The sequence below is a fragment of the Macrobrachium nipponense genome, chromosome 10, assembly GCF_015104395.2.
Source record: "Macrobrachium nipponense isolate FS-2020 chromosome 10, ASM1510439v2, whole genome shotgun sequence".
Taxonomy (NCBI): Eukaryota; Metazoa; Arthropoda; class Malacostraca; order Decapoda; family Palaemonidae; genus Macrobrachium; species Macrobrachium nipponense.
The window spans coordinates 97792559-97860058 of record NC_087204.1 but is presented as its reverse complement, the minus strand read 5'-3'; the positions used below and the strand labels follow the sequence as shown (position 1 = coordinate 97860058).

The window sequence follows — 67500 nt, the reverse complement described above, 5'->3', positions numbered from 1 at the left end:
CTTAAAAGTTTTTGTTATTATTGTTGACGTTGATATGAGGTGAATGATTGACAGCATAAGGGCTTTGTTACTCTTCGCCCTCTCATGCGGGTTAGATGAGGTGTTGCACTCCGCGAGGTTAGCCTAGGAAAGGACTCTGAGTGTTTCGTACCTACCTGCCTTTTGCTCAAGAATTCTTTTCACCCTTGCAGTCAGATTTCATCCGAAATCTCACATTTTAACAAGATATAGTTCTCTTTCCATCACTTATTCATTCTTTTTAAAGAGGAGCCAATTCCGGGACTAACGGGAGTCGGAGAGATCGAAGGAGCATAGGGCCGGAAGAAAAAGAAACAGAAGAAGAAGAAATGTAAACAAATCCGCGCGCTGAGCCCGTCACAGGCTATCGTCATTCCATCTCATAAAGAACAAAAAAAGGCTTGGGCCACGTGGACCGACATGTGCCTCTTGGATTAACTTTTCAGTAGCCTCTTGAAGTGGGTAATGCAGTGATGAGCTTCATGATATAGCAAGCACTCGGCCTAGGGTGGGTGGAGGGATGGGTGCGCGAAAAAGCTTGAACAGGTTACGGCTTTCGCGGCCTTTTAATAATTTGTCTGATCTGTGGCCGCTACCAGTGGGGGTTATTTTAATTCCAGCAACTTTTCTTCGCGACTTTATTCTTACAGTCTCATTAAACGACCTGGTGTGCGTATTCTTACATTTTGTAGCTTTCTGTATGTATATAAAAACTATTGAGATGGCTTTGTCTGTCCTTCCGCCATGTTTCTGTCCGCCCTCAGATCTTAAAACCGACTGAGGTAAGAGGGCTACAAATTTTTATGTCGATCATCCACCCTCCACTCATCAAACATACCAAATTGCAGCCCTCTAGCCTCACTAGTTCTTACTTTTATGTAAGGTTAAAGTTAGTCATGACCGTGCATCTGGCAACGCTACAGGACAAGCCACCATCGGGCCGTGGCTGAAATATTTCGGGGCTGCAGCTCATACAGCATTACACGCTGTATAGAAAACTTGATTGCTTCGGCGTATTTTGTTACTTGTTTATTATGAACCTCAGATTAAAAAAAATAGGCGTAAAAACTAGTTAGTTAAGATGCTCTAATTAGTAATAGATTTGTCGTCACACATTGCGAAACTGACATGTCAAAATTATAATTTCCGTGGGAGAAATTCATAGTTTTTTCTTTATGGGCTCCTCTAAGCAACGAAAACAAACAATAAACGAAGTAGGCAGCCGGGAACAAAGTGAAATCTTAGAACCGTAAGTGCCTTCCGCATGCATGCATAGCAAGAGGTAAACTATATACGGGCTTCTTTCGCGCCCTGGCCTACTCCATTTTACGGTACTTATCAAAAGCTCAATAGGTAATCACTCTCTCTCTCTCAAATTCTAGTTCACGAATTGCAATACGTGTATAAATAGCTTGCTCAGAATAATTGAACTTCCTGTATATTTCACAAGTACGAAATGCAACCAAAACGGAGTGAGAGATGTGTATTTCTGGTGATAGAAGCTCACTCTCGACGTGGTTCGGAAGTCACGTAAAGCCGTTGGTCCCGTTGCTGAATAACCACTGGTTCCATGTGACGTAAAAACCCCATACAAATAAAATGCTATAAGAAAATACTAATTTTCAAGGTCATACGTGAAGTATAACCGACACATTTTCTCAGAGTAGAAAACATTTGGAAATATGTAAGTACGCTAATTAGTGACCAGCAGGAAAAGAAAACAATAAAAATAAAAGACGTTAGGTGAAAACATACAAAAGACGCATGCTTCCGGCTGCATGGCGAGTTGCAAGCTGTTGCAAGTAGGGGTTTCCGTCTTGTAGTATTTGTCGAGTTTAGAACTTGGGGACTTTTGTTTCTTTCTCTTCCTGACATTACGACAGGTTATGAATCTCTCTCTCTCTCTCTGTATAAATGACTTTTTTTTAAGACTAAGCTAGGTTGACTGTCGTGAAATAATGATAAGTTAGTTGTTAGAATATTTCTTTCTCTTCCTGATCTTATGACAGGTTATGAATCTCTCTCTCTCTCTCTGTATAAATGACCTGTTTTTTTTTTAAGCTAAGCTAGGTTGACTGTCGTGAAATGATAATGATAAGTTAGTTGTTAGAATATTTCTTTCTCTTCCTGACCTTACGACAGCTTATGAATATCTCTCTCTCTCTTTCTGTATAAATGACTTTTTTTTTAACTAAGCTAGGTTGACTTTCGTGAAATAATAATGATAAGTTAGGATAGAGCGAATTGGATGTTATACGACATTTGTATAGCTTAATTTTTGTGTCTACAGAATACTACGGTGCTGTGGTAAAATATATATGTACTAAATATTAAACGAATAAAAAGTAAGTACCACACACGAATCCTTAAACCCTAATAAAACACACGTTTATGGTCGTATTATGTATCAGTGTCAGAGCCTATAAGTGTATATTATTGGCTGTCTGTGAAACCACTATTTTCATATTGATTACACCATCAAATTCTCCTATATATTTTCATCAGCACGTTGGGTCTACGGCTTGACGTGAATTCCGAACCACTTCGAGTTTGAAATTCTATCACCAGAAATACACATCTCGCACACCTTAATGGAATGCCCGAGAATTGAACTCGCCGCCACCGAGGTGGCAGGTCAAGACCATACCGATCACCCCACTGGGGCGTTTCAGTGAAGAGAGAGAGAATGCTATCATTAGCCAATAGGCTTCAAGCACTGAATCAACGACTGCAGCCTATCGCGGATAAAGCATGTGCGCAGGCACGTGCCTTCTCATACATTCTCGGCTTACTGCTGAGTAACTAACTGGTCCTCAATTCAGTTACATTTTCAGTACCCCAATTTGTAAGCTGGGTGTACTTGAACCTTCATCCGCTCTATTGGATTTCTGAGTGGACAAGTGCTCACTCAATGGCGCTCTCTGCATCTGCGCTGTTGACTTTTTGCTTTCCTAAACACATGCAATTCGACACTCGAGTATTTGAAACTCGTGGAACTATTTGCGTTATCTCTGAATCTTTGTTGTGTTAATCTTCCCGAGTAATTTTTTATTTTATTTTTTGGTGGGACGATGGGCGCGAGACGGGGGAGTTTGATTGTTAAAAAATGACACATACACACTACGATATTGTTTTAGTAACGCATTACGATGATAAGTCGGCCATGAGGAAACAGGTTCGTCTTACCTGATGCATTTATCGCGCTGTGTATGGCGGAATTAATAATTGAGAACCACCCTTCCGTTGCTTATCTTCTTTTTTCTCTCTTCATTTTATGAATCATTATCTCCATTCTGTCAACTGAACGTGCAGAATTTCATTCGCCTTCTAAAATTCAAGAGCAAATATCTCGCTTGGTCATTTAGTCACTCGTCTTCCAATATAAATGCAGATGCCTTGGGCAATTTGTACGTAGTTTCTACATGAGAGCAACACTTTGAAGGCTTGAATGTGCGCAGTGCAACCTAGTGTTATGACTCAAGTAACTTCAAAATAAGACAGGCAGTTGATTAAGGCTATTTCGGTTGTGATCATCCCTACAGAGCAGAAAGGACAACGTAAATCCATCCTCGGGTCTATTTCATTCATGTGCAAGATAACGATCAACTGCTAGATAACGAACTTTATCGATACATAATATAAAGAGAGAAAGAAAGGTATCATCACAGCCTCTGTGGCCTTGAACAGTGCGACTGGTTTGCGTTAACCAAGTCGTTTTTGCTTGAAGAACTACTGCTGCCATTTGTGCATTATGTCTACAAGTTTTAGATACTCTTCTTTAAGAACTATGACCAAAAAACTATGAAACGGAAGATTTAACGCTAGACGAAACAGGTCGTGGCCTCTGAAACGGCACAAACAAGTAAATTTACCAGACCTTCGACGAAACTTGGAAGCATTGTTGCATCACCCTTGAGGACGGACTCTACGTGGCAGGGGAGGGAGGGGGGAAAGGTAGGCTTAGGGAGCTCGTAGGGGAAGGCATGTCGGTAGGTAGGCGGACGGCGACGGCTACCCAAGAAAAGCCAGACGGACGGCTAATGAGATTAAACCTGCTAACCAGGTAGGAAAGACTACCAGGAAGTGAGATCGGAAGTTTTAGGGTCACAGTAGCGTTGGGTCAATCATATATATTACTTGCTTTTTTAAGTTTTTTTTTTTTTTTTGCACGTACTCAGATTTGTTTCACGACCAGTTACACACACACACATCATCATCATCATCATCATTTCAGCCTTCAAAAGTCCTTCGTTGGATGCAGGCCTTCCCCAGGTTCCTCCACAGATTTCTAGCCTCCACTGTTCTGTGCCACTGTCGTTGATTGTTGGTCTAAGTCATCTCGCCAGCCGGTTTTTTTTCTTCTTCCTCGGTTTCTTGTGTTATCGTGTATATCCTCGGGCGTCCAGAAGGTTGTTCGTGATGTCCATCTGCTGTCTGTTATCCTGGCATTGTCCCCCGCCGAGTTCCACTTCAGCTTACTGATGGTTTCAAGGATATCCTTTACTTTAGTTTTTCGACGTATCCATTTAGCTGTTTTTCTACCTTTCCGAGTTACATCTAGAATAATTCTCTCATGTGCCCTGTACATTGTTCATAATTTAAGGGGAAGCTTCTTTTGTGAGAGCCCAAGTTTCGGCCCCAAAGGTGACAATGGGGAGGATACACTGATCATAAACTTTCCTTTTTAAGATGATGGGAATCTTCTTATTTTTTAACACTGTACTGGCTCTTCCAACCGATGTTTATTCTTCTTTTTATTTCGCTCTCTTTGGAGGCGTCATGTAGAAAGATTTTCGTTGACAAGGTAGATGTAGTGGTCCACTTCCTCAGTTTGTTGATTTTCAATTTCAAGTACGTCATCTGCATTTTTAGTGTATTTATTGCTCATGAATTTGGTCTTATGGAAGTTCATGTGGAGGCCTGCCGATTTGCTTGCTTCATTTAGATCGGTGAGCATTTGTTGAAGCTCTTCTTTGGTGGGGGATAACGATAATGATGTCACCAGCAAATCTTAGGTAACTTGTGTATTCTCCAGCTATTCTTATTCCTTTTTCTTGCCAGTTGAGTTGTCTGAAAGCTCTCTCCAGGCAGGAAGTAAACAGTTTGGGTGAGCTTGTGTCACCTTGTCTGACCCCTCTCTTGAGTTGGAATGGTTCCGAGTCCTTGTGTGAGCTTGTGTCACCTTGTCTGACTCCTCTCTTGAGTTGGAACGGTTCCAAGTCTTTGTGGAAGCTTGTGTCACCATCTCTGACTCCTCTCTTGAGTTGGAATGGCTCCGAGTCCTTGTGGAGGCGAATGATGTTGCATGGTCGTAGATGTGACGTAGGACATTGATGTAAACTGAGTCAACTCCCTGTCCTTCCAGCGCTGACATGACCTCCTCAGTTTCGACCGAGTCAAATGCTTTGGTGTAATCTACAAACGCTACTACTATAGTAGATTCACATAAACCGTGCGTCTGATGTCTAGGCCAGTCCCTTACGACGCTCCTGATCGGCAGTTAATAAGCCAATCACAGGGTAGGAAACTTTCGGTCTCTTGAGAGTTTACATAGGCAGGATATATTTTCCACTTCTCCTGAGGGATAGGTCTTTCAAAAGTATCCCTCAGGAGAGGTTGAACATACATCCTGCCTATGTGAATTCTTTCGAGAGACTGAGAGCTTCCAGCCTTGTGACTGACTTATCAACAGCCAATCAGAAGCGTCGTAAGGGACTGGCCTAGACACCAGATGCACGGTTGATGTGAATCTACTATAGTGGCATTTTATATTCGTTTATTTTCTTAATGATCTGGTTTACTGTTTGTAGATGGTCAGTTGTGGAGTAATATATATATATATATAATATATATATATATATATATATATATATATATATATATATATATATATATATTCATCCGTAGTAATCCGCTTTCCAATACCTTACATACCAATTTACCTAACCTGACTGAATATCAACACAAACTGTGTACCGTTGGGTGTTAATCTTTTCAAATATTATCGTTGCTTAAAAACAAACCGTGTAATCTTCCTCGTAACATTCTCTATACGCTGTGAAATAGTGAGTAGAAGATCACTTTTGACACTATAAAATACTTCATAGTTATTCTGAAGTAACTTAGCAGCGCGACGTGTCTTAACTGTTACCATATAAAAGACGTGACAGTATACGTGTCATCAGAGAGTGTTAGATTTCATCTGTCATTAAAACCGGCGGTCAACCGCGAGTCACAGACCTAGATTTACCCGATCTACTGCTTTATAACGATGTTCACATAACGAGAATCTGTTGCAGCGTAATTAGAATATCGTGTCACAGAACTTGACCTTCTTTTGTTTCTTTTACAGACATATCGGAACCGAATACCGCCGTTCCTTGAACGTGAACGTGACAGGCATTCATCTCTGGAGGAGATAAATGTTGTTGCCGTGATCTTACTCTTCTTCTTCTCACTCGCCGGCTCCATGAAATAAGAGAAACCTTTAAGTCAAGATGGATCTGGAAGTGAGCATCAGTCTCGCTGACGCAGCCCTCAGCGAAGTTACAGACATGGCTACTGACAGTCAGCTTTCTCCTTTTGGGAACCCCCAGTGCGACAGCTCGGATTCTGGTCAGTACGAAATAGAACCTGACTTGTCAGAAGGATCTGCGGAGGAGAACGACGTGGATGGAAATAGGAATAGGCCTATGGCTGTGGATGACGTAGATGGGAATAAGAATAGACCTATGTCCGTGGATAACGTAGATGAAAACATGGATAAAGCTACAGTCTTTGATGAGAATAAGGCAAATCCGAATCAGAATTGTATCTCCGCTGACGATAACGCAGCAAATAATCTGTACGATTTCTACATTGCGTCTAACGTGAAGGAGATCGAGCCTCGTCTGCCTGAGATTAAAGGTGAATTAAAGAGGAACATTACCACTAACGACGGAAATGCTCTCGTCATTAAGACCTCATCGGATGATTCTAAGCCAACGATAAAACTTTCTAGAAATTCTTCTTTTCAGGGACCCATGATAACCAGCATCAGAATAGGGGCTCCCAAGAGGAGCGCCAGCATGGACGGTGAAGAGTTGTGCCCACCCGAACTGGAGTACACCATCAGTGTATCAGGTCAGAACAATGTAACGCTGCAAATGACCACGGCTCCGTCTCTCCGTAAGTCTACGTGTGACAAGAAAGTTTCAACTCAGAATAATTGTGAGTTGCAGTTACTAGGTGGAAACTCGGCAGAAATGGCGGAAGATGGACCCCTCTCCGAGCACGAAATACTGGTAGGAAATCAGACGGTGAGGTTACGCCCAAAGAAGACCCACAGTCGAAACGGGTGCGCAACGAACTCTCACTCATCACAGACGGAGGCAATGAAGCGCCACAGCGCTGAGATATCGCAGCTCAGACACGCCCTGGAGCAAAAAATCAACCGGAATTCGCCTCACAGGCGGAGTTACCATGACAGTCCATACGGGAACAGACGGCCCCTCAGTGCCGTTGGATATTCGAGTCTATGTGGCACCCCGATCAAGGAAAACAGACGCCCTCGAGATAGTGCCACCTGCATCAGGAGGTCTGTGAGCCACATGTCAAGTCCTCTGCACTGGCGAAATGATGCCAAAAACTCTGTGCACGTCACGGATCAGAAGAAACTTGAATTCCTGTCAGACGGACATCAGGATTTCAGGAACTCCTACGAATCGGGACTGTGTAACGAATACCACAATATCATCGGAAGCAACACCCGTGGGTCACCCTGTCCCCAGTCTTATTGCGATCATTTCTGCCCAGAGAGAAACAACAGACACTGTAATACCTGCACCAACAAACAGTCATCGTATCCATACTTCTGCGAAAACGAAGAGAATATAACTTGCCGCAATAAGAATCTTCATAACTCGTTGGGTGTTGGTTCTACGTGCTCCCAACACAAGAGAACCAATACTATTCCTGGGACGATGACTGATGCAACCCAAGCAACAGGTAGTGTCTAGTAATTTCTTTTTTTTTTCTTAATGATTAGGGCTGAGATTAGGGAGTACTTGCAATGGACATTACATGAATGCAAATGTTTTCCCCAATGGATTCAAATATTTGAACACAGACGACCCCATTTACGAAATATTCTGATGTATAAGTATATAACAAACGAATCCCAGTGGAGTATCTACACCTTTGCTATTTTGGGTAATAATTATTTCTGCCACTCACTTGCTGTAAAGATTTTCATCATATAAACTAACCTTTTTAACGATTACATTATTTTTCAATTAAGTGGAACGAAAATCCATTACAATAATCATTTCATAGATATTTATTAAATTTCCCTGAAAACTAGTAAGAGAAAGTATATTGAAATATTGAACGGGTAATCTTAACGATTACGTTACCTTCTGTGTGAAAATGTGCTTCTTCTTGATTTTAGAAGAGATTAGTTTTACAACAACGAGAAAAGATAATGCTTTGTTTTTATTATATTTTTCGGCTAAATTCTCCTGGGGAAACTTCGTAAATGGTTACAACAGAGACGACCTGAAACGGAGAAACCATTGTTTGTAGAAATTACTAAAGAATCATATCTAAGTTTTGGATCATTGGTTAACACCACTTGAATTCCATAAAGGTTTAGTAATGTCTCATTTTAGTGAACTAACGCAATACACATGATCAAAATCTTCATTAAATTGTAATAGATTATATCTCATTGCAAGTAATATCACATGGACTTGAGGTATGCATTTATGATGGCAACTACATTTAAATGTAAATTAATTCAAACCGTATATTGAAGGGAAGAATATCCTTTGGCTTAAATTATATTCCCTTTCATTTAGGTGTATAAACTATTTTTTTGACATTTTTCAAAACGAATAAGCGAATCTCAATATCTTTAATTGGTCAGGGAACTTTTATCAAAGTTACTCTTTGCAAGAGACCATCCACTAAAAGCTAAAGAAAACGGGTTCGAAATCTTGCGTAGACTTAGTCGCTGCAAGAAGGCATTGCAACAGATCTGTAATAAGTTCTTAAATTCTTTTAAGATATTAGTGACAGATAGCTTTAACTCTTACAAAACGCAGTAAATAAATTGAGAATTTATTAGTAAACATTCACAATGAAATGGAGACAAGTATAACGTATACAATTCAATTCAAACGAAGAAAATTACCTACCCTTCTTTGTGTTGACATTGGCATTATTCCATTCCAACAGGGCCAACGGTCGAAGACGATGGAAGGGTCAACTACTACCCAAACTGCGATGCAACCATCTGGCTGAGGTCTTGTGAACAAGAGGTCACAGAGCCGTTGTCTGGGGAACAGATAGGTAAGAAATAACAGGTCTAAGAGATGATTGGTCTACGAGACGATAGGTCTATCAGTCTTGCTATGGAAAGGTATTTTTCTGAATTTTATTTCATAAATCTAATTATCCTTGTCATGCTTCATCTCCATCATAGCTTCTTGGTTTTGTTTATTGTAATTAACGTTATTATTTTTGAAAGTTTTTTGAGTAACAAGAGATTATATAAGTCTACAGTTCCTGCCACAAATGCAGTGATTTCAAAATTTATAAGGCTACAATTCCTACACAACTGCAGCGATTCCTAATATTTCAGCATATCTTTATACCCGTCAGGTTCAGAAATATATTCATAACTTTAGATATTAAATCTGATTTTTCTTTCGTTTTAAGGACAAGTTCCCCACTGGATATCCGGGGCACTAATCAGAAACGGCCCCGGGAGGTTGACAGTCGGTGACCAAAAGTATAATCACTTATTCGACGGATCTGCTCTGTTGCACAGGTATCATTATTATTATAATTTTTATTATTATTATTGGTAGTAGTAATAGCACTAATTTTTAGTTGTTGCAGGTGTGACTGGTAAGTTATTCCATATTAAGACTAAATTTATGTAACTTACAACTAATGATTTCTGTTTGTATTTGAGATATTCAAGTTAAAATGTAATAGGCTACAACTAGACTTTTAATTATTTTTTCCTTTTGAAAGAGAGTTCTAAACCTTTTATCGTTTCTTTAATTTCAGATTCCACTTCAAAAAAGGCAAAGTGACTTACCAGAATAAGTTCCTGAGGAGCAGAAGTTACTTGAGAGACACCAAAGCACAGAGGATAGTCGTGAACTACTTCGGTACGCGCGCTCATCCCGACCCGTGTAGAACTATCCTCCAGAAGTGAGTGGTCGTGTGCTTACTTTCGCTAGTGCTATACTTATCATTATTAACATATTCAGGAGACCATTTTTCGAAATATTACTACTCTGAGGTCTATTGTACTTGAAGTAAAGAATTTTGCATTGTTTCTCTATACGTATATCTCAAACAATTCGAATTACAGTATGCCTACGATATCGGAAACATTGATTTCAACCAGTCACAAGCTAGCTATAGGTATTGCCACATCTACCTACAACATACTTTTGTAAGATTGATGGAATGAAATACATATAATCAAATTAAGTCTCTCTCTCTCTCTCTCTCTCTCTCTCTCTCTCTCTCTCTCTCTAACCTATGCTTTGTATCCCACAGTATCGCCAGCAAGTTCGACTTTGAAGAACACTTCACAGACAATGCTCAAATCAGCCTCTACCCTTATGGGGACGGTCTGTACGCCCTTACGGAGACGCCCTTCATCTTCCGGGTAGATCCAGATACCCTCAATACCCACGAAAAGGTGAGGAGAGAGAGAGAGAGAATGTAGATTGTTAGATATTTTTCCGTTCTTTTGGGTGCCCCTGAAAATGAGTATTAACCTCACATATACCATTTGAACTTATGCATACATACATACACACACACGTGTGGTTTTATTTCATGAGAATATTTTTGCTGCAATGACTAGCAACAGATTTGATTGAAGTTAATTACTTGCCATGCCTCTGATAATGTAACGAAAATGCAGTTAATCTCATTAAATTTAATAAGAATAAACTTAATATTCGTAATAGTTTACTCAATCAACAACACTATTTTACACTGACATTATTTAAGAGTAATAGAGATGATGTAGCCTATATTAAGTTGTTTGAATCAGGTTGACTTAACGAAGTACCTGGCGGTGATGACACACACGGCGCACCCTCACGTCGACAGAGATGGCACCGTCTACAACATAGGCCAAGGCGTGGGACCGCTTGGCCCCAAATATCACATCTGTAAATTCCCTAATCCGAAGGCTGATAAGAGAGGTTAGATTCCCTTTGTCTTAACAAAGAGAAGTTTTCCAGTTATCATAACTAAACTTGTATTGCCAGTTAACGGTAGATGTTGTCACTTGATATTTTCCTGACTTCGTGTAACAAGTCAGTAGCCCTAGACCTACTTCTGTGTTTGCTTGCAATGTTTCCATAGATGGCTGAGATTATTTTGTCCAAGGTTTTAATATACTAATAGCTTTTGAGTATTAATGTATTACAAGATTTATTAACAACTTCTTCATTTGATTCATGAACCCAGACAATAATTATTGGGGTTCAACTTGTCAAAAGCAACTGTAGACTAAAAATCAAAAGGGCTTCAGAAATATGCCATCGAACACTAATTTTCATGCTACATCTTTGGTAATAATACCTAACTCCTCCAACCATTCCAGGTAAAGTCAAGAGCCCCTTCGACCAGGCCCAGATCGTGGGTTCGGTGGGGGCTAGGTGGCGCCTCAACCCGTGCTATATGCACTCCTTCTCCATGACCGAGAACTACTGGGTGATCATCGAGCAGCCTCTGGTGGTGTCCGTTCCCAAAATCCTGAGGGTCGTCATCAAACAGGATGCCCTCATAGATGCCCTTCAGTGGTATGAAAAAGAGGTGGGTTGATCTCTCTCTCTCTCTCTTGAACTGTTAGATTTTTAAGCAGAAATCTACTTCCAGCTTTGGTATTTATTTGAAACGTTTCTTCAGGAAACATGACTGCCATTAAAACAAATATATCTCATTCTTTTATTATTCAGCAACGTTGGTGGCTCGTATAGGTGAAACGGCTAAAATGATTTCGTCTAAATAATATATATATATATATATATATATATATATATATATATATATATATATATATATATATATATATATATATATGCGTGAACATTTACATTTCACGTTGAACATACGAACCAAAACCAAGGTTGCTTTAATAGTCATCTTTGAGCACAACCCAACGGACCAAGCCCAAGTGAGCCAGGCCCTCCTTCTTCTATACTCTCTCGTAAAACCGATCTCGCTTTCAGACGAAGATCCACGTCATCCGGAGGGATACGGGAGCGACGATAACCACCCAGTACGTGACGGAGACCTTCTTCTTCCTGCACACCATCAACGCCTACGAGGACCGAGGTCACATCGTCCTTGACATCGCCACCTACAGGAACGCCGAGATGCTGCACTGCATGTACGTCGAAGCTCTGAAGGTAAATTGATTTTTTAGTTTACCATTGCGAAATGTTTTAGGCTTTGTAACTAGAGCTTTGTTGAGCGTTCAGATCAGGTAAGTAGAGCTTTGTTGAGTTTACAGTTTAGGTAAGAAGAGCTTTGTTGAGTTTGCAGTTCATGAAACTAGAGCTTTGTTGAGCCCTCAGTTCAGGGAAGTAGAGCTTTGTAGAGCCCTCAGTTCATGTAAGTAGAGCTTTGTTTAGGTAAGTAGAGCTTTGTGAGCTTCCAGTACATGTAACTACAACTTTGTTAAGCACTCAGTTTGTAAATAGAGCTTTGTTGAACTTTCAGTTCAGGTAATTACAGCTTTGTTGAGCCCTCAGTTCAGGCAAGTAGAGCTTTACTGAACTTTCAGTTTCAGGTAAGTAAAGCTTTACTGAACTTTCAGTTTCAGGCAAGTAGAGCTTTACTGAACTTTCAGTTTCAGGTAAGTAAAGCGAACTTTCAGTTTCAGGTAAGTAAAGCTTTACTGAACTTTCAGTTTCAGGTTCTGAAGTGTCAGTATGTGCAAATATCATCATAGACACTCCTTTTGAGAGCATGTCCCTCTCACACAGGCTCAGTTTTTCACAACAACTCTCCTCACCTCCAGAACGCATCCTACGATCCATCCTACGCCCGCATGTTCCGAGGGCGCCCCAAGAGGTGGGTGATCCCCCTGAGGCCGAACAAGGACGCCAGCGTCGGCACTAACCTGGTCACTCTGCCTGACACCAAGTGCCAAGGTCGATGGCTCAAGAAGAATGTCATCTACTTGACGCCGGAGTTGCTGGCTGATATTGGCTGTGAGGTAAATAAATCAAGAGTAGGATTCCTCTTCTATCTCCTCCTCTCCTCTCCTCCTCTTCTTCTCTACTCCTCCTCCTCCTCCTCCTCCTCCTCCTCCTCTCTCTCTCTCTCTCTCTCTCTCTCTCTCTCTCTCTCATTTTCCAGTATTTTCTTCAAAGTTCAGTTTCATAATTTCATGTTCGTCTTTTAATATTTATGTTTATGTGTGTGTGTGTATATATATATAATATATATATATATATATATATATATATATATATATATATAAATATATATATATACATACATAGACAGTAGATCAGGGATTCTTAATAAGGGGTATCATACCCCTTGGGGTATGAGAGCCACATGCGGGGGGTATGGGACTTGATCTCTGGATATTTGTATATATTTGATTTTCATGCGTCAATGTATACATGGGTACATTTTGTATATAAATAATTAAATAAAACTATAAATGCTTTTGATTTTCTTGTATGTTCTGTCCCTAGCTACTCATACCTAAAGTATGTATTAAACTAAGTCTATTAAGTCATAATGTCAACAAATAGGACCTAAGTGGACTTAAGGAAAGGGGGTATGAAACCATATTGGTTAATTCACTGGGGGTCTGGATTTATCAAAAGGTTAAGAACCCCTGCAGTAGACACATGTATACATACAAACATACATGCATACACATAACCGTTATAATGTATGCTGATATTAATCAATATTGCCTTTCCTTGCCTTCGACAGGTACCTCGTATTCATTACGAGAAACACAATGGACGACCGTACCAGTATTTCTACGCCATCTGCAGCGACGTCGATCACCCTAACCCGGGCACGGTAAGCCAAAACACTCATTACTCTCCACCTTAAATCGAAAGAGTACAGAGAAAACATTATAACTTTGTTTATTTCGAAGTTATTTTTCGTCTTATACTTACTCTGTTGCTACCCCATAGGTTCTTTGTAGTGCCACTTCCTTAGTCCCCTATAGCGGCAACATCGGTCTTTCCTTTTACTATATCTCCGTTCATATTCTCTTTCCTCTATCCTACTCTCCACCCTCTCCTAACAATGTTGTTTCATAGTGCGACTGCGAGGTTTTCCTCCTGTTAGACACCTTTCAAACCTTTTCCCTCTCAATTATCCTTTCAGTGCTTTATGACCTCGTAGGTCACAGTGCTTGGCCCTTGGCCTGAATTTTATATTCCATTCCCTATCCAACAGAAGAAGAAATAATACGCAACAATAAAGTAAAATTTAAACAACAGATGGCGTTGGTGTTTCTGCCAATATTCCTGGACTTGGGCTTCAAACGCCTGAATTAGATTTCCATGTTTGATAATTCATATTTTAATAACAACACTTCAAGAATTTTTTCCTTTGGGCAGATATCAATGAAAGTCTGCGGCTATTAGATGTCCTTCAGTAATTCTAAGTTATTATTATTATTATTATTATTATTATTATTATTATTATTATTATTATTATTGTATTATTATCTATTATTATTATTTTTATTATTATTATTATTATTATTATTATTATTATTATTATTATTATTATTATATGAGAAAGAATATCTTTCTTTTTCCATGTTTTCGTTAAGGTTTGACAAGAATCAGGAGGCCTGGAGTGGATCCCATTATTCAGTGATATGATTCTTTCAACATTTTTTTTTTTTTTCATTTTTTCATTTTGGACATTCATAAAAATCTCAGTTTATTTTCACAGGAATTTTTCCAACTGTATTTTTTATACATTTTCTCTATTTTTATTTATTTAGTTTCGAAATTCCTAACGTATATACATTTCATCCTATCAATATTTTTTTTCTTTATACTGTAACTTGATTTGAATGCACCTTCATGTCAGATTTAAAGAGTTTTGATGAATTATTTTACCCGTACTTATATTTTCATATTTTCCGTATATGTTTGCTAGTTGCATTTATATGAATAATGTTTTGAAATCGAAATTGAATTTCAAATTTATGTCTAATTTAGAGGGATTTGATAAATTATTGTACCGATACTGACATTTTTAGATTTTTTAAATATGTATATTACTTGCATTCATATGAATAAAGTGATGTTTCTTAGATAGTGACCCCCAATGGTTTTAACCCGGTATGTATCCATACCCTCTTGAGTACAAGTCCCGTTTGACGATTACCATAAAAACACAAACAAAAGACTAAATTTTATAAAGAAAATGACCCCCAAGAAATATTAGTCCAAGAATACGACCACAGAAAACCTTTAGGTTCACTACCTAGGAAAGATCCGAATAATGCTTTGGATTTGAATATGAATATGAAACATAAACAAAGGACTAATTTTATAAAGAAAATGACCCCCAAGAAATATTAGTCTAAGAATCACGACCACAGAAAACCTTTAGGTTGGCTACCTAGGAAAGATCGAATAATGCTTTGGATTTGAATATGAATATGAAACATAAACAAAAGACTAGATTTTATAAAGAAAACGACCCCCAAGAAATTTTAGTCCAAGATTACGACCACAGAAAACCCTTTTGGGTCACTATCTAGGAAAGATCCCAATGAAGTTTTGGATTTGAATATGATTTGTAACTTTGCAATTGCAATTGCAGCTTGTGAAGGTAGACGTCGTGAGCAAGACTCACCTGGAATGGAGTGAGGACAACATCTACCCTTCGGAACCAGTTTTTGTGCCACATCCTCTGGGAAAGGTAATTTCAGATTGAGATTACATTTTGTTTATTTATTTTATTTATTTATTATTTATTTTATTTTTTTATTTGTTTGCTTTCATTTATTTATTTATGATAGATTAGTATAACTATGTAGCAACAATGGCTCTTGTTCCCTCGATCACCCCTTGTCTCTTAATTTATTCATTTTCATGTATCAACTATCTCATTCCCTGTTTCTCCCTCTGTTCTCTCTCTTCCACTTTATGTTTTTCTGCCACACACACACACACACACACACATATAAATATATAAGACAAAAGCCACGAAGGAGTGAAACAGCGGAGTAGAACCGCTGCAAGGCCTTTCGATTCTCGTCCTTTACTAAAAGCAATCTGCTTAGTAAAGGACGAGAAGTCGAAAGGTCTTGCAGCTGTGCTCCGTTGTTTCACTTTCCTTCGTGGCTTTTGCCTTTTATTTATATATTCATCAGGTTCTATATATATATATATATATATATATATATATATATATATATACATATATACAATATATATATATATATATATATATATATATATATATATATATATACACACACACACACACACACAAACATTACTATCACTATGACTTCGCTACTCTTTGTAATATATATATTACTCTCCTTCTTTCTATTATTATTATTATTATTATTATTATTTCAAAAGCTTTCATAATGTTATTTTCTACCTCTCAGAATGAGGATGATGGAGTAGTGCTGTCAGCTCTTCTTAGGGCGAAGGGGCTCGACAACCAGGTCTGCATGGTCATTCTCGACGCTGCCACTTTCACCCTGAGGGCCAGGGTTGAATTCCTGGCCCCTGGGCCCGTTCCCAAGTGCCTCCACGGGTGGTTTGTCCCGGAGGGCACGCTGAAGGTGCACCGGAAGGAACAGGAAAATATCTCTAACAAGGAGGAGTGAAATGCCTCGGGGACGTCGAAGGGGCTATGTACAATATCTTGCGCGTGTGTGTTTGTGAAAATAAAGGTTTGTGGTTTGTGCGTAATGGTAGTCAGAGAGTCTATACTACATTGTTGATGAATGAATTCACTTTTGGCAGTGACGTGCTTTTTATTTTTGTTAATATAAAGGAAAATGTAAAAACATAACACTGTGAAATAACTTAATTCTTCTCATAGGAAAAAAAATTATTTTAAAAAGGCTTACGAATGAAAGACATGTAAAAAAAAAAGTTAGCCAGATTAGCTTAGAATTAATTCTGCAGCGACAGAGAACTCCACATAATACATGATGATAAAACAGACTTCTTTCCTTCTAATCCCCATTTTCAGAGTTAGCAGTAAAGAGCGGTAATGGAAATGATTTTTCAGCCCTTGGTAACTAATTGAAGGTTGGGCGTCCATTAGCTGCTAACACAATATACGAGAACTTTTGGGCTTGCTGGTAATTCCCCAGCTGTTGAGAACTCATTACCAAACTCACGGATAGGCGAAATCCTTATTTGAACTTGGCGCAGTGACAATGGCGCCTAAATGAGACTCATCTTTATTCAATTTGCACAATTAGGTCAGGTTAGGCGCGTGAACAGAGAGGTTATTAAGCGCCTTGGCTAAAAAGGCGAGAGAACGGACAGATGCAGTGTTGCCAATTGGTATGTGTTTACCCTCCAAAATGGGTTTAAGACTTACACAAAACCGGGGAAATAAGTGAAATTGCCGTATCTATTTATAGTATATATACATATTAGAGCAAGTTTATCATTATTGCATTACTATGACAACGAGAATTCGTGTAAACAGTTTGTAAATGCATCGGCGTATGTGTGAAGCTCCACTAAATTGGCAACGATGGACAGAAGGCATTGACTCTCAAAACGCCCAGCTCCTGATGAGAAAGATGAGCACCCTAAGATAATTGTGGATAATACAGACAACGTTGTATACAGTCTAAATTTTCAAAGACTAAATTGGAAGCTTCAGAAACTGCAGTAGTTCCTTGTGAGAAGACAGAATGTTAAAATCATGGCAAATACCATTAAATATTATTCTGTATCTATCAAGAGTAACAGGAAACGGGACAGAACATTAACTGGCAATCACTAAACATTTAATGAGAAAGATGAACACCCTAAGACAGTTCTGAACTTCGGGAAAATACAGAAATGTTGTGTACAGTGTACACTAGCAGACAGAACAGAAAAAAGAAGAGGCTACGAAGAGACGGATAAGTTCCTTGTGAGGAGACAGGCTAAAGAATCATGGCAAATACCATTAACTATTGTTCTTCGAGAAAGATGAACGCCCAAAGGTCTTTGCAGGGGGAAATACAGTAAGAGTATGGCCTTGTTGGAAGAGTAGGCTTCAGATGTTGCCTTGTTCCAGGAAGTTATTGCAGGTATCTGGCTTTTCGATCCTGTTTGAATATTTGCAACTCGAGCTTGTTTGATTTGCAAAATCTAAGGAAGCGTAGCCTAAAAAGGACATTTTTTTTTTTTCGAGACAAGGGGCCACCTAGCGCCTTTTTGTAGGTCAGGTGAAAAGAAACAGAGACCATTCATAGAAGGAAATAAGCTACCCAAAATTCCTCATAAATTCTCCGTTTCTTTTTGTTGATTATAGTTTCTTATTTATCTTCGTTGTAGGTAAGCCGGCTGGAATTTAACCCTGAATTAATTCCAGTTTTACTATGGTGCAAAGAGAACAAACCATGGGGTAAACAGGCAAGTAGAAATAACTACATCAGGTTTTCTGACCTTTTGAGAAAATTGCGCCATAACGTACAACAGTCATTTAATACGGGAATTATCATAATGTCGACATCCTGAAAAGGATATAAACCATAATGAGTACTTTTAAAACTTGAGGTAACCGGTGATTTATAATTACGAACTGGATATTGGTACGGCAGCCGTATCCTGATTACGATAAATATTGGTACGGCTGTGAATTGCGCATGCGCGAATTTGCGAACCCTTGTTTACCGCCTCACTGGCAAGGCGGCCTTAGCAGTGTTGCCGAAGTGCGGAATTTTCGTCTGCTATGCGGAATAAAAGGTCTACGGGGAAGCTATCCAAGTTTGTATGCCGATGCGGATTCCACATCTGCATATTCAGCAGAAATTTCTTCATGGCGCATTCATGTAAATTTATCATATACAAATTGCAATATTTTTTTACTTTTAAACAATTTTTCATTCAAATACAATATTATAAAAGATAAGACTCTTATCAGAATATGACGGTGATATGATTAATATACATCCTAATCTGTTAAATATTATAAAATTATTTCCTTATGATTTAATGAGTTATATACTGATACATAAAATGCTGTTATACCTTATTACAAACTTATCTGTAAATATATCTGGGACAATTAAGAAAGGAATAAATAATAATTCTCATATATATATATATGTATATATATACCTATATAGGTAGCTATATGTATAGTATTATGTATATAGTATATACAGTGCTTGTATATAAATATATGTAAATATTATGTATATAAATATGTATATATAGATATATATTTGTATGAATGTATATATATATGTATGTATGAATATATATATATATATATATAATTATATATATATATATATACATATCATTATATATTGTTACGAAGTGCCAAGTATCTGGTTACCATGCATCAAATATTACCTCACCAAAAGCCAGACACCTGAACCCTCATAACACATTTAAACGACTTGGAATACTCTAAAGGCAACAGTGATCCCTTAACACTTACCAGTATTGCAGAAAATCAGACTAAGTTCATCAAAACAGGTGTGAGGTAATCTTGTAAGTAATTAAATTAATCAAAGGGAAGGGCATCACTCCATCAACAACTTTCAAAACTCTAAGTATTTCCCTGATTTCAGAAGTCTAAGTACTTCCCTGGTTCTAAGTCACTTCAATTAAATTGAAGGAAAGCAAATCAATTACCACTCTATGTCTCTACCTATCATAAATATAGTCATAATTATATATATTTATACTGGTGTAAGATAAAGAAAACACTTATAAAAAATTTTAAATATAAAAATTTTATTATTAAATTCAAAATTTATAAAGTGTGAAATTTCACAATATCAGGGAAAATTACTGTTACTAGAAAACAAAGTAAAGTTTAATTAATTCTTGAATCAAAATTAAGTAAAATTAAATCAAAATTCAAAAATTAATTTATCACAAAATTCAAGAAAATTAATTCAATCAAAATTCAAAAAGTGTTAGGCAATAACTGAAAATTTGAAATTAATCACAAGTGCTAAACAACAATAAAACTTGAAAAGAATTCTAAGTAAATGCAAATCAATTCACAAGTGTTAAATTTGATTAAATGTGCAATGATAAAGCAATGAAAATAACTAAGTCAATTAAATGGTGAATGTAAATGAAAATATAAAACAAAAAGACACACTTCAATAAGAAAATGAATAAGTGCACAAACAATGGAACAGACACAAACACAAAAAATATCAGCAATGTGTAAAAGTGTAAATCTTTTCATTCAAAACACTAACCAACAGTTTTTACCAAACCTTCGTAACAGACAACAGTTCCTATCAATTATTAGTTAAACACAATTCCTATCCGTTATTAGTTAAACACATTCCCTATCCCATTATTAGTTATTCACTGTTCCTAACAATTATTAGTTGCAACTAATAAAAATATACAACACTTTACCTTGGTATACAGTTTCTTTCTCTTTTGCTGCAGCTTGTATATTACACTTTCACAAAAACAAGGCGCCGTTACGAAATGTTTGTTCAGATTCCACAAAAGAAACTAAATAAAACACTAAATAAATTCTAAGAAAATATCAAATATAGAATTCTCACAAGTTATGAGTGACCAAATTTACGTTACGTTAAAATAATCTCGATGTCGAGTGAGAGAGAGAGAGAGAGCGAGAGAGAGAGAGGGAGATCTAACTGCCTCGAGGTCTTAATACGATCATGAAAATCTCTTCCTTTATGGAAATGACAGAGCAGATGTCTCAAAACGTTCTAGGCACGAAAGCTTCTCGAAAGTTCTGAAATCTGACGCAATCTTACACACATAATGTGCAACATCAACGTGGGTTCTTGGCAAATACATACACGTACAAAGGGACAAGGACTGCTCAACAGATACGTACCCGATTTGAAACGGAGGGTAAACGATAATTAAGATTGACATATTTTTGATGACAACGAGCTCGCTATCAAAACGCGCTGACAGAGCAGGGAAGCAAACGGATCTCGCAGACTCCAATCTTAAAGTGCTGACATAAAAGTTAAACATTTGCAGCTTTGAAAAGACAAGGATCTCTCTCTTTACGTTATATATATATTCTTTTACAAGACGTTAATGCAAAATCTGAACACACATTTTAAAACATCCTATTCTAAGCTATCTAGGAATCTGAAAAAATGTTACACAATCTACAAGACATTTCAAAGAGGGGAAAACATGCATTTTGAAAGTAGCAATATATAATAATATATATATATATATGTATATGCATGTATGTATATTGTAATATATATAGATATATATGTAATGTATATATGTGATATATATATATATATCTATATGCTATGTGTGTGTATATATGTATGGCGTTTGTATATATGTATATATATGCATATATATATATATATATATATATATATATATATATATATATATATATAGTAATGTAACTTAAGTATAACGAAATTTATATAAATCGTTCAAATCCCTATGTGCGAAGTTCATGATCATCATATCCTACGAATAGGTGCAGTAAACAAGTGATCAATTACCTCCACAATCTCCTAAGGGCATACAGTTTTTATCGCTAGTAGGTAGTACGTTAAACAAGTGCGATACTCAGTGTTTTCAACGAAGGATTTTCAGTGCCAGAATTCTCGCTTTAATTAATTTTCTATGTACAAAGGAATGATACAGAGTTTCAAAAACACATCTTTGTTGCTCACGTTTCATAGACAATGAAACTTCTAATATTATATATACCTGCATCTCTGCAAAACTCGTAAAGATCAAGTGGCAACCATAATTATGCGGATTAAGTATTCTATCTTCCCAGATCGCCAATCCATTATCATGTCATCTATGACATTATGTTGAAGTAAAATAGTAGTGCACACATTCAATCTATAGTAGATTCACATCAGCCGTGCATTTGATGTCCAGGCCAGTCCCTTATGACGCTCTTGATTGGCTGTTGATAAGCATGACAGGGCTGGAGCGTTTAAATAGGCAGGATGTATTTTTTGTTCCAACTTCTCGTGAAGGGATGCTTTTGAAAGACGTATCCCTCATGAGAGGTGGAACATACATCCTGCCTATGTGAACTCTTGAGAGATACTATTTTCTTTTTGCTTAAACGGTAAGCCTGTACGATGTGCTGACACCCCCTATGAGAATCGATTCGCACCTTAAGTAGGCGTTTGGAACATCCCACATAAGTCCCAAAATTACATTTTGGGCAATTTAACTTTTAAACAGTGCAGGTACGCATCAACTCCGGGCGGGTGTCTTTAAAGTGAAACAGTCTTCCAATTGTTAGCGTCGTAAGGACTGGCCTAGACACCAGATGCACCGGTGATGTGAATTTACTATAGTAATATCTGTTTACATCATATACATTTAAAATAGACTTGAAATTATGTTTTCTTTATGCAGTGAGAAGTTGAGCTTCTATTGTATTTGCACCAATATTTGATTTAGGATCCAGGACAGATTAAAACTTTTTCCCTTTCACATGTCATCATTAGTTTGTTTGTTTTCAATAAGTAATCGAAAATAAGGATAAATCAGACTCCTTCTTTTCAACTGGAGAACACCCTATTTATTCTTAATTGGTTGAACTTGAACGCCTACTGTTTCCAGTCACACCCTTGGGTGAATCGTAGTGGGTGCCGTGATCCATCGTAAACCACCCACTTGATGGGTCAAGGTTCAACACTTACAACTTGCCTCATCACATTTTGCTGTGTCTAAGGCGCTGGTTTTATGGGTCTCACTTTTCAAACATCCTATTTTGCGTTCAGTTTCTACCTCTCTCTCTACCTCTCCTTTGCTTTCATCTACCATAACTCTACTAGTAGTTTTCCTAGCTAATATATTCCCAAAACATAACTATTTCTACTGACTTCTGCATTCTTAACAATGCGAGTTTGTATGATTATGGAAATGTGCCAACATTTTTCTGTTTTTGTTTTAGTTTAGTGGTCTCAAGACAAAATTAATTAGATAATTAAATATCTTTAATATGGATTGTTATGTCTCAATTGATGAAAACTACTGCACCAGGTAAAAAAAAAAAAGTGCCTCTCAAGTTCAAAGCAAATGTAACTGTCGTTTCTCTCTCTGGTAAAGAAGACGGTCAGGTGTTATATTAAATAACAGGTACTGGAATTGTAGGTGGAGCATTCCATAGCGATAGAAATGATTATCCAATATAGGTAGATAGGTTACTCGGTTGTATGAACTATATACAGGGTGTTTCGAAATTAAAGCGGCCCCCCCCCCTCTACAGCATAAACTAAAATATCTATAGACAAAAAGAATAGTAATTCAGAAGAGGTATTTATTTAAGTTTGCTCTCTGAGTATTTGATATATTGTGTGGCCTCCATCTGCCTGTACTACAGCCTGCATTCCTGAGGGGTATGATTTCAAATCGCAAAAAAGCTGAGACTCAAACTCCATTTCCCTGAGCATTTCGGTCACCTCTCTTCGCAGATCATTGAGGCTTCAACACGATCCTTTAATATACCAATGTTTTCACACACATTAAGGTCAGGGGAGCTACCTGGTAATTCACTTGACGAGAAGAAATCGATACCACTGTTTCGAAGCAGCTCCTGCGTCTTGAGAGCCTTGAAACATGGTGCCTTATAACACAAAAATGTGATTTCTTCAACAGATAACACATTTTCAGAATCTTTGAGGAAAGGAAATACTCCACCAGTAAGCACAGTTTCTCTGAAGTATTCTCCATTCCATAACTGCCTTTTTCCTTGATGATCCACATTAACCGTTTGGCTGTGAAACGGAGAAAAATTTCCCAAACATTCAGGAAATTTCATAACTTGGCAATAGCACACGTCATTGCTGATATCATCCAACTTTGCAGCCCAAAATGATGTCATTTTATGATTTGGCTTCCTGACTGTGTAAATGAAGAATTCATCTGAGTGTGGCAAACTGGAGAAAGTCAACTTCACTCCCAATCTTAAGAAATGAACCACAAAACCATGCACGGTCTTCTATCTGTTGCTGAGTGATGTTGGGCTTGCTGATAACATGAAATGCCTTGATACCAGATTTTTTCAACTCATGATATACAGCACTATAACTTCTCTTCCTTCCCCTTTTTGTTTCTAGTTCAAGCACCAATTTACATAAAGACTTTCTGGTCATACCCAATGCCTCAGCTATGATGTCTTTTGACTCCTGGAAAAGGACTGCAGCCCTTACAAGATTCTCAATCTTTTTTGCGATGACAGTCATATAGATTTTTATTCCAGTTTTTTTAACAAAGGATTCATCTCTTTTAATGTATTTAGCTACCCAGAAACGTGAAATGAAGGATGCGCCAGCATCCTTGGCCTCTCTGAAGGTTATAGCCCAGATTCGGTCAGTCCATCTGATTTCCTCCAAGTGTTAGCCATGGCTGTATCTAACTCTGCACTCAGTCTGAAAATACAAGAAATGTAAAATGAAAAATGACTTAATAGAAACTTAAGATAATGTACTTGGAGATAGCCTATAGCAGAAAACTCCATAACTTTCCATTTGTTCTGTGTAGAGGGGAGGGGGGGGGGGGGGGCTCTAATTTCGGAACACCCAGGTAGTAAACTACATAATTAATTAGTCAATGACTTGAACACTTGAAATGGAATTCAAATTTTCATCATCTCTACGAAATTTTCAGTTTTCAAACAATTTGATGATATTGTGTGGTTACACAGTACTGTAGGAGTGCTGCATATTTTATTGAATACAACATTCTTTAAAAACTACTGTGATTCAAATTGACCGTCCGTCACAGAATTGTACAAAGAATTCCAGTCACATAACTTGGATTCCCTGGAAAATGACTTTGTGGTTAATCAAAGGTGTGTATACTTTTGCTCTCTTACTGAATTGGGACTCAATTTAGATTCCAGGTGATTAATGGTCGCTGAACCGCATTCATTCAAACTAATTCTTATATTATTTCTATGTTCTCAAATAATTAGATAATGTGAATTGCATATTTGCATCCCATATTTAATGTGTTACAAGGGAGTCTCAAATATTTCCGACGTTCAGAAAGCTGCCTGCATAATATATTAAACATATACGCAACGTCTTACTAAGCTTGCGTTCACACCAAGGCTGTATTGGCCTTGGTTCACACAAAAAGCGTCGCGTCGCGTCGAGTCGCGCTAATTCAAGGCTAGTGTCATTTTCGCCTTAGATTCAGAAGGCGGGCGGAAGGGGAGAACACACTCGTGTGATCCAGATCACTCAGGAGGTGTTGCAACAGCAGGCCTGGCAAAAAAAGGGCCTACTCACTCGAAGCTGACACGTTGTTCCTGAAGAGGGAGAACGACCAAGAAAAGAAGGAAAATCGGCAGCTGGAAGACAAGATCCTCAAGATCACAGATGAAAATCAGCAGCTGATGGAAGACAAAGGAAATTGGGGAGGGAAACGATGCCCTGTGTGAGAGGATAAGGGAACTAACAGTGCGGTCAGCAGAGGCAAACAGCTAGGTGAGAGGCAAGAGGAACACTTACGATAGAAGAGAAAGACCCGCAGTTAAAAAGCAAAGAAGCGGCGCGGATGGCGAGGCTCATCCAGGAACAAAAGGACGCGACCGAAAAGCGTGAATCCGGCAGGAAAGAAGTGGAAGACCTCAGGAAGAAAAGTGTGGGACTCCAGTGTGAAGTTAAGGATGCGAAACTCAAGAGGAAGGAGCTGACTGCCTTCTAGAGAAAGGAAATCATGGCTGGAGAGGAAGACCGGTGTCCAGGGCGAACGGAACGAAAAGCTGGAAGATGAGGTTGTACAGCAGCTAGGAGTGAAGGAGAAATGGTTTACAAACCTGAAGAACCTGCAGGGGAAAAACAGATGCCTGGAGAAGACAACATGTGTCCCCGGGACGGGGGACGTGGCCTGCCAAGTGTCCCGGGACGGTGGGCGAGGCCCGCCACGTGTCCTGGAATGGATGGGCGAGGCTCGCCACGTGTCCCAGGACGGGTCGAGGCCGTCTCGTGTCCCAGGACGGACGGGACAAGGCCCGCCACGTCTCCCAGGACGGTTCGGGGTGTGGCCCACCACGTGTCCCGGGAAGGGCAGGAAAGGCCAGCCACGTGTTCCAGGACGGGCGGGGTGGTGCCTGCCACGTGTCCCGGACGAGGGGGCAGCGCCCACCACGTCCTGGGACGGGCAGGAAGGCCTGCTATGTCCCAGGATGGGCGGGCGAGGCCCGCCACTTGTCCTGGAATGGGTGGGCGAGGCTCGCAAAACAAAAAAATGAACGCATGAATATACAGAGTAAAAAAAAAAAAATAAATAAGATACTGTAGTACAAAATATTTGAGAACCTACTGTTCATGTCGTAGTCATATGACAACTGGGAGAGTTAGAAAACTGCGAATGAAATGGGCAGGAGTGGTGTGGGTAAAAAAGAGAGAGAGGAGGGAAAAAAAGAACAAGCAAATTATGCAGTTAACAAAGGAACAGAGGTGGTTTGGTTATGCGTGTTGGAGATAGTTGTTTAATATGGAGGGACTCTAAAAAGGGAAATGAATGGCTGTTTTTGTTTGTCCGAGTATTTCAAAATCGCTGCACTGTATGTGATGGTGACAGGATATAGCATGAAGTCTAATTGCACATATTTTCTTTTTGCTTAAAGGTAAGCCTGTACGATGGCTGACAACCCCTATGAGAGTCGATGCTTGGATTTTTGTTTATCCAATTTTAAACCCAAATATGTGATTTTTTCCTCGCGTTTGAATTGTTTTTCCATAATATTCGGTTGTTACCTTCTCATACTAATCTTGAAACAATCTTGAAACAGCATACCAGTCCATACAGACCTTGGCTCATGAAACTTTCTCCAGTCTTAAAACTAGAAATTGGGTTCCGTTTTTCAAGTGTGATGATTTTTAGATTTTGAAGAAACTTGGTAATAGAAATGACCTCATAAACTTTGCCGACAGGTAAAGGTAAAGGTATAGTGATACTGAATCGCAATGATTACATTGAAAAAATGAGTAGTGTTTTGTCCGACTCCAGTAAATTCGTTGAAGTAGGTCTTCCTGAATTTAGTACCATTTTCAAAATTGAAGATAAAATAAACCGTACTCTGAAACAGCTTAAAGATGACGCTGCTATTTCTGAAAGCACCTATAATTCTCTTTACAGTTCAGGATCTTCTTTTGCTACTTTGTATGGACTCCCTAAAGTTCACAAGAATGACATTCCCCTTCGGCCAATACTTGCTGCTTATAACTCACCCAATTTCGAAATAGCCAAGTACCTTGTTCCCCTCCTCAGCCATATCACGAGTAACCGTTTCACACTACAATATTCTTCTTTTGTCCCTGACATTCTTGAGCAAAATTCACATACATTTATGGTTAGTTTCGATGTCCAGTCCCTATTTACCAATGTCCCCGTTTTTGAAACCATTGATATTATCCTCGGAAAATTATTCCCTACCCCGAATACGGTCTACCACGGTTTTACCAGAAATAATTTCAAAAAACTCTTGGAACTCTCAGTCATTGACACTCACTTATTTTTAATGGGAAAAGTTTATAAGCAAATAGATGGCATGGCCATGGGCTCCCCTTTAGGACCTTCTTTCGCTAATATTTTTATGTGTCATTTAGAGGAACATTTCTTTAATCAGTGCCCAGATAATTTTAAAAAAACCCAGATTTTACAGACGATATGTAGATGATACGTTTTTACTTTTCACCGAGGAACGTCATGCCCAATTGTTTTTAGATTTTGTAAACATTTTTCATTCCAATATTACTTTTACCAAGGAAAAAGAATGTAATGGCCGCATTTCCTTTTTAGATATTTTGGTCTCTCGCTCTGAAGGATATTTTATGACTGGCATTTTCAGAAAGAAAACTTTTACCGGCCTTGGGTTAAACTTTTTTAGTCACTGTCCCCTTGCTTTCAAGGTTAATTCATGTAAAACTCTCATTCATCGAGCCTTTTCCCTTTGCTCCAACTGGAATAACTTTCACCTGGAAATTAGGTTTTTAGAAACTTATTTTAAGAAGAATTGCTATCCCTGAACATGTTCAATAAAATCCTTAAAGAATTTTTAGCCAATATTTTTTAAGCCAAAAACTGTAGTCTGCACCGTTCCCAAAAAGATAGTGTATGTTCCTCTACCATTCACTAATAATTCTGGCCACTCAAACGTAAATTATTATCATTCTTGAGCATCTATACCTTATGTTGAGTTCAGATTTATTTTAATAACCCGCTAACAATTGGAAGACTGTTTCACTTCAAAGACACCGCCGGAGTTGATGCGTACCTGCACGTTTAAAAAAGTAAAATTGCCCAAAATGTAATTTTGGGACTTATGTGGGATGTTCCAAACGCCTACTTAAGGTGCGCATCGATTCTCATAGGGGTGTCAGCCATCGTACAGGCTTACCTTTAAGCAAAAAAGAAAATAGTGCAATTAGACTTCATGCCATATCCTGTCACCATCACATACAGTACAGCGATTTTGAAATACTCGGACAAACAAAAAACAGCCATTCACTTCCCTTTTTTATATCACTTTATAGATAAGTGACCCTGATGATGGGAAAAGCAATGTATTCCCGAAAGCTCGGCTGTGCCCTTGTTTGATTTTAAAGAAATAATAATGTCTGGAATATTACCAGTCTTTCTGGCTATCCTGTTCCTGCTTATATATATATATATATATATATATATATATATATATATATATATATATTACATACATACATACATGTATATATACACATGCATATATTTTATATATACATATAAACATATATATACCTATGTATAATGCATATATACATAAAACCATATAATATACCTTTAAATACACGCATATATATATGTTATATATACACAATACATGTATATATACAAATATATGTATATTATATATATATACGGACACACACACACATATATACATATAAATATAAATATATGTATATATGTGTACAAGTGTATGTATATATATATATATATATATTATATAATATATATATAGTATATGTATATATAGTATTTATACATGTATATATGTGCATATATGCGTGTATATATATTCATATATATATATATATATATATATATAGTTTATATATTTATATATATATATTTATATATATATATTATATATATATATATATATATATATATATGTGTGCATGTATATATATATATATATATATATATATATATATTTATATAATATATGCATGCATGTAGTATATATATATAATATATATATATATATATATATATATATATGCAGCATGTATATATATATATCATAATATATATATATATATATAGATATGTACAATATATATATATATATATATGTATATTTGTATATGTATGTATATATATATATATATATATATATATATATATATATATATATGTACATATTATATATATATGATATGTATTGTATGTATATATATATATATATATATATATATATATATATATATATATATATATTTACACACACACACACACACACACACACACCACATATATATATATATATATATATATATATATATCAAGATTTAAGCAGAACCAAGGAAATAAGAAACAGTCTTTTACCCAATATTAAGGCATCTATACAAGTTGCCCCTTCGACTTTGGAGGAATCCATTCTCCTTTTCTTTTGAAAAGCTATCTCTTCTCCCATTCGTTGTTGGAATTACCACCTACAGGGACTGAAGGCAGGGCTTACCAAGGGAAAGCTTCAAAAGGCCTTAAACCCAGGAGTGGAGTCCTCAGAAGAAGACCAGAGGTCAGACCATGGGCCCCTTACCAGACGCCACTGCCCCCCCCCCCCTCCTGGGTCTGGTTTTCACATGCTTTGGGAAGCCCAAGTATATTTTAAAAGTCCCTAGTGTCGAGACTTCAAGGAGCAAGACAACCAGCATCATTACTAAGGTACTGTAAGGGAAATTCCATTTCAACCAGGGAATTGTTTTTACCTTTGCCTGTATTTCATTTCCTTTTTCCAAGGCGACTTATGCAGTGTTTCATTCTCCTTCGCCATCTGGGCTCAATTCTGTAATTTCTCCCCTGTGATACTAGTAACATTCCCCTAGTGAATTTAAGCCACGAAATAGTTTCTGCTGTGTAAATTTCCCAGTCATTTCATTCCCCCATGAGTGGCCTTTTGATTGAGAGAAAATAGTGAGTAACGTTCGCCCTCGTGTGCCCCCTGCCTTACGCCTATGTCCTCTATTTGCAGACAAACGCTGTGCCTGGCTGTGGTAGGACTTGGAAAGCCTTCGAAGCTTGCAATTTTGATCCGTTGCACAATTTTCCTTAAAGCGTGGCAGGACTGCTCCCACCACGTGTTTGGGTGGACTGAAAGCAGTTCACTTGCCCTTGTGTTCCTGGACCTCTGTAAATTTATGTAAAATATGCTTTTAAAACTAGAGTCCAGCTTTTATGTAGATTCCTCCCTCCTCAGTAAAACCGACCTTATGCCTGAGAAGTTTTAGTTTTTCAACTTTTTTTACCTTGGTTCAAACCCCTCGTCCTCTAGTCAAGGCCTAAATTTTCAATGTAATTGTATTTTCTGGGAGGAGACGAGGTGGAATTTTGAATAATATATATATATATATATATATATATATATAATTTATATATATATATATATATCATTAGTTATGTACCTTAAGTATAACGAAATTGATATAAATAGTTCAAATCCCTATGTGCGAAGTTCATGATCATCACATCCTATGAATAGGTGCAGTAAACAAGTGATCAATTACCTCCACAATCTACCTATGGGCATACAGTTTTTATCGCTAGTAGGTAGTACGTTAAACAAGTGCGATACTCAGTGTTTTCAACGAAGATTTTCAATGCCAGAATTCTCGCTTTTAATTAATTTTCTATGTACAAAGGTAATGTACAGAGTTTCAAAAATATATCTTTGGAGCTGCAAAACTCGTAAAGATCAAGTGGCAACCATAATTATGCGGACTAAGTATTCTATCTTCCCAGATCGCCTATCCATTATTATGCATATGAGTTTATTGTTTTATCCCGTTCGATACTTTATAGTGACCATATACAGCAGATGGCCCTATAAATGAAGAAAACATGAGTGGCCGCCGCAAATCGCGTAATTATATATAGATTTTTTCCCCAGAAAAACTGCTGTTTTCCAAAGAAGAAACTGAAGTTGAAATTTGTAAAAGTCTTTTTTCCTGAAGATTACTCATCTTCAGACGAAGCTGACAATGAAAAAAAAAGTGAAAATGAGCAAGACAATAGTGTGACACGCAGCCTCAAAATGTTAATAATGATGAGGAGGAACAGTGCATGATTATATCGTCAGATAGTGATGAACACATCAATGCAGACAATAGTGTTATAATTTGTGACACACAGCCTCAAAATGTTAATAATGATGCCGAGGAACAGTGCATAATTATATGGTCAAATAGTGACGAACACATCGATTCAGATATTACACATATCAGTGACAGACTCGGATGAAACATTGTTCACAATTAGAAAATTAAATTTAGTTTACCGAGTAAGGTGGGAATTTGGGTTTTTTTGTTTTCGTATAGAAAGCCAAAAGTAAACAAGCATCGCTTGAAAAACGTAACTTAGCGCTTGCGGAAACTTTATGCGGTTACAACGGTAACACCGGGCCTTAAGCATATCAGTGACAGCAAGAAAATGGCAACTGAGCAACGTGAACCGTGTAATAATACATCATTTTTCGCCGAAAAACAGATGCTTTCAGGTTTCAGCGAGCTGAAAAGGGCGATAGACGTATACGAAGAGTCAAACTTCCAGAAACTGTATATCCGTTAAGTCACGAACGATCGAATCGGCCCTGAAAAGAGTCTCGAAGTGGAGGTTCAAAGAGTTGAGGCCTAGCCAGTAAAGTAGTGCAGCAGTCAGTAGTGCGTCCTATATGGGCAACATGCTGTTAATATGTACCTGATTTGGATGATCACTTACGATTGATTAGGCCGTTTACCAACGGATCGACTTTGGTAGTTTTCCTTACCACCATGAATACAGCAGAGCCCGATTTCTGTGTACTTCAAATCTTCTTTGAATCTCTCCTTCAGAGCTCTTTTCAGTTCAGATTAGATCGGTCGTGACCTACGGATATACAATCAATGGAAGTTTGACTTTTCGTAGACGTCTATTGCCTTTTTCAGTTCGTTGAAACCTGAAAACATCTGCTTTTCGGCGAAAACTGATGTATTATTACTAGGATAAGAGGAGATTCAAAGATTTTATTTTTCTTGTATATAGTCAAAATCTGTGTTTAAGTATTATTGTGATTTTTTATATTTTAATTTACTGTCAAAATGTTCTGGTGTTTTGGTGATGACGGTATGGTGTTTCACTTTGACATTTTGAATTGAACATGTTCAGCAAAATAATTCAGTTCCACTATTATTAACTGTCGCTGATCCTCTAGTGCCATACCTATAGCCCTTAGCAACAGTGTAGGCACCTGCTGTATGATTAGCAAACAGGTAAACGGATACGGCTAACTGTAGTACCAATATGTATCGCGATCAGTATACGGCTGCCGTACCAATATCCTGTGCCTTATAATTATGGCATATACTGGGGGCTAAGGTCTCAGCATCATAAAACAGGGTATGAACACGACGTCCTAGGATGGGTTAGGTTAGAAAAGGTTATCTATGTAGGACAACAAAACCAACCTAGGAGAGGCTAGGTTAGGACCAGGTGTCCCACGATAGGTTAGTTTAGACGAGGTGCCAAAGGATAGGTTAGGTTAAGATCAGGTCCCACAGGCTTGGGTAGGTTAGAACTAGGTACCAAATGACAGTTAAGGTTGAGACCAAGTCCCACGGGATAGGCAAGGTTAGGACTAGTTACCACAGTATAGGTTAGGTCAAGTGCACCACAAGTCCTTTTGGGGATTCATCAGGAGGAAGGAAATGAATGACTCTTGACTATAATTTTTTATTGAAAAACTTTAATATAAAAAGTTTCCCTGAAAATGTTAAGCAGTGGAAATAGTTTTACTCAAAGCGTCTGTTACGAGAAGTATGACTTTGAATGCCCTGTCGTTTCATGCCACAAAATAATTGTAAAATCTAAGACTAATCTTTACGAATCACTAATTTGTTATTAATCTTTATTTTTTTGAGTCCTAGGTTCAGAAAACAATCATCATCATCATCTTTGCCGCCGAATCCGTGCTTTCACTTCCACAATTCTCCACTAAAGTCATCCTCCCGTCATATAACAATAAACATGCAATAAAAGAATATATACGATAATAGTGTTTACATTAAATCATCATTTATAAATTTCTAGTGCATTTCATTTCCTAAAACAATTTTTCAATTCGAATTCAAAACCCCGAATATATATTCAACAGATATACTGCGATGCAAAAGCATTGACAACATGTCAACCAAATGATTTTATTTTTGTTATTCTGTAGCAAAATATTTCCGTACAAAATTCTGTAACATGAAATTGAATTAATTTCATATTTCAAAATAATATTGTAAAAATTTCATTCGAAAACCGAACATAAAAAAAGAGAAATATGTCAGCAGAATATATATACCACACCAAAAATATATTTCCACACCGTGACCGCTTTTTATTTGTACAGAATCATTGGCCCTGAAATTTTTATTTTTTACTTCAGCTTCTGTAATACTGAAACAAATATGTTTGAGTCCGTCATACAAGTACTACTATATAGAATAATGTGATACTGAAATTTTTGCATCTAAAGTTCCAGTCCCACTTCAACTGTAAACACTTAAGCAAATACTAGACTTCATATTTGAAGTTTTACGTGACACTGAACATTTTCTCGTGAAAGACAGTTTAAATCTAGAAGCATATATCGCTTAGTACTACACAGAATATTATTGATATCAAAATACAATAGCACCTTTTCTTAAATATACATCCATCAAATAAAGTCTACTCTCACTCAGAATTTCAACTTGTGAATTTTATGCCGAATACTTGACTAATTCACTTAATACTTGTCAAAACAGACCTTTACCTACGTATGTGCACACATACATAAGTACATGGCCATCATAATATGTGAAATACATATGATAAATGTATACGAGATAATCTTATATTATCCGAGTCATACACGTGAAATAAACTTTCTCAGTTTAGAGATTAATATACGGGTTATTGCTGAGGGGCGTCCTTTCTAGAAAATCCTTAAAAATACTACGCAATTTGAAATAAGGTATTTAATAAAGAATATTCGATGAAATTACCATTCCTTTCGTAATTAAGAATGAGCCTCGCTTCGTCATTACCGTGATTAAGTATGCGATTCAGTTTTGTTTTTATTTTGGAAGATTTTGTTGAGTATTGAAGTTACGGCCTAACAGCTACTCAGGATAACTCAAGTCTAACTCTTGTATAAAGTAAAAGAGAAATTAGCATTGTACCCGTTGCGCAAATGCAACTATAGTAGCCACATCAACCGTGCAACTGATATCTAGGCCAGTCCCTTACGAGACTCCTGATTGACTGTCGATAAGCCAGTCGCAGGGCTGGAAACTCTCAGTCTGTAGGATCTATGTTCCACCTCTCCTGAGGGATACGTGTTTCAAAAGTATTCCTCAAGAGAGGTGGCACTTACATCCTGCCTATGTGAGCTCTCTCGAGAGACAGTTTCCAGCCCTGTGATTGGCTTATCAACAGCCAATCAAGAGCGTCGTAAGGGACTGGTCTAGACGTCAAATGCACGGTTGATGCGAATCTACTATAGCTGCGGGATATGTGTTTGTGGGCATTCGAGAAGTGTTGTTATAAGGACATTAAAATCCGGACACTTTGTACAGCTGTAGTTATTTTGACTTAACAACTATTTAGGTAGACGCAAGTCACAGCATGATTAGGTAGAGCAAGTCCTTTCAACCGGTAGGGTAGGGAGAAACCAACCCCCCTCTTCAGATATCACCCCCTGAAAGAGGGGCTAATACAGCGTTGCTCCAGGGGAAGAACTTACCCACGTTTCTTTAACATGAGCTGAAAAGGTAAACCATAAATCATTTGTCACAGATAATTCGCTTTATAATTTTTTTTTTCAATGAAATGTTCAATAAAAAATCTCACGAACATCATGTTCTTCCTTTGGTCCTGTGTATCATATACAAATAAAAAAAATTACCAGAAAAGGGCAACGAGTATTTCGCATTGGTTCTATAGGAGCAAAAAGAAAAAAAATAGCAATTGCTTTACGTATAACCAGGCTTACGTTTCACTTAGAAACAAAAGGAAAAAAATTGAAAGTTATGCTCCACTTACGCTTCATCTTAAGCTGTGAAACATATTCTGCAGGTAGTCAACTCCGATTATTAATACTGAATAATAAAAAAAGTGTAAAATAAGCGTTTTGCTGAATAACAAGGAAGAGAGGGACGTTAATTGAAACAAAAATTATGTTTCATAAGCAAAGAAGAGAAAGATCAACACTTGAGCAAATCATGGCACGGAACACGCACATTTCTTGTGTAGTTTTAATGAAGTGAGTCGTAGAGAATTGCAAAGAATAGAGTACTTATGAATCCTAACTGGAATTAAGTATTCGGACAGGAAACCCATTCTCCAAGAAGACAAGAATGACATCCATATGAGAACAACGCGCTGTCAGTATTTCTCTTTTGTGTTTTCTTTTATCTTTCATTCTCTTATCTCCCTGTCTTTCGAAGTCTGAATCTGGAGTCTATCCGACGTTCTTGCCCTTCGTCTCCGTAACTGCGTAGAACGAGAAGGCGAAGCCCACGACGCTGACGAAGGCGTAGACCATGTACAGCCCCGCCTGCGTCAGCAGTTCCTGCATGGGGCTGTACAGCTGAAGAGCCAGGAAGGAGAAAATGGTGCCCGCAGAGATGCATAATGATGAGGCCTGAAAAAAAAAAAATCCAGTTATTTCTGAAACATTGTATGAGGATGAGACATCTGGTAGGAGTCTGTCTTTAGGAAGGCACCAAACGTGAAGTTGTTGATGAAAAAGAGTTTAAACAGTTAGATATTTAAGGCTAGCAGCTTCATTATTTTCTGCCAAAATGGAGCCTCTTGATTGGTTAGTAACCAAAGGGGAAAGTGTTGCTGAGGGGAAAAAAAAAAAAACTTAGACATCTTCAAGTCATGTAGTCTCTTAAAGGAATTGGCGTATAGAATCCATTTTCCACAGTGAATATCGGTATGGTCTCGGCCTGCCGCCTCGGTGGCTGTGAGTTCGATTCTCTGGCATTCCATTGAGGTGTTAGAGATGTGTTTTTCTGGTGATAGAAGTTCTCTCTCGACATGGTTCGGAAGTCACGTAAAGCCGTTGGCCCCGTTGCTAAATAACCACTGGTTCCATACAACGTAAAGACACCATACAAACAAACAAACACAGTGAATAGAAGACACCTTATTTCAAAACTGCTTGCGAATTACATTCCATTTCTCGACCTTGTTTGTTTATTTGATTCTATTCATGACAGTTCGGTGATGATCTGTAATCTGACATGGCTTACCAATTCCTTTCATATTATGCTAGTCGAATAATTAATAGGTGCCCTTGAATAAGCACGTTATTTTTATAAGTCTAGTAATTTGTTCCCACGTCAGTTATGGCAACAACTTCTATGTGATATCCGTCGCAGATAGTTACCGAGGCACTTTGGGGATGCCTTAAAACACATCTTGTTTGTTTACATACGTCGCCATATTTATTGCGGTATAAATTTAGAGTTGTATTATACACTACTGCACTGTTTATCCTCGTAACGACAACAGTATACTTCTGCCAACGTTTCAGTTACTTGACCAATCATGTGATTAATTTTATGATCATCTGTTGAAAACTGTCACAGGACTGCAGGATCCTTGATTTTGTCGGTCCGTATTTTTCAAGGAATCAAGGTGTCTTCAGTCTGTGTTTACCAGTAAGACTGTGTAGTGCTTGTGACAATTAAAAAAAGTCTCTTCGGCCAGGAATATTACCTCATATATTATATAAGACTACTAAGAATAGTGGCTAATCAGATGACGATGGTGGTTGGAGTCTGGTAAGCTAATTTATGAGTGTTTTATGTATTATTACATATAACTAGGAATGCCATGCTAATAAAGGTTACGTTATGGGGCTTAGTTGTCCAAAACTGAAATTTTACAAGATGACGATAATTGAAATGAACATTCAAATGCAATAATTCTGTTAATTTTTCAGTACTAAGAATGACTTTGCCATTTATTTCCGTTTCTGCCGATATAATTTTACAACATACTGGTAACTGAAATCTGAGGTGAAGCAGTACTTCACCTCAGATTTTTGAGTACTAAGAATGACTTTGCCATTTATTTCCGTTTCTGAGAACGTAATTTTACCTGGTCCTGATAATAGAAGTCAGTATTGAAATGCTGTGATTCGTTGATTTTTATTTTATTTTATTTTATTTATTTATTTATTTATTTATTTTTTTGGGGGGGGCAAATGAATTTGTCATTTATTCCCGTGTCGGGTTTTCGTGGGCGGATAATGAATTAACGAATTATTCACGACGTACATGAACTTACTATAGTAGGTTCACATCAACCGTGCATTTGACGTCTAGGCCAGTCCCTTACGACGCTCCTGATTGGCGATTGATAAGCCAATCACAGGGCTGGAAACTCAGTCTCTCGAGAAAGTTCACATGGGCAGGATGTATGTTCCACCTCTCCTGAGGGATACGTATTTCAGGAGAGGTGGAACATACATCCTGCCCATGTGAACTCTCGAGAGAGACTGAGAGTTTCCAGCCCTGTGATTGTCTTATTAACAGCCAATCAGGAACGTCGTAAGGGACTGGCCTAGACGTCAAATGCACGGTTGATGTGAATCTACTATAGAAATCCCCCTGATCAGTAATTTGTCAGTAATTGTTTTTTTTTCCTTTGCGACGAATGATTTTACCATATATTGCCGTTGCTAGAGAAGTATTTTGCCATTTATTTTCCATGCCATAGGTTGTGGGAGAGGAATAATGGAATATGAATGCACCAGAAACTTCCTCCATTCCATTCTGCGTTGAATTTAATTATGGGCAGCTGTAAAAATACATTTTACCTACTACATTACGTTAAGTAAAACGAGAGGAGAGAGAGAGACTGTTCCTTCCATATACGTGCCCGAGCATCGTCCTGTGGCCCCCGGAGGCGACTGGGAATTTAACGATGCTCCTGACCCGAAACTTCCCGACGCCTTGATTCTATCAATCTTCCCCAACTTGAAACGGATGGTGCCATTAAAGATACGAACTTCAGTCGTTTCGTTAGGAATTCATGCGCGGTCGAAGTTTTCTCTCCTCTCCTTTCTCTATTAAAGGAATGCTTGCTTGCTTGCTTGCTTGTCTCCCTGAGGGAGATTCTGTGATGTGTGTGTGTGTGTTCGTTGCTGCTTCTTCCATAACAGTGGCTAGGATATGTTTTGGTTTGTGATGTTCTTCCATAACAGTGGGTAGGGGATGTTGTGGTTAGTGATGTTCTTCCAAAACAGTGGGTAGGGGAAGTGGTTCGTGATGTTCCTCCATAACAGTGGCTAGGTGATGTGGCTAGTGATGTTCCTCCATAACAGTGGCTAGGTGATGTGGTTAGTGATATTCTTCTATAACAGTGGCTAGGGGATGTTGTGGTGAGTGATGTTCTTCCATAACAGTGGCTAGGGGATGTGGTTAGTGATGTTCATCTATAACAGTGACTTGGGGATGTTGTGGTTAGTGTTGTTCTTTTATAACATTGGCTAGGGGATGTTTGGTTAGTGATGTTCTTCCATAACAGTGGCTAGGTGATGCGGTTAGGGATGTTCTTCCATAAATGTGATGTAGTTAGTGATGTTCTTCCATAACAGTGGCTAAGGGATGTTTTGGTTAGTGATGTTCTTCCATAACAGTGGCTAGAGAATGTGGTGAGTGATGTTCTTCCATAACGGTGGCTAGGGGATGTGGTTAGTGATGTTCTTCCATAATAGTGGCTAGGAGATGCTGTGGTTAGTGATGTTCTTCCTACCAGACTATCTAACGAAAATAACGAAAAGATATTTACCTGGGATCGAATACTGGTGGAGAAATATTCCGAAGAGAGAATATAGGGCACGGGATGCACGCCAATGTCACAGATGAAGAGAGAGACGGTCAGGCAGACTGTGGGCACCCACGATAGGCTGTGAGGAAAACATAATTAATGATAATTCAAAAGTGGAAAAATTATCTCTTACGCCAAAGAAGTGTCAAAATGCAGGAGAATGTATCGCTGACTGTCACTTAGTGAATGAGAAAATATTAAGAAAGTTTGAGGTGATACTTTGAGGGGCATGTCGTTGTTAAATTTATTGCTGAATTAGCCTTTTAGGATTAAATTTGTGATGTAGTCTTATAGTGTAACACAGTACAAGAAATCTTGAACATTAGCAGGAAAATCCTTTCACGTTGAATGTTTGGGAGGTAATTCAGAAAACGTTTCAAATTTGGCAAAATAATATTTAAATACATGATTAACATAAAAGTATTATAAAGTAAAAAAAATAAAATCTATAACTGTTAGATGGAATTTCAATTAACTATCAAGCCCCAAAAATATAGATTAGAAGCAAATATCTACAAGATAAAATTATGACAAAAATTTTTAGAAACATGTGAGCGCTATGTTTAGAAAACCAAGAAAATTTGCTTAAAATCTGATGGGTATGGCAGAACAAAATTATTCTTATATACAAAATAATTGCCAAAATTTTCCTTTAATAAATAACGCAGTGATAACAATGATGAAATAAAGACGCTGCCAATATATATATATCATTTCATTATAAACATTCATCCCATACAAAGCTCAATTTACTGCAGAACCGAAGTCAGGACAACTGAAAAGCAGACTTGAATTAGGAGAAATAATCGAATGTTTTGAGTAATAATAATAAGAATATTGGAGAAACAAATCCACAGTTATGTAAATGTACATATATTTCAGTTTAAAAACAGCTGTTTTTAAACTGAAATATATGTACATTTACATAACTGTGGATTTGTTTCTCCATTTGAAGACTCGTGCTACTATAAGGATTTTTTAATAAGAATATTCACATTACTATGTACATACCTCCAGTTAGTCTTCTCATCCTTTAAAAAACTGCCAGAACTTTATACCAAATTAATTTTGTATATATATTTTCTGACGTAATTACACCTGTGAGCAAGCAGACTGGGACGCATAAGAGCGCTCGAATTCATAAAGGTAATTACGTGCCATGTATTAATTTGAAGTAATTACGCGCCATTTACAGATGGAATCGTTGCATGATATGCAATAATATTATGGATGAAAATGACCGGGTTAGAGGAATGAATAATGACATCGTCATTTATAGGAATGATAGATGAAGGTCTCGGCTGCCACCTCAACCCCCCCCCCCCCACAACAAAGCACAAATAGACATACACAAATAAATTCTAAAACCATTAAATCTTATTCTACGCCCGTTTACGTATAGACGCTTAGATATCTAGAATGTTGTATATTTGTAAAGAATAGAAATTCCAATTAAAGAATATGCTTTATTTGAAAAAAAATTCAATTAACTTATAGCACTCTTCTTTTAATTACGAGTATTACAATAATAGGTTTTAGTGTCAAGCATTGATGAGGTCACAGTTGAATTTGATGTAGTTCATTTGCACGCTTGAACATCGGATGGTTCGTAAGTCAGTTGCATAGTACGCCATATGTCTGACCTTTATTCATGGTTTATTTTTGGTCAGGTTTGGTTTTTGCAAATTCTATGAGCATATAATGAGAAATATTCTAATTAAATATTGAGCGTAGGATCAACGTTTCTGTATTAGTCCTTAATGAGATTAAGTAATTAAACGAGGTGGCTTCAGAAACTTGAATAATTGTAAGCTTGTTCGTGAAATGGAGTTTTTTATATTTCAATTCGAACGTTTGACATTAATGCCAAGACTTCTTGTTGATGAAAACTTCTAATCTTTATCATCCTGACTTTAAGGTTGGAATGAATGTAATTAGGTGTTATAGCACCTTTGAATGAATTGTTTGGAGGGGGAAGGGGGCATTTCAAATGTTTTAATTTACAAGTATATACATATGTATAATGTATCCATGAGTATTTGTTTGTTGGGGTGGGGTGGGGGGTGTGTTGTTCTACGCGTGATTCAGATTATGAGTTAGCGGAAAACTAAAGTAGTATATATATCAGTGAAGGCCTTCTAAGATACATTCTCGTACTCACGTCTCGTAAATGTGCTCCTCTGGGCCGGCGTTCTCCGCCAGGTAGACGTAAGCGCCCAAGACGGCCAGCGCCCCGGCATTGACGGCGTGAGAGATGACGAGCGAGTACCTCCGCCCGATGATATCGAGGAGGAAGATGGCCGCCAGCGTCCCCGCCACCCTGAGCGCCCCGGCGATGGCCGTAACGGCGTCCGGGTCGATGGGCGCCCCGGCCGCCTGCAGGATCCGCGTCGTGTGGATCATGAAGACGAAGTTTCCGCAGAACTGCATCGTGAAGAACAGCATCGACACGACGAGGACGCGCTTCAGGACGTCCTTCTTCAGCAGCATCTTCCACGACGAGCCGTTCTGGTCCTTGGCGGGGGCGGCGTTGCGTCTCTCGAGCTCGGCCACTTCCCCTTCGACGTCGGCGTATTCTCCCCTGAGCCTCCGCAGGATTGCTATGGCCGCCTGCCTGCGGCCCTTGATCACGAGGAAGGAGGGCGATTCGGGCAGCAGGAACGTCAGGAGGGCGAAGGCCGCCAGCGGCAACAGGCAGACGAAAGTCAGGTGTTGCCATTTCAGGATGTACCCGAAGGAGACGGTGTATAGGTTGCCGAGTACGATGCCCATGGTCGGGAGGGTGGCCATCATGCCACGGATTTTGGTGTCGGAGAGTTCCACCACGTAGGCGTAGCCGGCTATGGAGGTTGCGCCTCCCGCTAGTCCCACCACGAACCTCAGAAATATTGAACACAGAGAATAGGTCAGTATTCATACAGCCCATTAGATAGGCATATCAGTAACTTAATTGCAATATATTTATCTACAATAGAAGAGCGAGGGATAGGGGACCCATAGATTTGGTATATAGTAGATTCGCATCAACCGTGCATCTGATATCTTGGCCAGTCCCTTACGACGCTCCTGATTGGTCGTTGATAAGCCAGTCCCAGTGCTGGAACCTCTCAGTCTCACGAGAGTTCACATGGGCGGGATGTATGTTCCACCTCAGGAGAGGTGGAACATACATCCTGCCAATGTGAACTCTCGAGAGGGACCGAGAGTTTCCAGCCCTGTGACTGGCTTATCAACAACCAATCAATATCGTCGTAAGGGACTGGCCAAGATATCAGATGCACGGCTGATGTGAATCTACTATTGTAATGTTTGGAGAGAATATATTAGCTTTTTTCTGCTCGTTTTTCAAGTATTTATTTTCTTGTTCTATCAACTCAAAATGAACAGGGCCCTGATGAACGCCTTTCTAAAAGTACTGTTCTAGGCCAGGTCAACTTCCTGTCTCACCCCATAGGTGGTTAGCACCGTCAGTGCAAATCATGCGGTACACTGCAAACATTACTTAAGGGTCTCTGCAACGTCCTTTGAGCCCCAAGCAGCAATCCCTTTTGTTCCTTTTACTGTACCTCTCTTCATATTCTCTCTCGTCCATATTACTTTCCACCCCCTACTAACAATTGATTCATAGTGTAACTGCTTTGAGGTTTTCCTCCTGTTACACATTTCAAACCTTTTACTGTCAATGACCTCATAGGTCCCAGTGCTTGCCATTTGGCCCTAAATTACATATTCAATTCAATTCAGTTTGATAATCAAAACAGAAGTCAAGAGGAGGAGTGACGATTTTTGTTTTTGTTCAGCAGGAAAATAACAACGAGACGAAAACAAGAACCAGTTGCCAGTGTCTGTCCCAAGTTTTTTTTTTTTTTTTTTTTATCTCGAAAGTTCAGTCTGGGCAGGAGACTGGAGCCAAATAACAAATGAACATCAGGCCACAAAGCCGCTTGCCAGCCTGATCCTGCCAAACCTGTATTTGTTTACCAAGAGAGGACTACGCCGCAGGTAAGCTGCTACTTTTTTTTTTTTATTTGCTTTGATTTTATTAAAGGAAGTGGCTCGTGCACACGCCTCCTTCCATCCAACCGGTTGGTATTAGGTCTAGTTTGGAGGCCCCTCTGCACTGGAATGTGAATAGGCTGATGTTACGGAAATTTCCTGATGCCTTGAAACTGTATTTTGTGTGTATACTGTATGGTATATATATATATATATTATATTATTATATATATATAGTATATATATATATATATATATATATTACATATATGTATTAATTTATAATATATATATATAATATTATATATATATTATATATATATATATATATACTTTATATGTGATATATGTATTGTAAATAAATTAATAATTATATAATTATAATTAATAATATATATTATATTATATAATATAATATGTTTTAATATATGTATATAAAATATAATATAATATATATATATTATAAATATTATATACTTTTTAAATATGGTGAACATATAATATATGGTTAATTGTATGTGCGTATTCATGTATATATATTATATAATATATATATATATATCATATATAATATATATTTTATTATGTGACATATATATATGTATGTATGGCGTATCAATGTATATATAGAATATATATATATATATATATATAATATATATATAGATATATATATATAGATATATATATATATATTATATATACACTTTAGTGAACAAGACCACAGTTGATGGTCGAAAGCTTTAATCCTGTACAAGATATATATATTTTAAACTACAAGAAGGATTTTACTTCATTGTGGATTGTATCCCCATATATATATATATATATATATATATATATATATATATATATATTATATATATATATATATAAAGGTTTTTTGCCACGAAGGTAAAAATGAAAAAGCGAGATAGCCAAGTACTTTCGGTCCTGTTCGGACCCTTTACTGAAGGCAAACTGATTTTACAGAAGACAACATAGCCAAAAGAAGGCTTAATATCCAAACTGACACTACAAGATTAGCAATAAGGTCGATTTCACTCTACAGAAAGGAGGAACCGCCTGAGGGTAGCCACACCTTGAAGGATACACGCAGTAAACAAGTTATTCTTCCAGAAAACAGTATATTTTGAAAAAAAACACGGAAGCATATACAATTTAATATCATGAATTTTACACAAATTTTTCCAAAAGAATATTATTAATGAAAAGACGAAAGAAAATGTGTTTGTAATAGCATTTATGTCTGGTTCCTCTGGACATTGTAAAGTATAAAAAAAAATTTTTACTTTCACAGAGAAATATATATATATATATATATATATATATATTATATATACATATATATATATATATATACATATATATATATATATATATATATATTATATATAATATTATTATATATTATATACTATATGCAAACAGTGACCGACAGACGCAAAACACTTAAAAAAAGTATAACCTATAAAGACATTAAAAAATACAAAACTGAAAGTGACCAACAAACTATAAACGTACCTTCCAGTGAGAATGAGCGCCACATTATGTCCCAGGGCGGTCAGGATCCACCCGATAAGGTAAGGAATGACAGAGATCTGCAGTGATCTGTAGCGCCCGATGGAACTGACCATCCACCCGGAGAACCAGGCGCCGAAGAGGGTGCCCAGGTAGACCAGGCTTCCTATCGAGATAGACCAAGAGTGTTGTCTCTCAGCATTAGGTTGAATTTAATGTTGGCTTTCAGTATTCGACGTTACATAATTTGTCGTATTATGTGATACACACACACACCACACACACACAACACACACACACACACATATACACATACATATATTTGTCCCATATATACACATATAGATAGATACATTGAGCTACAAATGCCCTTTAATATCTAATTCGCTCTACCTCGGAATTAATATATTTTCATATATGTTAACCTAAGGGAATTTTCTAGTCGATAAGAAATTCGTCGGCTCATGGGCGAGAGCCATCGAACCAACTGTGGGTCTTGAATTCGTTGGTTCGATAGTTCGCGCCCATGAGCCGAAGAATTTCTTATCGACCAAAAAAATTCCCCTTAGGTTAACATATATGAAAATATATTATTAATTCCGAGGTAGAGCGAATTAGATATTAAAGGATATTTGTAGCTCGATGTATGTATATGAATCACGGTAATGTGATATGACTCACACACACACACACACACACACATATATATATATATAAATATATATATATATATATATATATATATATATATATATATATATATATATATATATATATATGTGTGTATGTGTGTGTGTGTGTGTGCGTGTGTGAGTCATATCACATTACCGTGATTCATATACATACATCGAGCTACAAATATCCTTTAATATCTAATTCGCTCTACCTCGGAATTAATAATATATTTTCATATATGTTAACCTAAGGGGAATTTTTTTGGTCGATAAGAAATTCTTCGGCTCATGGGCGCGAAACTATCGAACAACGAATTCAAGACCCACAGTTGGTTCGATGGCTCTCGCCCATGAGCCGACGAATTTCTTATCGACTAGAAAATTCCCCTTAGGTTAACATATATGAAAATATATTAATTCCGAGGTAGAGCGAATTAGATATTAAAGGGCATTTGTAGCTCAATGTATCTATCTATATGTGTATATATGGGACAAATATATGTAGCACAAATGTTAAGCTACAAATATAATTTAATATCCACCTTGCTCTACCTCCCATTGGGAAGTGAATATTACTATAAATGAAATTTGTAGCTTAAGATTCGTGTATATAAAATCTCACAGTGGTGTTTTATATATATATATATATATATATATATATATATATATATATATATATATATATATATAAAACACCCGCAAAATTTCTATAACAGTGAACTCAACTAGTGGTCCTTGGTAACATTTCAGGTGGTCCACCGGACCTACGCTATATTTGAGCATAAACTTAAGAGTGGTACATATATTTTTAACTTTATCGAGAGTATTAAGAACAATTTGTATTAGTGTTGTTAAAATGTCTATCTACAGGTTGTAATCCTTCTGTCAGAAATGTATTTCAATCCGAAATGTTTGTTTATGCTTTATTTATGGTTACTCAAATAAGAAGTCCACAATACATATATTTTTTTAATGGGCTGGTGGTCCATTATCTAATTTAGAAGGAAAGGCGGTACTTGCTTTAAGCAATATCATATTTGTGTTCGTTTTAAATGGACCTTACTTTTACTCACAAACTATACACGTCCCTTTGCTGGTGAGTAGCTAAATTCTTACATGTCATGTATGCCTTAAGTCATTCGCTCTTCACCTTAATTATAATAACAGGTCAGTCGAACTTTTGCAACCAGGGCAAGGCATGTCAGGTAGATAACCTGTCTCTCTCTCTGCATGAACGGTTCAGTCTTCTGAGTTTTCAACTCTGTAAATAATAAGAACTGTTTAAATAGAATCAACCAACCCTGTCTGTCTGTGCATGAACGGTCCAGTCTTTTGAGTTTTCAAGTCTGTGAATAATCAGAACATTATGACTGCCTCTGTGAGCTTGAACGGCCCAGCCTTGTGAAGTCTGAAGATTACTTAACCAGATTCAACCGCCCTCTTGAATCAAGGCACAGGATAATAGTGCAACACGTGTAGAAGTTACTTACGTCTAGCTTTTGACTAAACCAGTACTGCCCCTTAACACAACCCCCTTCCCCTTTTATTTTTTTTTTCAGGGGCGGGGTAAGCTTTTAAAAGCTGTCATCCAACTCTCTCACCGCTTTGGGCCGGGGAATGAGCCACGCTAGGACGGTTCTCGGATCCTGTTTATCATGTGTTTTTGCTTTCGCTTCTTCTTGCAATTTCCCTCATCTCGATCTTGGAGAGTAATGAAACTGGAGGTGTGGTTTGTGTGATTCATTCTTTGTTTTTATATCAGCCTTATAATGGTACTCTTCTCTATATATTGTGACCTGTCAAGTGGACGCAACTTATATCTAAATAATGTGACCTGTCAAGTGGACGCAACTTATCTCTAAATAATGTGACCTGTCAAGTGGACGCAGCTTATCTCTAAATAATGTGACCTGTCAAGTGGACGCAACTTATCTCTAAATAATGTGACCTGTCAAGTGGACGCAGCTTCTCTAAATAATGTGACCTGTCAAGTGGACGTAACTTATCTCTAAATAATGTGACCTGTCAAGTGGACGCAACTTATCGCTAAATAATGTGACCTGTCAAGTGGACACCGCTTATCTCTAAATAATGTGACCTGTCAAGTGGACGCAACTTATCGCTAAATAATGTGACCTGTCAAGTGGACACCGCTTATCTCTAAATAATGTGACCTGTCAAGTGGACGCAACTTATCTCTAAATAATGTGACCTGTCAAGTGGACGCAGCTTATCTCTAAATAATGTGACCTGTCAAGTGAACGCCACTTATCTTTGAATAATGTTACATGGCAAGTGGACGCAACTTATCTCATCTCTAAGAAATCTGACCAGCAATCAGCAGCTTGGATCTTCTAAATAATGTGCTTCAATTTAAAAACGCCACTTATCAAAATGTGTTACCTTGTCAAATTTTGTGGGAACGCCAACTTATCTGTTAATCAATGTGAACTGTCAAGTGGACGCAACTTATCTCTTAATAATGTGAACTGTCAAGTGGACGCAACTTATCTCTTAATAATGTGAACTGTCAAGTGGATGCAACTTATCTCATCTCTAAGTAATGTGACCTGTCAAGTGGACGCAGCTTATCTCTAAATAATGTAACCTGTCAAGTAGATGTCACTAATCTCTGAATAATGTGACCTGTCAAGTAGACGCAACTTCTCTCTAAATAATGTGACCTGTCAAGTAGATGCAACTTATCTCTAAATAATGTGACCGGTCAAGTGGATGCCGCTAATCTGAATAATGTGACCTGTCAAGTGGACGCAGCTTATCTCTGAATAATGTGACCTGTCAAGTAGATGCAAATCCTCTGCGAAAGGTCTTAGTCCTCCATCACTGACCTGTCATATCCTTCTCAGCCGAGGAGAACGAGATCTCTGTCCCGACGAGAGTGACATTGTTGACGTCGATGTCCGACAGGGCCGGGGAGGGCCAGGTTAGCGTCGTGCCCAAACAGAAGTATCCTAGAGAGACGAGGCCCACCAGCGCCACCTGTTGAGAGGGATATGAATTAGAGCAGATTGTGGGGCGAGAAACCTTTCTTTGTTTTTTTCATTTTTTTATTTTTATGGTTTACAGAGTCCGTGAGAAAGCAGTTAAAAATGTCCTTATATATATAAATATATTACTGAGAAATGACAAGAATAAGCACGCGATCTGATTATTAGCTGAAGACACCGGGAAAATTCAAAATGATAAGACGGAGTGCCAAGTACTTTCGTGTATTTAGCACATCTTCGGGGGCACGTATAATCCATATACACATATATATGTATATGCATATGTATATATGTATGTATGTATAATCCATATATATATATATACATATATATATATATGTATACAAACATACAATATATGTATATATACAGAGGCAGTCTGTGTTTTCTCTCGGTATTCGTAGGACAAGAAGGAAGGCACAGCGTAAAAGAAGGACTTTACTTGTTTCAAAAGCCTCCTTCGTCTGTCGGTCGGAGGTTCGTCGTAGCTGTTGACTTTGCAGACGTGGCCGTTACCTAGAGGAAGAGGAAGCAACATTGTTAGGCCTATTTTTAAATATGGGTGAGATATAGAGAGTTGATAGGTTCATTTGTACCATTTATGTCAATGAACGTCGCTGAGAATATGGTTATTGACATTGGAAATTGCTTTTGACTGTAGGATTAGATCAGTGGTTCTGAACCAGGGGGGAATTTGAGAGTCTGCTAGAATTGTGGTTCTAGGTCTAGGAAGTTGGAACAGTCACGGAATGTGACGGAAAGCGCAGTGTGCATCGGTCTGCACTACTGAGAGGTCATGCTTGGTTTTCGCTCCGCTAGCTTGTGTGTCTGTGATACTATTTTGTATTATTTGGAATGCACCTTTTGAGGCAGACGCTTTTGGAAAGTGGGTTGGGTAATGACATCCTGATGTATGGTGATAGGGTGCATGGGCTAAAAAAATGTTCAGAACCACCACTGGATTAGACTAAAGAATTTTCGCAAAACTGTCATGCAAAAAATAGAGATCTAGAAAAGTTCACATTGCCAGCTCAGCTGACGATCGTAAAAACGAGCGAAATATCAATTAAAAATTGATTGGTGCATCGTAAATAAAATAAATGAAAGAATCGGGCGGTCATATACAACAAAGTAAACTGGTGGAACTCGTTGGTTATCAATTCCTGCCGAGTCAGCGAACGCTGTCATGGGATGACGTCATCGACTGGCGCAGAGATGATTCACTAGTTGCTTGGGAGATGTCGATCACAGTATCCCTTTTATAATCATGATTGCATTTAAAAGCAAGTAGAAGAATAAAATGATTCCCTTGTCTGTAGGATTTAGACTCTCTCTCTCTCTCTCTCTCTCTCTCTCTCTCTCTCTCTCTATATATATATATATATATATATATATATATATATATATATATATATATATAATATATATATCATATAATATATAATCATATATATATTATTAATACATATATATACATATATATATATATATATATATATATATATATATATAATATATATCGTTTCGTTTGTAAGTCAAGACTGCGATAAAGAATATAAGGATTTATTAACAATGGTAAACTTTTGCATCAAATCCTTCATTAAATATAGGATAACCGGTACGAAATCATTTAAAGATACACAGTACACATTATTTCAAATAATTATAGGACACCTCATGTTAACATATTTCATTCCACGCAAATGTGATATAAAAACAAATATAGATGTATTTATATAAAGCGAAGTATTAATAGGATTATTTCCCGATAAATAGGTGGGCGAAAAAGGTAAAATAATATAGAGAATAATTACACTAGAATCAAAGGATCTTTGTTTGTTCAAAGCAATACCGAAGTTAACGCTCCAAGCAATATAACACTGACATTTTCTTTGTGGAATTTGACGTGGCTTTGTATTCACCAGGCTTCATAAATTATGCATATATATAACAAGATGGAGGTGAATTCTAGGAAACCGCTAAAGCATAGTTTTATATAAGTATATGTTTTAAATATAAAAGTTTGATTATCATTTATTAACGTTCATATTTGGACACTGAATTTTACTATAGCAGATTCACATCAACCGTGCATTTGATGTCTAGGCCAATCCCTTACGATGCTCCATATGATTTGGCTGTTGATAAGCAATCACAGGGCTGGAAACTCTCAGCCTCTCTCGAGAGTTCACATAGGTAGGCTGTATGTTCTACCTCTCCTGAGGGATACTTTTGAAAGACATATCCCTCAGGAGAGGTGTAACATAGATCCTACCCATGTGAACTCTCGAGAGCGACTGAGAGCTTCCAACTTCCTGCCCTGTGATTGGCTTATCGACAGCCAATCAGGAGCGTCTTAAGGGACTGGCCTAAACATCAAATGCACATTGATATGAGTCTACTATAGTATGTTATGATTCATTCTTAATCGTATTAATTTATACATTTCATCTTCATTACAGTGGTGAATAATCTTGATGGGCCCAGGCGCTTGCTTTTCAAGAATTTAATTGCGTAATCAGTCAGTCATAAACGAACACACACACACACGCACGCCTGGAATTCATAACGAGATGATTTATGTTCCTGGAATTCCCTGTCATACCCAGAAAAAGAATACGGGTATGTCCGCTCTGACGTTTTATTTAGGAAAAACCAAGTTGAAAGGGAAACCAGTTTAGCCACTAGTTGATTCAATTTGTCTCAAAGCATTCTTAGGCAGAGAGAATGTTTAAATTTTTTTTTTTTATATTATTCAAATTTTCCTAATATACTTTTAATTCCATATCATAATTTTGGAGTGGATGTGCGTAGTCCCTGCGACGCCAGTTACATAAATAGATCGATTAATCGCTTAATCTTGCGATGCAAATTTCTTGCTGGTGATAGAACCCGCCCGGTCTTCCTTTGCTTCTCGGAAGAGACCGGATTAGTCTGGTTGTGACTTGCTTTTACAGTTTCATGGCACAGCAGTTGTTTGGAAGAATTCAGTTGAACCACGACACACGCACACGCGCACACACATACTTGTATGTGCATATATATATATATATATATATATATATATATATATATATATATATATATATATATATATATATATATATAATGTGTATTATATTGATATTACATATTAAATAAGGAACAAATCAGTGAAAATGTAAGATGATTCATTTTAGTTAATTAAGTAAACTAAGAAACAGTGGATTATGTTGCAAAAAAGTGCACATGGCCATAACTCGTATTTAGACATATATATATATATATATATATATATGTATATATATATATATTATATATATATATGACTGGTAAAAATGTTCTGTAACAACAGAATTCCATCTAATAAAAGGAGCCCATAAAAACACCAAAATGTAGAGAGAAAAGTACTATATTTCAGAGACTGCTGTCTCTCTCTTCAGGTACCTATGTGAAGAGAGAGACAGCAGTCTCTGAAATATAGTACTTTTCTCTCTACATTTTGGTGTTTTTATGGGCTCCTTTTATTAGATATATATTATATATATATATATATATATATATATATATATATATATATATATATATATATATATATGTGTGTGTGTGTGTATACAGACACAAGTATTTACTTATATGTATATTATATACAAATATTTACATACACACACACACACACACACACACACATATATATATATATATATATATATATACATATATGTATATAGTCACATGGAACAGCATTGAACGAACTTCCCAGTGAGTCAATAGCTATTTTTTTTAATCTTTTTTAAAGCCTGACATTTGGGTTGGCGACGTTCCAGCAAAATTCCTTTTAATTTTACATTAGGAAGGTGCCGAGGGAACTGAGAGCGTTCACTATCCATTGTTTAAACTCCGCGAAGGTCAGTCTCTTGCTACTAAGCAAGGTGCGTTGCCAAGGAAGAGTAAGAGGGGTACTATACTTTGCTGAATAGAATAGAATATAGAATTCACACTACAGGCCCAGGAGCGCTCCGCCCGGCCGCGATTTCGATTCTCGGACATTCCACTGAGGTGTTAGAAATGTGTAGTTCTGGTGATAGAAGTTCATTCTCGACGTGGTTCGGAAGTCACGTAAAGCCGTTGGTCCCGTTGCTGAATAACCACTGGTTTCATACAACGTAAAGACACCAAACAAACAATCTACAGGCCCAGGCACTGGGGCCTATGAGGGCATTCAGCGCTGGAACGGAAATTGACAGTAACAAGGTTTGAAAGGTGTAACAGCAGTAAAACCTCAAAGCACTTGTTAGGAGAGGGTGGAGAGAAAGATGGAAGAAAGAGAATACGAACGGAGGTACAATAAAAGGAATGAGAGGGATTGCACCTAGGGGCCGAAGGGTCGCTGTAATAGAACACCAAGTAATGCATGAGATGCAATGACGGCACTACCCGGCTACGGAAGTCTTTGCTGAAAAATTAATTGGATAGATATGTCCCCCATCTTGGCGCTGTTAGCGCACCTCATGTGGTGCACTGTAAGCATTACTTAAGGTTCTTTGCAGCGTCCCTTCGGGCCTAGCTGCAACCCCTTTCATTCCTTTTACTGTACCTCCGTTCATATTCTCTTCATTCTATCTTGGTATCGACCCTCTTCTAACAATTGATTCATAGTGCAACTGCTCTGAGGTTTTCCTTCTGTTACACCTTTCAACCCTTCTTATATCAATTTCCCTTTCAGAGCTGAATGACCTCATAGGGCCCAGTGTTTGGCCTTCGTCCAAAATTGCTTTATTGGAATGGTCTTACTATCCTTAGCAGGGTCTGGAAATTGATGACTCTTAGCAATGTGTTAGTTGAATAGGAAGCATGAATCAGAATTAAGTGCAAATGATGATGATATAGATCTTTGTTCCTTTGATACATTGACATATACTGAAGCACAAGACACATATTGACATTCTCGGTCGTAACTCACTTATTTTTATTATCGTTTAACTGATTTTATTATGATTCGTAATCGTGACTCAGATATTGTCGGTAGTGCAAGCAACAGTTGCATTTGCGCGAGTATATACGATTAGAAATTAGGATACGAAATAGGCATTAGCACATCACTCTTTCTCAGTGCATGCAAGCAAGCAAGCAAGCAAGCAAGATCGATGAAAACGGCCACATGGGAGTTCTTGATCCCAATGCTTTCGGGATCAATTCCTGTAAGGTGGCATTGTGGCCTTTTCCCCAAACCAGTATGGGTGCTTGGGCCAACGTGTCGCATGATTGGACACCCTGATGCTTTTGGACTGTCGTTTATAATGCATAAAAACATCGTAGCATAATGACTTCATTACGAACGGAGTATTTATCGAGATAATTGATAATCAAAATTCAGATAATGAACGACTCTTGTTTGTTAGCGATGCTGTGGCATGAATATTGCTGGTCTTGTGCTAGCACGGGCTCTTGTTCATTGAAGCGGTGGGTATTTCTGTTATGTACAATATTATGGCCAGCTATAATATAATCATAAGAGAGATGAAGGACAATGATTAGGTACAGAGAATAGCTTATGTATCAGGGTTTATGTATTTTATTGAAGTAAATATATCAACTTGTATTGGCTGATCCAGCTGTAAAACAAATTTGTACTGAAATCAACATTTTTGTTTTTCATGCCAATGCAGCAGTAATTCTGTGCTTCGTAAGTTAAAGTGAACTTTACCCCTCAATTATGAAAAACAAAATGAGTTCTATTAGATAATATATATATATATATATATATAATATATATATATATATATATATATATATATAATATATATATATATTTAATGATAATTTCGCGTCACAAGAACTTTGTCCCCTAATTGAGGCTCAGATAACTGTTCATTCTATAAAGCTTCAGACATAGCCAGTCCCTCCCGCCGGCAGAATCCACTCATGCAGACAAACTAACTATGCTAATCACGGGGGGCTATTTTTGGCATCAGCTAAATTTATATGTTTATGACTTTATCTCAATGTTTGAACGCGACAACTCGATAGTAATACTAGTGCACCAAATGAGCACTTGAAAATACGTTATATGGAGAGAGAGAGAGAGAGAGGAGAGAACAAGTGGGAATAAATAAATATATATATATATATATATATATATATATATATATATATATATATATATATATATATATATATCTATCTATCTGAAAAGGGACCAGTAAATTATACTACATATATATATATATAATATATATATATATATATATATATATATATATATAATTACTGGTCACTTTTCACTAGGTACTATGTAATCTTAATAGCCACAATGAACTCATAACTTCTCGAAACTTCACATACATTGTGGATGCGCTTGTCACTACAAAGCCTTAGATCCGAATGCAAGAAATATGAAGTAATTCTGATGTCCCATAATGGGATTCGAACCCATATCCAAATTATATATGTATATATATATCACATGTGTATATATCGTATATACTAGGTATATATATATACACGTATACATAAATACACGAGACCACACACAAACAATGTATATCATCTGACCAGGTACTAAATTTATCACAGTTCAGATTTGCAGTAAGAAGAAGAAGAAGAAAAACTGGTCTAGGAACACCCTCTATGTTGTTTGTTGAATATATTAACAACTATTTTTTTTTGCTAGATGTTTTTGCAAGTTGATGGTTACACGTGGCTTCTACTTATCCATTTAGCTAGTAGCTTTTGCGTGGTACGGATTAACTTACAACTTTACGATGCTACTGAAAAAAAAACAGCCAAAGTAAAAAGATTAATTTGGTCTTATACGGAAGGAAATCCTCTGTCCCCATACAACAACCTTCCCCGTAAGGGGGTTGTGCCATCAGTGTGCCTCATGCAGCGCACTGTACGTATTACTTAAGGCTCATTTTGTATTCTCTTTCTTATATCTTTCTTTTCACCATCTCCTATCAGTTGTTTCATGGCTCAACTGCCATGTTTTTTTTTTTTTTCTCCTGTTACACCTTCCAAATCTTTTTACTCTGGTTCCCTGTCAGTGCCGAATAATTCTATCTTCCATGCCATTTCATACGATAAGCATGTCTTAATGGATTACTCGGCTTTCAATAATGCCATTATAGTTTTATTACACGGAACTTAAAAGATAAGAGACAGACAGACAGAGAGAGGCATTTAAAGAGAGAAATCGTGTCATGGTGCTCTTAAGACCAGTTTTTTTTTTCTTCTGAGGCTTCGAACTCGTTTCATTTCCATCAGTCCTTGATATTCAGTGAGCAATGTAGTACGTTGTTAGGTGGTACATTATTTATGTAAACGTACCCATATATATATATATATATATATATATATATATATATATATATATATAGTATATAGTATGTATATATATATATATATATATATATATATATATATATATATATATATATATATATATATATGCAGAAGCCAGGTACTATGTCGTACCTCTAAGTAAATGGGGATACAATCCCCATTAACTGAAAAGGCAGATTTTAAGGCATCTCTTGCTCTTCCCTATAATAGAGAACTTAATAAATTTTCTAGGCAGCTTAAAGGAAAAAAGAACGGCTTCAACGTAGTTTTTCAGTACAACAGTACAATCAAGAAGAAACTCATTAAAAATAACCCGGGTAATAGAGAGAATGTAGGAGTATATGTAATACCTTGTAGTGATTGCAATGAATGCTACGTGGGAGAAAGCGGACGTTCCATTGATAAAAGAAGGGAAGAACACGTTGCTGCTTGCAGAAGGGGAAGTTCATACAGTGCAATTGCGCAACATACATGGGAGAAAAACCACGCAATAAATTTTAAAGGTACAAAGGTTGTTTTTGCATGTAACGACAGGACTTTGAGACGAGTAGTAGAAGGGGCGTTAATTTCATTAAACGAGACCTTTGCAGGAAATACTGGCATTACAGAAAATACAGCTATTTGTGAAGAGATATGTAGGAAAGGGAAAATTTCAAACTTTAGGAATATATGTGCCAATAACTATGCTGCTTCCTCTCCTGTTTATCCACTCCATCGGTCATTTCTCCAACAAACCACACAACCATAGAACAAGCAGTTGACAATAGAAACATTCCCCCACGAAGATCCAGACGAATTCTGGAAAGAACGAGGGCTCAACCGCCTGATCATTCATAATATGAACTAGCTTGTTACCTAACCGTTTTTTTTTCAAATGTTTGTGCTCTTACTTGTTAGTTCCTTGAGGTGACATATCACATTTTAGTGAACAAGACCACAGTTGATGGTCGAAAGCTTTAATCCTGTACAAGAATATATATTTTAATCTACTAGAGGATTTTACTTCATTGTGGATTGTATCCCCATATATATATATATATATATATAATATATATATATATATGTATATATATATGTACTATATATGTGTGTGTGTGCGTGTGTGTATAAATACAGTATGTCTATATATATACGTTTATATATGTATAATATATATACATAAATATATATATATATATATATATATATATATATATATATATATGTATACATATAGTATATTATATATATATACATATATATATATAATATATATATATATATGATAATATATATATATATATATATATATATATATATATATATATACACACACACACACACACATATATATATATATATATATATATATTTTATATATATATATATATATATATATATGGGTACGTTCACATGAATGATGTACCATCTAACAAGGTACTACATTGTACCTTGTTAGATGGTACATTATTAATGTGAACGTATATACGTCTATTACACAAAACATCGCACTTCAGCGCAACGCTTGTTAATATTTACTCTTATGTAAGTGATGCTCAGACAAAAAAGCACAGGAAGTTACAAAAAGGTCGGTCGATCGACGCTTCTTACATAATGACCGGTTCCTTCTACGCAGGGGAACAGACAGAGGGAACAATTCTATGTACAGAGAAAGAGAGAGAGAGAGAGATTTCATTAATACAGAAAGTGTTGAGTCTTGTCTACAGAGAGAGAGAAAGTGTAGAGTCCTGTCTACAGAGAGAGAAAGAGAGAAAAAATATCGAATTTTGTCTACAGAGAGAGAGAGAGACCTCATGCCCACAGAATGTTAGCAAACTTATAGAAATGAATTATCCGGCAATTTACTTTATAATAATTAACATTCTGAAATTGAATGACCAATATAACTTGAAATATATTTTTTTGTCTGCTTTTTCACCATATGAAATTTACGTAAAAAAAAAAACCACTGTAGCTGTGAAAAAAAAATGTTCCTTTGTGTGCTTGAGCTTTCGAATTTACCAATTCATAACGAAATCTTATATAGTTTTCTGTTTAGTCTACGTGGGCCTAAAACAGTAGTAAATTTGAAAGCTCGGAGCCATGTTAATCAGTCCAAATCACACCTTTAGACCTAGTGGCAAAACGTAAAAGAATTCAAATAATATTTGGTTCCGCAGTTACATTCTAACTTCACTCTTTTTCTAAATGACGCCGGTAAGTAATGGATACCACGCAATGCATAGCAAATGCACGGGTGAATGTTGCAGTGATGCACTGCAAGGAGTAATAGTACTAGAGTAGCTTAGTAACAGCAGAGAAGTGAAAGTAGTAATCAGAACGGATCACTGAGAGAGAACAGACTTGTTTTATGCTAAACGACGTCATTTTTATCTGCTTAAACGTGCAGCCAACTTCCATATACCGAAGCTTCCAAAGCACTAACAGGGAGGGTGTTGGTTGGTTGGGAGTTGCTCGATCTGATGCCTTTATAAGGGATTGGAGCCTAAATTCGAATTAAGAATCGCCTCTAAGCTACGCTCTTGCTACTACTCTCACTGAGCTGCAAGTATTGGCTTGTTTGTATGTTTATGTGCGAATATACACCGGTATTTTATGAGATTAACTTTGATATGCAAAGGTTAGCGGTATAGGAGATAGAAAGCAAACATGGAGACTGCAATATGTAGAAATGGTTTGGAATAAAGGACATTGGAAACTAGGTTGCTGAAAGGAAAGGTTACAAAAGAGCACTGATGAGTATTCTTAAAGGAAAAAAAAAAGGATGTTAGGAAAATAATAATGCCACTGTGATGAAGTGGTGAAACAATCGCGCAAAGTTAATACGGATAAACGATGGGAGAAGATTAAAATTACAAATGTGGAACAAATGGAGGACGATAAATTTACGAAAAGAATATGATTCAGAAGAGCTGGGATGAGACTGTCTTCGTAATTCTAATCACCGTGTTTACACCAAGTGCCTCTGGGTTAAATAAGGGAAAAAAAAAATAAAAAAAATTGTCCGAAGAGGTTTACACATCAGTGTCAATTATCCCTATATCATTCTTTGACCTACTTTTTCATTTCATCGTTAAAAAGAGGGTGAGCGGAACGCGCTTACATAATCTTTAGACTATTGTCACAAAGCTGAAAACATTTTCATTTTAATCTTGCGACCTTTTATTTATTATTATTAGGAATCTCCTTGCCTTTCATTTTCTTCGCTCTTGTTCTACACTTGGTTATTATGTTCTACATAATAACCAAGTGTAGGTATTGTTTACTTGTGGAGAAATAATAATGAACCAATGCCATTTTTCTTTCGAGACTGATTGGGGAATAACACACACACACACACACACACACACACACACACACATATATATATATATATATATATATATATATATATATATATATGATATTACGTTCTATGTTCGTTTTTGTCATGGAGAGAGAGAGAGAGAGAGAGGGGGGGGCGGTTGACCAATCGTTTCTTTTCTTTCCGACCATTGCCTACTCAACATTTCTTTTCTTAGGAACTACAATCGAAGGGAAGACAAATAAATAACTGCGACGATATTAGGCCTAGAAGGGATAGGCCTACGATCAATAAAAAATTTAGGGACGGGTCGCACTTTTTATCACTGATGGCGACAATCCACTCATTGTGGTGGGGCGTCGTGTGATTGTGCGTTATATGACAAGTACATCACTTTGAATGATTTGAAATGTATTGTAGGAAGACGTCAAATTAATTTGGAAGGCCGCTCGCATTCGTCAATAAATGAGATAAATATTAAATGCATTGGTACTCATTATCTTTTTTTATTTGCCTTTGCCTTTTTATTTTTGTCGTTCAGCAACAAAGTAAAAAATTGTGCCCAAATCGAATGGCAAGACCTTTAACCTTCCATCTTATTTTTTGTACTTACAGTATAAATTTGATAAAGAACTTATTATTATTATTATTATTATTATTATTATTATTATTATTATTATTATTATTATTATATTATTATTATTATTATTATTATTCAGAAGGTGAACACACGATTGTAAAATCTTTCGATACGGATTTGAAAGCTCTAAATCTTTGTAAATATCTTTCTATTTCAGGCAAATACTACACAAGAGTAAAGGAAAAACTGTAGTTGTAAAGTCAATCAACTTTTAGACTATAGAATACTTTAGATCATTGACATCAGCAGAACTATTTTTCCTCGTCCATCTCCTAGGCTTTCTTCACTGCCAAAGGGAAATGGAAAGAAAATATACAATCTACTGTAGCAGGCCACACTATGATATTCTAATATACTAGAACTGAATGAAAATAAAGCACAGAGACGTAAATAGCCCAGGTGTGGATTGGATGTTATAGTACGTCGTTGTTACAGCGTGCATTCAATTTCAGAACTGGAACGAGTTTGTCTGTCTCGGAAAATCCCAAGATTTAGGAAATCCTTTAACGTCTTTTCATTTTGCTTTCATATAATAGACGAAATGATAACAGTCTGGACGACTGCATTTTGGATGTTGTACATGAAGAGAATATGTCTATTGTACAAAAGCACTGATAAAGGAAGAGATGGTCCGCCATAAAAACAAACAAAAAATGATGATGGAAAATGAAAAAACCGAAGGTCAGAGGGTTTATCACACCAAGAAAAGCACGACTTGGCAACTTTCAGATTGAACGAGCTAGTGATGCATACCAACGAAATTTTGTGGAGATCCTTCGCATAAAAAAGTACGACATTCATCAAATATATCCTTTCAAGGATATCTGCCGCCCAATCATTATGTCGGCGTTGTAAGCCTATCGCCGGAAGCCGAGAGAGCGCTTGGGTATAAAGTCTAGCGTACCGGCATTGAGCGCTGACAAAATAGTAGGTTGATATACGATCTTTTAAGCTTTAATTTGTTTAATCGTTTGGTTCCTCGTCTTGTTTAAAAACTGACACAGTACGTAAGGTACAGAATCAGTTGTCCATTACTATCTTGAGGCACTCACTTAAACGCCAATGACCAATGACGCATGCCGCCAGTTGACCATGTTATTAAAGCGCTACAACTTCCTGGCCACCGATCCGTTTTCACTTATCGGCCTACATTCTTTCTCCCATACATCGGCCTAGAACACGGCCAGCTATAGAGGGCGTGAACTGACCCATCTTCGTTTCTACGATGCTTCCGTGCTTGGGTATGCGTCGTTCCTGTTTACTAGCTGCGAACATTTTGCTTATCGGAGTATTTAATATGACTTTTTTTTTCGCTCAAAGAATTTTGTATTTTCCTTTGTCTCATTCTTCCTTTTTCCTGAAGTAATTTACTAGCACGCAGTAGTGCACAGATTAGTAAAAAAACAGACGGTACAGCTAGTCTCAATCAGGACCTGGTCTCTATGTAAAAATGTAATCTAACAAATGAAATGAACCCGAAAATTAGTCGTCATCTTGAGAATATGAAAACTTGAATTTTTGCGGAATGGGTTACAACAAACCTGTATGCATAAGCAAACACTAGTAGATTATGTCACTTTATATGGTAAGCATTAGACTGATTTAGTATCATAAAATGGCGTCACGGCAAGAATTGACAGTGAAGAAATGAAAGGATGCACCAGAAACATCCAAGCAATATTAAAATGACTGAATTCCCCTAACGAGTCCTGTGACGGACGCAGTCATTTCCGTTACAAAACTGTGACTTGAATTATGTGGATGATACGATCGAGTAATTCAGTTAGCCTGTTGCGCATTCCACGCTTCACAGAGTAATGAATTAGGAGTTTTTCCTTGGAAACAGAAGAACAAAAAGAAAATGCAAAATAATTGACGAATACTATTTCTCTTTCAAGAAATGATAAAAATAAACATAGGCCTAGAATCACACCGGAAGGAATTTTCTTTGAAAAATAAGGATAGGAGGTTTGACTCCTTATTTCTAGTATATTTTATTTTGTCCTGGGCTGGAAAAGGTCACATGGCTGTCCATTCCACTGGTCATTAGTCCTAAGGTATGTGAGGTTCATCTCCCCTTAGTAACAGGTATCGCAAACATTGAACAACCTTCATTGTCATTCGTTTAGATGTTAATAGAAATATCTTGACTCTAAAATGATGTCTTGAATATCAAATACCGTGGTTTTATCAAGAAGTAGAGACAAACACAAACATAAAAGTGTTAAGAACATGCTTACCACTTTTCAAGTTTTCCAGCTCTGAGACATCGGCAGTCATGATGTTGGTTCAGAATCAGCGAACACCAGTCACCTGCGGCTGCTGTTGTTGTGCGATCAAAAACTTTGTGAAAGACTTCGAAGTCTTCACACACACACACTAGAGATGCAGTAAGAACAATGCAGTGTCAGTAATGCATGCAAATGTGATCGCCTTCTGGGTTTGGGCAGCAACGTGACTTTGGTATTTGCAACGTAGCGCAAATTATTTAGGCCGAAGTCCCTTTACTCTAATAGAACCTGGCGCGCTCCCGTTTACGCAGGCGCCCTAGCTTCGACTAAACGCTGAGAGGTTTGGTTAGCTTCATTTTCTGTGAGCTAGTTTGTCTCGATCATAAAAAAAGAAACAACTATCCCCCCAGAAGTGAGAGATACCCTGGTCAGCTTAGTGTTGGGGTCTACTGGAGCCCTCGAGGTCATCAGAGTGGAGGGGGTATTAGGAGGTGGAGCTGAGAGATAGATAGATAGAGAGAGAGAGAGAGAGGGAGGCAAGGTCCTGTCTCTAGTTATATCACGGCTAGTTCTCCGAACTGGCCCCCTTGATGCTCCACCCGGTTACGATACCAGTCGGGCCACATGAAGGACCATCATAGAGAAAAACCGGTTTTTCCCCGCAAATTTCCCTGCTTTTCTTGCGTGCTCTTGCTTTCATGCATGTCGGTACTAACACAACATCTTTAGGAATAAAAGTCTTGTCACGTCGAGCCGGTTTGTGACACCTGAGCACATAAGTCTATTGGAAGGCTGTTGGCAATGGCTTTTGCTTGTCGTATGAGGCCGTTTAGAGAGAGAGAGAGAGAGAGAGCATTTGCCGTATGAAAAGTACCAGGGAATTGACGACTTTATGTAACATCATATAACCTTGAACGATAATGAGCTATGCTGGAGTTATGTCATAATCCTAACCAGATTTAACTCCGAGTATGAACTGTTTTAGAAAGCTGCTGTTTACACCCTCGGCTGCAGGGGGCGAGTTCGACATTGCTGGAATAGGGGAGGAAGCGATGTTGTTCTAAGTTAGTTTTCCTTTTAAAACGATTCTTCAAGTCACCTTTGGCGGTCAGCTACCGACCTTTATTTAAGAAGGCGGTCTTGCATTTTAAAAACAGGCGGAAGGTCGTCTGCAAGATGTTTGTGAAATTCAGCTAATCATGTAGGTCTAAAGTCGTACCATTTATGGTTCGTTTACCTGATAGGGGGGGTTGGGGTTAGGGGACGGGGACGGGAAAGGAAAGTTGAGTTTCATATTGTCCGAAGAATTGTTTACCTTTGAGAGTAGTTGGATTGGACTAGATTTGATTAGCTCCTCTGGGGATTCCCCAAATTTTGAATATTTGAACAGCCGAAAGAACTACGGAACTCATGTTCAAACACTGAAGGAATCATCGAGAATTTTACTGGAAACTAACTGCTGCTACTTTTAACAAAATAAATTTTAGTTTTTATTCTGAGAACGGAAAAGTGTCATGATAATAAGATTAAGGCAAAATATGCACACACACACACACACAACTATAGATATAAACGCAAATATACAGCACAATAATCTAATTTCTAGGTTCGTTTATAGATCGGTCTTTATGAACTATTATATTATTATTATTATTATTATATTATTATTATTATTATTATTATTATTATTATTATAAGCACAAGAATCTAATTTCTAGGTTCGTTTATAGATCGGTTTTTTATGAACTATTATTATTATTATTATTATTATTATTATTATTATTATTATTATTATTATTATAAGCACACTAATCTAATTTCTGACATTATAAGTGGTTGGGTTCGTTTAATGATCGCTTTCTTATGAACTATTACATTTTTATTATTATTATTATTATTATTATTATTATTATTATTATTATTATTATTATTATTATTATTCTCAGTCCTTTAACCTTCAGTACCCATGACTACAAATGCAAAGAATAATATTAATTATCTGATGATAACTGTTTTAACAGTAATGCTTGTCGCTATATTATTAAATTCTGGACTATCAAGATGTCATTAGGATACTGAACGACCTCGCAAAGGAAGAAGAAATAACTGTTGGACTTCCCAGTTCCAGAGATCCTTTATCCCTCACACCGTTGGACTGATGAACAGCCTTCCAGAGGACGTCGTGTAATTGAAGCTTAGGAATTCAAGCGAAGATGGAATGTATTACTACCCAGATATTATTCCCCTTGGATCTTAATGCAATTTTTTTAAATTGATTAATTCATTATTTCATTTCTAATATGCAGGTTCTCTTCTTTACGTATTTTCCTTTACCTCTTCTTTCTTCTTCCTATTAGGACACCATAATATTCTATGGAGGCTCGAATTTCAAGTCAGTGGCTCCTTTGCTTGGGCTTGTTCCATGTGAATAGGTTTCGTCTTCTGAATAATAATAATAATAATAATAATAATAATAATAATAATAATAATAATAATAATAATAATAATAATAATAATAATAATAATAAAACTTTCCCCTTCCAGTCGTTAAGAGTCATAGATGGCTACGGAAATATTCGCTAATTATTCATTCACTTTACGAAACATTCGATAGGAGTGTTCGAAGTAACTATCAAATTAGATGAAAGAGAGAGAGAGAGAGAGAGAGAGAGACTAACTGAGAGAAACGAGTCTAAAACAGAGAGAATAAAAGGATTATTTGGAGAGAGTAAGGACCCAATTCGTTTCTTGGGGCAAGAGACGAAATAAATAGTAATTATTGTTTGGATCAAACTGGCAGTGAGAGCAAGAGGAGAGAGAGAGAGAGTGCCAAATGTTTGTTTTCCTTGATGATAGATAGACAGAAAGACAGATAAATATATATATGAAGAGCCTAAACTTTTCAACACCGAAATGATGTCAGGTAAATTAGTTGTATTTTTTGATCGATTAGGTGAAAGTCTTGGTGGAAATGCATAATAATAATAATGATAATAATAATAGTAATAATTGAAGATATTATTATTATTATTATTAATTATATTATTATATAATGAATATGGAAGAAGTTACTCTTGCAGAGAAGTGTAGAGAAGACTACGTACAAGCTTAATGACGTTGGAACAGCTGTTAATATAATAGTAATAATAATACTATGCCATATATTTAACACTGTCTCAGTAACTATATTATATAGATAATAAAGCTACAAAAAAGACGAAAGATATTCAACTACGAAATTAAAATAATATCGAAATAGTTCATTCGAAAGTGAAACATTTTTCAGGACGAGACCATGACTAAATCTTTGCTGGGACATAAAAACGAACTACACTTGGATTCCGTCATAATTCGCCCACAAACAAAGAGCAAAGGATATTTTGTCGAAGCATGCCCCCGCCCCCCCACCCCACCCTCACAAATGAACAAATACGACACACGGAGAAATTTTACATAACCTGAGCAGACAAAACAAGTAAAAAAACGGCTTTTGGCGCAGTGGGCAACCTTAAAAAAAAAAAAAAAAAAAAAAAAAAAAAAAAAACACACACACGTGGAGAGGTCGTTGTATGATTTTGTTTGTACTCTCAAAACAGCAAGAGAATGTTACGTGATTCTGCTCATATCTGAATGCAAAGTGTAGGAAGTGTTGAGTATTTTTACACGTGCAAAGTTGATGGGTCAGCTAACGTGTATGTGTCAGCTTCTACGCACTTGTACATTTTTGCGTCAACTAGAGTGTGTCATCGTCTAACCACTTGTACATTTTTCGCGTCTTCACGTGTAAGTGTCAGCTTCTACACACTTGTACATTTTTGCGTCAGTTAGAGCGTCTCATCGTCTAAGCACTTATATATTTTTCGCGTCAGCTCACGTGTAAGTGTCAGCTTCTACGCACTGGTACATTTTTGCGTCAGCTCACGTGTCAGTGTTAGCGTCTAAACACTAGTTAATTTTTGCGTCAGTTCACGCGAAGGCTTCTTGGTCAGGACTCGTGTTGAAACTGCGTCAGCTCACGTGTTTCAGCGTCTACGCAACTTGTGCATTTTTGCGTCAGTCCACGTTTCTGTGTCAGTTCGCGCGCAAATTTTTGCGTTAGCTCACGTGTCGGTTCCTAGGTCAGAACTCAGTTTGGGTTTCTGCGTCAGCTCACGTGTTCCAGTGTCAGCACACTCGGAAATTATTTCGCTCAGATCACGTGCTGGTTTCTGGGTCAAAGACGTTCAAGTTTATGCGTCATCTCACATACAATTTTGTGCATCAGCTATCATATATTTTTGCAGCGTCAGCTTACTTTTGTAAGAGTCTGCATCAACTCTCACTTTTAATTGTATGCGTCTACTCACGTGCGTGTTAGTAGGTCTATAGGTCAGCCGACTTTTTGTAAGTTCCTTGGTTCAATCTCTTGTAACTTTCACCGATATCAACATGAACGCCCGTCGCCTTAAGTTCTTCCTTTGAGCTGAATCAAGGAAGAAGAAAAGGTATCGAACGATAGTTACGAGTGAAATATGTCATCCTTCTGAGAATTCATACGTCGAATACACCCGTATAAAGCTTGATACATTGCTTTTATTAATTGCAAGCAAATGAAGATTATTTAACAGTTATTGGGAAGCAAGACTCAATGTTCTTAGCAGAGTACTTACCGATTTTCTTACTTGAATCATTCTAACAATTTTAAAGTGTTTCGAACTTGAGCATCAATTACACGAAAAAAGTTGTTACCGAACTAATAGATGATGAATTATGTAGGGCAGTATAATTTATTGATTAAATGACATTTAATGATAAATTGGTGTGGCAAATGGAAAGCATAGAACCACTTATTTATTTAAGTAATAAACGTTTGATTTTATCTAGTTTCCATTTATACTTTTATATATATAAATGGATACATACTTACATAATACACACAAACACACATCCATATATATATATATATATATATATATATATATATATATATATGTGTGTGTGTGTGTGTGTGTGTGTGTGTGCCACGAAGGAAAAATAAACGAAGGAGTAACTGCGAGACCTTTCGACGTTTCCACGTCCTTTACTAAGCAGAACTGACATACATGAGACAAAAGACAAAACAAGATTCGTATAACTGACAGATAGGGATTATAAAGAGATTAGTACCTATTATCCGACACACCTGGAAGATGAGTAACCTTCCCAAACAAGCATAAACAATGGGTGCGATTAAAAATTTAAGATAACCATCTCAGATACAAGGACAAGACAATTAAAGAATTATAGGTGACAGCTGTTCAGAACTTTGGTAAACAAAACCATGTTCACAATACATATTCACAATACAGGTTAGACATACATTACAACAAAGATAACTCAAAGACAACTAATTTTTATTTAAGTCTGTAATTATATCTTTGAGGTCATTCTTAAACATGTAACAAATACAAGGGTCTAAATGAAAAAGGCCACGACTAACATTGAAATTACAATGAAAAGTA

At 37.0% G+C, this 67500-nt stretch overlaps 2 protein-coding genes and 1 long non-coding RNA gene across 3 annotated transcripts in view; 1 reads left to right on the top strand and 2 right to left on the bottom strand.

The window, feature by feature from the left end:
- LOC135223801 (uncharacterized) overlaps positions 1-9329 on the bottom strand; it is a 29832-nt gene extending 20503 nt beyond the window's left edge. The window contains exons 1-2 of the long non-coding RNA XR_010316587.1: positions 9195-9329; positions 8412-8553 (exon numbers count right to left, since the gene is read on the bottom strand). This is a non-coding gene — a long non-coding RNA (uncharacterized LOC135223801). The remainder of the gene's footprint in view (positions 1-8411; positions 8554-9194) is intronic.
- The window catches only part of LOC135223800 (uncharacterized), a 24849-nt gene extending 7620 nt beyond the window's left edge, over positions 1-17229 (top strand). Inside the window, exons 2-13 of the mRNA XM_064262621.1 lie at positions 6371-8004; positions 9235-9348; positions 9718-9829; positions 10075-10221; positions 10576-10720; positions 11081-11234; positions 11639-11850; positions 12267-12446; positions 13061-13258; positions 13996-14088; positions 15865-15963; positions 16664-17229. Of these exons, the coding sequence (XP_064118691.1) occupies positions 6516-8004; positions 9235-9348; positions 9718-9829; positions 10075-10221; positions 10576-10720; positions 11081-11234; positions 11639-11850; positions 12267-12446; positions 13061-13258; positions 13996-14088; positions 15865-15963; positions 16664-16888 (3168 nt within the window). The 5' untranslated portion in view covers positions 6371-6515 and the 3' untranslated portion in view covers positions 16889-17229. The remainder of the gene's footprint in view (positions 1-6370; positions 8005-9234; positions 9349-9717; positions 9830-10074; positions 10222-10575; positions 10721-11080; positions 11235-11638; positions 11851-12266; positions 12447-13060; positions 13259-13995; positions 14089-15864; positions 15964-16663) is intronic.
- A 15936-nt stretch (positions 17230-33165) lies between these two features.
- LOC135223799 (facilitated trehalose transporter Tret1-like) lies at positions 33166-62373 on the bottom strand. The gene is made up of 7 exons (XM_064262619.1): positions 62030-62373; positions 48965-49038; positions 48364-48514; positions 44844-45006; positions 41485-42201; positions 39285-39402; positions 33166-36120 (listed from the first exon to the last, which is right to left on the bottom strand). Exons 1-7 carry the CDS (start codon positions 62067-62069, stop codon positions 35938-35940), a joined length of 1446 nt encoding a protein of 481 aa, XP_064118689.1. The 5' UTR covers positions 62070-62373; the 3' UTR covers positions 33166-35937.
- Positions 62374-67500: the final 5127 nt, after the last annotated feature.

What these genes read in the sequence shown, in the direction of transcription:
- LOC135223799 (XM_064262619.1), bottom strand. Translation starts at nt 62,069, where the DNA reads ATGACTGCCGATGTCTCAGAGCTGGAAAACTTGAAAAGTG. An exon ending in GAAGGAGGCTTTTGAAACAA is followed by an intron (nt 48,515 to 48,964) that starts GTAAAGTCCTTC and finishes CCCTCTCAACAG; the next exon opens with GTGGCGCTGGTGGGCCTCGT. An exon ending in GCGCTCATTCTCACTGGAAG is followed by an intron (nt 42,202 to 44,843) that starts GTACGTTTATAG and finishes AATATTTCTGAG; the next exon opens with GTTCGTGGTGGGACTAGCGG.